The following is a 70,377-nucleotide window of genomic DNA, read 5'->3' as shown; positions in this document are numbered from 1 at the left end:
AAAGAGAGTAAAAAGAGTGAAAAGACCAGAGGCGAACGAACAAACGACAGGGACGTACTTTGGATTTCAAGAATAATTTATTATAAAACATGTTCATAAACATGTTTTCCAACCTTATTAACAGCTCCAGAAATGTAAGGGAAAATTAGGTTAGTTTAGAGCATAGGACAATAATTGTCCGTCAACCATTTTTTTTATTCCACTATTTACAATTTACCAAAATTGATAAGTAATTTACTGGGCAAAATATGAATTATGTGTATGTAGGGCCCGTTATGAATTTTGTATATGGTGTCTTACTTCGGTATGTACACGTAACTGATACTAATGAGATAACAGTGAGAGCTACATAATCGGTTAAATGGGAAAGATGCTGCAATTTTTAGGGACTTTAAATATTCGTTACCGTATTTTTTCAGTTTCCGATATTACAGTTCAGGACCGTACTAACAGTAAAAATAAAAATAATGCATTTTTGGTAACTCAGACATTGTCAAATTCATAGTTGTAATATATAGTTGAAATACAGATAACGATTAGAAAGCTTTCAGATGAGTAATGATGAGTATTACCTTAAAGAAATCTCTAACCAAAGCTCGTAAGGCAATTTGTAACGTATGATACGAAGACAAAATAATTGAGAAATTGTCCATGTATCGAATGAAAAGAGGTTAAAATTTTATAGCAAAAATACTAACATTAACATTAACATTAACATTAACTTTAAAAAATATATATATACTTCGGATTTATGATCACTCACGCACCATGAAAATCCATGGTACTGACATGAACTACAAATTTGACTGGGTAATAACTGCGGAGGATATCATTTCTATTCAACAATTCACAGTTCTTAACATTCATCGGATTTACACAAAAGTTTTCTCAAATTAATCAAGGCAGTGCGCCACAAAAAAAAACGCATTACGTCCCTGTATCCTCCCTATACAATAACCGCAGAATACTTCTCAGTTTCATATTATAATTTCGACTCGCTCTGCATGAGCAGACAAACTAGGCATAGTTTTATCTAAACACCACCCTGGGCGATTGTCACTTTAATCCATGTTTTACTGGTCCGAAATATGCCCTTAATAAAATATGCCCCTTGGCCTGTCCGCCTACACCATTGTGAGGGAAAAATGGGCCCTTCGCTCTTGTTTTAAATTACGCATCGCCCATAAGTTTTATGGACGTCCCGTAGTTTTGCGGCTTCGATAATCATCACTATAGGCTTAGGGACTTACCTTTGAGGGTATGCCGAAAGTTTACCTAAAATAGAAAAGACAAATATTAATGCGAGAAAAAAGGTTTTTGATTTAGGGTTATGGTTTTATGATGAGGTCAGTAAACATGCTAAATGTTGGAGGGTTGAGTTTAAATTTATGAAGGTTTTAATCGAAAACTGCGTTTTAGTCATTCATAAGTTTAATCTAAAATGAAAAACTGCAGTTTTTATCTTAAAAAAAACAGGATTAATTGGGTTACTAAGATAAATAATATAAATATAAAATAACATAATGAGACTAGAGGGGAAAAGACCATTTCGCTCATGTGAGCGAAATTAAGAACTGTGAAGGAAAAAGCAGCTGAAGGAATAAAGAAGAAAATAAAAACAGTATAAAAGGGAGACGAGTGATGAGGCTGAAAATGAGTTGACAAACAATGACACCAGAAAAGAAAAAAAAGATTGTAAAAACACATTGAAAGATAAGACTCTATGGAAGGTTTCTCTTATGCCAATGAGATAAATTGCAAAACTCCCTCACTCAGTCAGTTAAAAAAAAGCCAAACTTTTACAGTCTTAAAAATTAACAAAATAATCTAAATGAATGCAAAAGAGAAGCAATAAAGGGCTCAAATTTATTGCTGAAAGAGTGGCAAGCAATATATTTTATACGACACTCTAATGGCCAATAAAGCTTTATGTTGGCCAATAGTAATAATCTGTTTGTCGGTTTAGTTAGCTTGAGAGTTGTCAACTTTCACGCTATTTTATTTGGCCTCTTTTATTATCCCGTCTTTCATCCAATTTAAAAAGATTTTCTTCTTGTTCTCTCTGTCTCTCTCCTAACGTATGCACGAAACTTTGTTTAAAATGCACCGAGCCAATCTTAGTTCATCTACCGAAACCTTCAATGACAATCCCCGCAAGAGATTTTCCGTTTTCGACCGTTATCTGAATTTCCAAAGACAAACAACCCATTAGACCAAGTCTTAGACAATCCTCTTGAATATCTCGACATTAACGCACCCATAAACAAACCTCGAAACGTTGCCATTAGAGAAATGCGCCGGGGGTCACAAACCTTCATGAGCTTTGCGTCTCGACTTCCAAATTATTCTTAAAGGGGTGGTTTAAGCTCCGGGTTTGTGTTAATGGGGGTGGGTTAATTAGATCTATGCATAAGTAAAAATTAGTTAATGTTATTAATAATAACATTTTTTGCAAGTACTCTCCTCCCTTATGTCTATGAGTTATAGATAAATAAATTCACTGTAAATTTGTAAGAGGAAAAAAATTGGGAAAAATCTCAGTATATATTGGAGCTTTGACGCTTCCTGGCTGGATCAATAACAACCCCTCAAACCATGCGCCATCTAACGGCAGCTGGATGAACGTCGTAAGGGATGAAATCCTTTTAAAGCGCCATCTGTTACAGCGATCTTGGCTAGGAATCTATGATTGTCCGTGATTGATTTCTTAGGGGGTAGTCGAGTATCGATTTCCGCAAATGGTGAAAATGCGGATTAGGGAGGGTTTGTTTTAGGGTGCACAAGGAATCTGACGTTCAAATAAATTTCATGTATCATTGTCGTTAACTGTATATTGGAAGTTTCTCCCTGAAAAAGCCTTCTGTATTTTGTGCGCTGTTCAATGGCCAGAGAGGCGTTTCTGTGCGCTTTCCTCTACAGTATGCTTGTGGACCTTGCCCGACGAGCTATTGCCTCATTGGTTCCTCAGTTAATAACTTTAAGTAGTGCGAAAATCTCCCTAAAATAAATCAGGGTCGTACTGGGTCAAAGTGGAAAATTATTTTTTCATTGCGGTACTTATGAATTTCAAGGGTCGATTTTTGAAATTAGGAGACTTATCGGGAAATAAGCATCACTGATTTTTGGGTCGTAGAAGACTCTACTTCTAAAATACAGGGTGACAAACATAAATCAACTTCTTTACTCATTTCTAGCATTTATCTTACCAATTCTCAACTTTTTCCTCGACTATCTCAACACACTCGCACACATTTCCTTCATCCGTATTCAAACAATAAACCACCTCAAAAAGCCCACTCCAAGACTTCGGTTCCGACTTCCCATAGAGGCACATGCACCACTTCCCACTTTTATTGCTGAGCGTGCTTTACGCCATTTAAGCTGAAAGCTTCCCCGCTGCTCTTACGTCAGTTTAAGGCAATAAAACTGTTAAGAAAAGGGTTAGCAGTTAAATAATACAAACCGCATTGGGCCATGAAAATTCGGAGAAAAATCTGGCGAGAAAAAGCAAGGTCGAGGTTCTTTTCAAAGTTTTATTATTTTTGCTTGCAGAGAAATGATATGGTTTGGCGACATAAAAAAAGGGTTGAAGGTGGCATTAAATCTACCCTTGGCATTGGGATTTTATTACCACCGGTGAAAAATCAGTCACCAAAAGAGTTTAGTTGAGATTCGAAGGTGGCATGGTTAAGTTGCGTGTTTTGGCTTGTTCAGTAGTTTATTTACAACACTTAGTTTAGCAGGTGGCACCTTAGGATAAAACACCAAAAAAATATCGCATAAACTTGACGAGGGGGTAAGTTTTTCAATTTTCTCACGTAGCCATGCAAGTAGATTGCAATAGTCTCTTATAAGTTTTCAAGTATGGACATTTTAAGCTTGAACTGAAAGCTCGACGCTTTTGGCTCAAATTCGATGGATATTCGTTTTTCGATAAAAGAAAGAGTGTGTAGTGGGAGCTTTTTAGAGCTTTGCGTTTTCGGATCTTTGAAGAATATGAAATGAGATTGTTTACCAAAGTTTAAGCTTTTACAGATCAATTATGGCGATCGATACAAAAATAATTATAGAATGAGTTTTCCACATATTTTACTGATTTGAAAACTGTCCTAAATTTTCATTATTTAAACATCCTTCTATATCATAGTGTCCATGATTCCAATACATTGATCGTTAATTCGAGGCTCATAAATCCGATTTGAATCGGCCTGGTCAATACTATACATTATATCTCCATAGCCCTCATTTCACACACGCCAACCCTATTTGATTTTGATTTTTTGATTGACACTTGTCATATGCAATGTGTTTTAAATATTTATCCTCAATCAAAATTATCACTATAATTTTTGAGTACGGCTCTGAATTTTATTTTAAAGGCGTTAAAAAAACAGATCTGTATTAGAAAAAATAAGTTGATGAAGGAATCAGAAGTCCCACCTAAAAAATAGTATTAGCATACTTAAAAACCTCAAAAACTAAGCCAAGAAAATATAAATTTGAAAGCACAATTTAATGTTTTTAATTTTGATTTTATTGTTTTTGTTGTTGTCTTCTCATAATCTCCAGGTTTTATGATTGCTTCAAGGGATTTGCAATTTTGCTATAAATTGTAATTGAAGGTAAAATAATTTAGGAACTGGACCTTGGACACAACTTGCATATCTCGGCCTAAAATCGAAGTAAAGAAAAATATGTTTAAAAGGTTCCATTGAATCAAAAAAATTTTTAAATTAATAGGTTGGAAATTAGAGATTTGATGTTTGTTGCAGCTTCTATTTCCATCTCTTGTACTTTTCCTTTATATTTTTTAATTAATTTATTGTTTTAATTTTTAATTTTTTAAGCCTCTAGGACGGTGTACTTTCTTTGGTATTTTGGTGTTGAAGATCAAAAAAGTTTGTTCGGTTAAACAAGATTCAGAGAGAATTGAATTCGATTTTTGAAATGTTCGAAAACCTACATTTGGAGATACCACAGAGATTGAACAGATTCCGATTTCAGAACACTCACAAAATTTCGAGAAAATAGAATCTTGGCGTAAAAAAGTCATAAAATGGGAAATTTTGATAGGCTTTTTTGCTACAGTTTAATGTTGAATTAAATTTTTGCTAAATTCGCTAAATTTTTCATCAGATATCTCTAACAATTTTCCCAAGAAAATTAGAAATTCCTCTCACTTTACATGCGGCACACTCAAATCGTTCGAATAATGCACCCAACAAGAGACGAATGTACTCTTAACGTTTTGTTATGAAACAAATACAGTCGGCAAAAGTTGTTGCTAACATCACGTTCAGCACATTCGTTATATAACTTAAAAGCAGACTATGTAGCCGAAGACGAGAATACCGAACAGCAACAAAGTCAAACCTGAGCAAACTTAACCTTGACCGCACTTCCCAACAAGTCTGATACTCGATAAAAAGACGCATAACATGGATATGTTTTATACAGGGTGGGCATGGCAAAAATCAATTTTTTCAGAGCTTATGCCAAAAGCTCAATTGCAAAATCTGTATGTTATTGGACGAGAAACGAAGGATTTTGTACATCATTAAAAAAGCAGCCTCAGATTTGAGGCGATGAAATTTAGTTGAACATACGTTATAGTGGTTGTGCACCCTGTAACAGCGCCTCGAACTAGTCGAACTCCCGTTTTCCCCCGCTACCGCAGAGATCCCGAGTTCCAGACAGCAGCTGCTAAATCTCCATTTAGACCATATCCCATCGCAGCTTAAAAAGATTTAATCTAAAGGCCATTTATCAGAGGGGACCCCGAATTTCGACAATGGCCAAACGTCGGACAAAAGATCAAGGGCGTTGCCACGCCGCCAGTTGGTCGATATGACAATATGGCCGCTCGTACGTTTAACATGGTCGGATAACATCCACACAAAAAAAAATCGTCGACGAGCAGTCCGAAATTTGCCATCACTCTGGCCTCTCTTTAACAAAGCTTCTTGTATGTGGTTTTTTTGTTTTTTTTTGGGTTTAAGTGCAGTTCACAGGCTGGACAGCTTGACCTGTCACGTGCGCGATGACGTAGGCGTGTGGAGGAGAGATTGTTGAACCGGCTCATTGATGGGTTAAGGTAGGTCGGATAGGCCTAGTGGTTCAAGGTTGTTGTATGAAGTCGTTTTCATATATATTTAAAGCTGTACAACTACAATATTGAGAGGAGAAGCGCTTGTTTATCTGGTAGTAGGGAACAGAAATATATATGTATATACATATATGTATATATATTTCTATATATAGAAAAAAGTCTTTATTTCCAGAAAAAAAGGCTATGGTCGTTGGGGGATTTTTGCCCAAATATTCCTATAAAATTTATTAAGAATTAGTAAAAACCCTGTTTAAACTTACTGGAACTCTTAGGTCGCAGTCCCAAGTGTTAGTTTCAATAAAGCGCTAATGCCTTAGTAATGTCAACGCGCATATTACACCTATGTAATATGTATCTAATGAATATCGTCATTTTTTACTCTTTTTTTTACTCGTCGTTCTAAGTATCAAAATATACTTCTGTGATTAGATCTATCCATTGGATTTTTCCTGTAAGATCACGTGTGTCCGCAGATCAGTTTTTTGAGACCAAATCAACAAAGAAGCGGTATATAACTGAAACATAATTTGTTTTTAGGGGAAGTTTTTAATTGCTTAAAAATTCAGAAATTTTCATTGAACTGCTTTTACGGCGTGTCCCAGAAACAATAGTAAAAATGAGTGCTAGAAGGTAAAAAAAATAGTGTGATTGAGCTTGAGCTAAACTCATCTTTCACAAAGGTGTTTTTTTTCACAGTTCTTTCATTAAATCAAGATTTTTGTGTTCTAAAAATGTCTGTTTTTTCATTTAAATATACCTCTCCTTGTAAATGTTCTTCGTCGGTGATTAATATTTGATTAAGGTACAAAGGGTCATGATGTTACTTTTGGAATAAGAAATTGCAGAAATGAATTCTGCGTGGAAATTTCCTTAACAACAAATTTTGAACAGGCGTAAAATGGAATGGAAACAGCTTCCCTTTCCGTCAAGTCAGGGTTTTATTAAGAGAGGAAACTGGAGATTTTTAAACTTAAAGATTATGTATTGAAGACATTTTTTCTCCATGAAGCTAAACGAAATTGAAGCCACAGAACCAACAGTCTTCCAGACCAAAATCCCCCCGAAATTAGGTGCAATTCACGTAGGAATATACATTTTTTTATAGGTTGTGTGATTCCAAAATAACATATAAAGATATAATCTGGCACTGTACAGGGTGTTATTTAAGTACGTAACCAAACTTCAAGGGGTGATTCTTTGAGGGATTCTCAAACGAAAAGTTTATACATATAAACATGGGTCTGGTAATGTTTCGCTTTTAAGATACGGGATATCAAACATTTTTTTAATTGTTACATATTAAAAAAAAACTAAATAACAAGAAGATGCAAACTAATATAACGTTAAAAACAATTATTAATGTAATACAAAGGGACTTTTTAAGCTAGAAATTCTTTGTCTCCTTTTGCTACTGGCTTGCACAAGAGTAAAGCTAAAAATTTTAAAAAATCAAACAAGAAAAACGCTTTGCTGAAACTACACTAAACAAATAAATATTATAATAGCGTAAATAACAATAATAACCATAAATAACACTGCTAATTTCAACAAAACTGGCTAAAGAATTATTAAAATTATTTCAAAAAAACGATTAAAAAAACGTTTGACACCCTGTATCTTAAAAACGAAACATTACCGGATCGTCTTAGAATCTCTCGAAGAATCACCCTTTGAAGTTTGGCCACGCACTTAAATAACGCCATGTATGCAAGGCATCTAAGTTTAGCTTATTTTTATATTTTCCTTATTACAATTCTTACAGTTTTCAAAACATTTACTTCAACCGAATTGTATTTGAAAATCAGAAATATCATCTTGTAACACTGCCTTGCGCTTTTCCGCGCACTTCGCCACTTCTTTATCGGACCTAAAATCGAAATTTTGAAAAAAATTTTCCCCCCAAAATAAGAGGAATATTTCCATGAAACTTGGCAATATTACTGGCACAAGTATACTCACCATTGTGTGAAATTTTCGGTCGATTCGCATAATAAATAGCGGCGCACAATAAAAACAAGATTGTGAAAATTCCTGTAATATATGGAGCGGAGAGGAAAATTTGCATGTCTTCGGACAATCAAGCGGTCTTACTAACAGTCTGCAGAAGAAAAATGAGGCTCGTCTAAGAATGCAGAGAAATTTTTTAGGATCTGGAAGGCACAAAGAAAGGCATTGCACACAGGCTGATGATTTGGCCAGGAGAGTGCCAATCACCAACGAAATTAAATCATATCCAGAAATGGGAACAGAACAAAGTCAAATTGGATATATTCAGAGACATGTAGACAAACCCGATTTGCACTAAGTTAATGGCATCTCAGCACTAGCTTGAAGTAAAAAATGTCATTTTCAGTTTGGCCGGAAATCTTGACTTTCCACTCAGTTAAAAACGTAATTTTCGTTTATGAAAATTGGGTTTTTTAACTTATAAAAAAAATTGATATCTCAAGAGCTGCATGCATTCGATTTTGAAGGATTTTGTATTCAAAGCTTCATCAAGATTTCAGCAGGGTAAACTAATACTTTATTACTTAATTGTGTTACTGTTACTCCACACTTTCCATCATAGCTTTACCTTATTACTAACTTCTAATTTACATAGAAACATTTTACACGATTTTCATCGTACCGCAAACATGTTACATCATAAAGTATCAAACATTATTGCCACCAGACATCTACTGGCTTGGTGCAGGCTCCATGTGGAAAAAATATCGAACCATAACTGAAAACATACACTTCATAAATTATAATGTCATTGTTGTGACAAGAGTAATGCCTGTTAGTGACATTATTTTCTATTAAATTTTCAACAAAACCATTATGTTATAATTAATTTCAAACCTTGAGTCTGATTAAGAAACGTTCGGATATGAGGTTGATTGCTTTCACTAGAGAGTGTAAATCACCGCGCCCACCACAAAGGAAACCACAGATTTTTTTAGTTTATTTCATAAAGTGGTTTCTGTTGAACACATTTTTAACCCTTGGAACGCAATGTGAACAACAACCGATCCTTTAAAAGGAATTCTGAAAAATGCGGCCTTGTGGGTTTATGATCCAACCTTGTAAAAAATTGTCAACCCTTTTTGCTGAACCCTTTTCTTTAGAAAAAAATTGTTTTGGCCTTAAAGCTTCGTCACGGTTTTTTGTCCGGTTATCGTGTAGTTGCGTGATAGAAACATTGACAATTGTTATTTAACCAACTTGCTATCTGATACAGTGCCCAAGATCCTAATATCCCCCTCTTTTTTAGAACTCTTATGAACCAACTTGGCTAACACTATACAGTGTGGAATAAATAAATGGAATAAATTCAATATCTGCATATTTCCACATATGTGGAAAGAATACTGAAATTGAAAAAAGTTAATTTTAGATTCTGAAATTACATGCTGTAACCTAAAAATTTCATCCCTCAATTCAACCCCCTTTGGACGACAGTTGCAACCTCTAAATGTTTAAATTGGAAGTATGGATTACTAATACCTCATTTGAGAGGTGCTTTCATCTTCTATTCAAATTGCTATGGTTTTAAACTCCATTGCAAAGAATAATAGAAAAAATCATTGTTACTGACGATTTTCTGCAACGAACTAAAAATTTAATAACTAATACCATTTAGTTAATTGATAATTTAATATAATAACAAAACAAATTAATCTCAATGTACCTCGACTTAACTTTTCCAAATTCGTGGATAAGAAGACAAGAATTGCTAGAATGGCCGTTTCGATTATCCGATTTTACTTCATTAGACTTTTTTTTCTAGAGATAATGAAGAGTGTGGTGTACAGAACTAAACCACGCGATCTAGCTAACTTAAGAAGAATAACACCTGCAATTAGATAGTTACGCCTTAGATGTTGATCAACGTTAAAAGACATTTTTATTTACAATTAGGATACTGCCAAGAGGTTTGAGGCATGTATTTTGAATATCTCATAGTATACACTGAGATTGATTTGCTGTGTTATTTTATTCCATTACCCATAACCAAATGGTGTTAGTAATTAAGTTTTTTGTTTGTTGTAGAGAATTTCGTCAATTACATGAATTTTTTTTTCGCTATCCTTTGCAATAAATTTTAAAGCCATAGTATTTTAGAATAGAGAATGAAAATAGCTTTCAATTGAGATATCTCAATCCCATAGTCCAATTTAAAAACTTGGGGGTTGCAACTATTACTCAAACGGGGTTGAATTTAGATATGAAATTGTTACGTTGCAGGGTATAATTTAAGAATTCAAAACTGATGTGCTTTAGTAATTTTTTGACATATGCCGAAATACGCAAATATTGAATTTATTCCATTTAGGTATTTTACACTGCATATCATTTCTCTAAAGCCCTCACTTGACACAGACCCGCACTGTTTGATTTTGACGTTTTAAATTACGTCATATACAATGCATTTTTAAATCTTCACGTCAATTCAAGTCAAAATATTCATCCTCAAATAAAATGATTACTAGAATTTTTGAGTACGGTTCTGCCCGATCTGATCAGATCAGAAACATTTTTTAAATTAAACAAGGTTCAGAGAGTACTAAATTCGTTTTTTGAAACATTCGGGAAACTCCACACAGATCGGACAGATTCTGATTTGGGAAAGCTCAAAACAAGTCAATTAAAAAAAAATTATTTTGACCTTAAAACTTTGTCACAGTTCTTTATCCGGTTATCTTGTAGTGGCTCGATAGAAACATCGACAATCGGTATCTCCATTGAAGCCTTGATTAAAATTTTAAATTTGTGAGCTTGTCAATGGGCCAGCCAGACGTTTAAATCTCGCGTGTGTAAAGAAAACAATATGGCAGGCCGATTTATAAACACTTAAGAGCCAGAGTCGTGTGATAAATATTCATAAGACTTGTCAACGCATCCTAAGCCGTATAATGTAATTTCTATGTTTTTATTTAATTTATATGCCGCTCAATGGCTATCGAGTATGACTCATAAATTTACTTCCTCCATCTTGATTTGAATTTGCTTTTTGTTGTATAATTGCGCTTTTTTGAGACTTAATTGAAAAATTTTATGCTAATTCTCAAATTTGCAATTTAAAACATAAAACACTGCTTTAGGTGCGTGATACATATCCGTTATTTGCAATGCAATTGCGCTATTTATTATGCGCTTTATCGTTTGTTATGACTTTAGAGATAATTAACATAATATTTGCTTTTTGTGAGAGGCAAAATAAATTGTTTTTAGCATTTTTATGAGGCCATGTCGACACGAAATAGTCTAGAGATTTGGAAAAAAAGTAAAAACGTAATTTCGTTCGAAAAAATAGCGAACTATAGAGAATCGCTCGCACATTCAAGTGCATTTAGGGCGGTAAATTACCCAGTTTTTATCGCTTTACAACCCCTAATCGCACCTTTATGCCTTACAAGACTCCTTTTTTTAGCTGGTAAGGGTTAAAGTTTTGCCATTGAAACCAGCACAATAGCAGACGATTAACCTTGTCGAAACATTGGCAATTCTTTGAAAGGAAATGGATCAATGAAATCGAATCACGCTTGATAAACTGGGCTACAAATAGAGTTTCTACGGAAATATTGGAGGCATAAAAGAAAGCTTGCATTCCCGATTTTACGATCCAAAATAGCCGAGATGCAGGGACTTTTAAACCAATTAAGCTGGAAAATTGCTCCATCACGTGAAATTCTGTCTATGTAGATAAGTTTTTGTTACAGTCACCCTATATGCTACTCAGGCTTACCATACAGTGTTCCAGATATGCTCTACTAATTAAAAATTCCTTGATAAAGTTCGTGCGGTTGAATCCATTTAGAGTCCATAAAGCGTTTTACGGCCTCCATAAAGATTACCGCATTTATGATCTGTTGTAGCTATTTTTCACTCTAGTATGTATATTTATAAAGTGTTAAATGCCCTGCTTTTCTTATTGTTTATAATGCGCGTCAAGGGCTCCTGAATATCTTTATTCTCACGAACGTCTGGGGTCACTTTTCAGTCAAACAATATTAAACTAATAAATAATCTCTCTCCTTGTCGGCAACTTTGTAGTTACAAAAGGAGAACAACAGCTGCCCTTGACGAATAAGAAATATGACATGAATGTATTAAGCAATTTCGACGACGGAATGGCCTCTGCATTTTCCCAGAACTGTTGCAGACCATGTTCCTATCACGGCTGCCATTTTGAACATGTGCCGCACTCGGTTTGGGCTTAAAGGCAAGAAATTCCATCATGGTGTTTACTTATAAATTTCGAATCATTCGCTTCTTCTCATGTAGAAAGATATTCCCTGAATGAACATTGACATTCATTGCAATTACGTGATATAACAATATAAATTATGGATACTAAATGATTGTTGTTTATTGTTCCATGTAACAAATACTTCCAGGGACGTTATCGCCGTTTTTTTCGTTGTACATGTCTCGGATTTTGATTAATGAGCCATCAACGTGGGCGGCCCGCTTATCGGCCTAAAAAAGCGTCTTTTCATAGGATATTTTGTATTTAGTAATAATTAAATTGGGGTCAGGATATACATATAACAGGTCAATTGCGGATTAATGAGGATAAGAAAATTCCAAAAGTTTCAAATTTATGAAAGTTTATGCAATCCAAGAAAGTCAGGTTAGTTCAGAAACATGGCTTGGTCTTTTTAGACCAACCTGCCCTGTTCCTTTCTTTAATATTGGCTACGAAAGACTGGCGTACCTCGGTCGTTACAGCTTCTAAGAATCTAAATGCAAGAGGTGTCTAAATGCTAGTAAATTTTTTTCCAAAACATCGCTTTTCAAAATTTCCAAATGAAAACGGAAAATTTCAATTGCTTTCAGACTCCCAACAGTGACGATTTCCAATACTCCATCATTAGAGGTTTTAAGGAGAAATTGTGTTAACTTTGGGCATAAGAACAAAAACCAAGAGACGACAGATTTCATGCCTTTAGAGTCTGTCTCAAGTGACAATTTGACCTTTGGAGGTTTCAAGAAGCCCCAACGGACGGAATTCTTTAAGAAACCCAAAATCAGAGATCACAGTCTAGAACAAATTTAAACAAATCGCGAAAATGTATTATTCATAACCAATATTTTGGTAATGATGAAGATCGTACAGACAAATGCAAAAAAGTAAATAGTCACGACCATCTTTTGATGATGAATACACAAGAGAATTATGAATCATACACACAGCACAATCGCATTCACCTCCCCTTCCAAACACAAAACGAATTCGCAGGGATGTAAACCTTCACGTAATCCAGTTAAAGGGCCATTGATCCAAATACCTCCATCGAGTCTTGGTTCCAGCCCCCTTTTCCCATCATTCAGACCCATAATTTCTCATTTCGCATATCTCCGACCGTACACCGCCATTACAATAAATGGAAATCCCTTTTGCCTCTATACTACATATGGGATTATGATTCAGGATCCATTGAGGCGCTTATTGTATGAAGATCATTTCGCATGGGGGATTATGTGTGACTGTCTGGTGGTTGTAATGTAAAGGTCAATATTGTAAACTCTTTTGAATGATTTTGTGGAGTCTAAATCCTCACCTGTAAATTGTGAGTTTCGTGAAATTGAAATGGTTCACTCCTGCCCTTTTCCATTTCGCTTCCCATGGGGCTCTAATAACCACCCGACGTCTTCCCTGCACCCTCTCTCCTAATTCGAAAGAAAAATAAATTTCTGCAAAAAGAGAAGAAAATATTTTCTTATCCCGTCTTAAGTGTGAAAGCGTGTGCGAGATAAGAGATTGGTTTGGGATTAAAGGAGGTGGCTGCAGGGCCACGGTCCCAAAGGGCTCTTTTGTTCTGGGAAAATTGCTTCATCGATGCACCCAAGGTGCCCTTTTTATATTTAATATCACTCCCATCTCGATGTTTTATAGCATATTGAGTTAATGTAAGTTTAAGTTGTCCCGAAGTCGATCCATAACAATATGGATTCCAAGCAGAGAGAAGCCATTTTCACATAAAAGCGAAGAAAAGTCAAACGGATCGCAATTTTCCCGAATGTCTGTTTGAGAATTCCGATGCTGTGAAATGGAGTACGTGATGGGAAGCCGAAGACAGGAATTTCGAGACGTTATTAAACGATCTAAAATCTAATAATTTACTGCGGATCGTGTCTCGAATCGCTATTTGAAGCGGACTGGTGCTCGTAAAACCTTATGCAATTTCTAGAAGCTTCAACTTTTAATCCAGAATCCAGAAGTTTCTATGGGGAGGACGGGAGGTTAGTTAATATGCTAAACGAGGGAACCCCTTTGGAAAAATTCATCGGAAGCGGGGCGTGCTTTTTTAATGTGCCTCTGCCTTGTTGCCGGAACAATTTCTCCAACAACTATGGAGCTGTATCCCCCTGGAAATTGCCATGATAACGGGGAATGGCCACCGCGAGATGCCTGGAAATTTTGCTATTTTTCCTGAGAGCAGCCAGACGTACGATCAGGGCCGGATTAATCAGCTATTTAACTCGTTTTTTTCCTGAATAAGCAGCTCAGTGGGAAAGAACGTCTTCGCCGCGGAGAAATTCACATTATGGAAATATTCCAGGCGAGGAATATTAAATTTGCATCTTCCAGTGAGTTAAAGAGTGTTTCTGCAGTAACATTAGTTTGTTTTGATTTTTGGACTTTTTTTGAATTGAAGCTATCAAATTGGTGGGTGTGACAAGTCTCCTTAGATGATGTGAGAGAGAGCCTAAGTAGAGCCATCGAAACTCATCAGAAGTATTGAGAAATCAAATGACTGCCAATAGATTAGCTCTAGTTTATCTGAAGCAGTCTGATTTCTGATTAAGGTCGAACACTTTTGCACAGTAAATTCCTGCTAGATAACAACAAAGTTGGGTTAGTACGACCCTGGAAAGTATGTTAGAAAACTTTTACAGAGCAAATTCTTACCAAGCTGCGGCAATGCCGAAGTCGGATTAGTACGAGACTCATTCCGCAGACTTGAAACTACACGTATGAGTGTTAGTCAATTGTGAAAGTTTTAGTTTGAGACTTTACGTCATGCGACATCTCTAAAATAAAAAAAACTCTAAATTTGCCTATCAGAAAGCGGTTGCGATAATTTTTTCGCAGCGTTTCGCCATTTCTTTGCGGCCTTAAAATCGCCGAATCCGACCCTGTAGCATGTTACCTCACCCACCGGCAAAACGTAATGAAGGCTTATGCAAATGAATGGAACGAAATGGAAAGCCGAAGGAACGTATTATTGCAAGGGTGTGTTAAATCTCCTTACACCTTCGTTTTTCGGGTAACTTTGTTCGCTGGAAGTGGCGTTTTAACTGGCAAACGTAAGGGGATTATTCCGGGGAATTGCCCTAATTAAACGAATAAATAATATCGAGTCCTCAATATTGAATTTCCAGCAAACAAAACAAGTTGTGTAGCGCAGTTCCATGACAGGCTATATACGATAACGTTTCTAAAATAGCATATTCTGATGCAGGAGCAGGTTTGGAAGCTGCAAAGCTATTCGAGAAAATTGGTCTTGTTTTCGATACCATCTGCATAACATTGCGAATTGCCGTGCATCGTAGCTATAAAAACTAATTAAAAATCTCCCATACTGCATAGTTTTCGAATTTAATCAACGTGGGGAGGACGATTCGAAACTAAGTCGCTTCAATTAAGATTTTAATATCGAGATGGGAATGGAGAGAAACGAGGAAACTTCGCGAATTTCCCGAAGATAAGGAGTCATCCGAGTTCGTAATAAAATGGCTGCGCTCCGAATTCTCATCCGATATGCAAACTAAACACCGGCTGCTAAAAATGGCAAAAATTGAATACAGAGGGAGATATGGCGCAACCACACAATACGAACCGTCCATCCCCTAATGGAAACTTTTATAGGGGGAGCCGTGCGTTGAAATTTTCAAATATTCTAGGTTTAAGGAGTATTCCATTCAGTTTTCGGACTTTCTAAATAAATTCCAGTTAAAGTTTAATTGCTGGCTTCCTCAAACCAGCTCTAACTAATCCGTGTTGTGGAATATAGAGGGCTCCATTGTTGAGGCACGTCCCAAATTAAAATTCCCGTCAACTTCGAGGCAAATTAGAACCGTCCCACTTTCGTTGCAAAATTCAAAAGAGATCGGATTATCCCGGCATAAATTCATGCAACCCGACTCATGCAGATTTCCCATTCGTTCTTTTGCATCTTTTAAAGCATTCCGCATGCGAGATACGGCAGCTTATTTCCCCATAGTCCAGTTCTATTCTGGAACAGAAATTTTCCTCGGAATTATATTTTCCTCGCAGATAAAGCGAAAAGCACGAATGGAGCTAAGATTACTTAGGTTCCCGGTATTACAATTTAGAATTTCTTAGCGCTGCACTCGGTAATGCCCAGGTTATCGTGAGGAAGTTGGGAATAAACCCGAATTTATGTTTTCTGGAAGGTTCTCGAAACTTTTCCTCTGCCGGGATAAAGGACGGGAAAAGTATTCGATATGGGGTGTCGGTTAAATGTCTGTTGGGATATAATATTGCGAGTTTATTATCACTTCTTCTTACCTCGCATGTCTATAAGAACTTTCGCTGATGCAGCTTCCCATGCTCTCAAAGGTCAACGTGGGGATTTAATGCCCGGTTTAGGTTAACTTGTAACAAGGAAAGAAATTGCCCTAAAGTAACTTTTTTTATAAAAAAAAAACTATATCTCCGAGTCTTCGAGTTGAGCAAAGCAGTTGAGCTCTTCAAGTAGTTGCAATAATATTTCCATTAGTTCCTGAGATATGGAGTCACCAATCCCCGTTTTCACAAATTTGAAAATGCCTCTAAAATATATTCTGCAGCCTCCAGGACATTAATCGAGAAATCCAGAATATACACGGTGAGTCAAAAAGCAAAAACTGATGAAAGTATGAAGCAGCAGGAAATTATTAGAGGAAATAATTAAATGAAATCGATAAGTGCAATGAGATCGTGGCAATTTTTAAATTCTGATAGCTATTAGAGGCAATCAATGCGCTTTACTTAAATGAGATTCATCCATCTCCTATCTGGGTGGTATCATAATGAGCCTGATACTATGCTTTTTATGTTATGTTATGCTCGAAAAGAAAACTCGCTTTCAAAATATATCATGGTTTCACTGCAATTGGAACAATCAACATCAAGCACTTTAGCCGTTTAAAAAGCCCATGTTGACATATTCAATTAACCGCACATGAACGTTATATTTACTCTTGCATTCTCATTATTATTGCTCGGAATTAATATTTATTAATCGTTTCTCGAAATAAACAACCACTTTGTTCGATATAAATAGGCTCGTAAGCAGCGATTTGCATTCGTCGAGAAAATAAAAGACTCAAAGTAAGAGCAGTCTCTAAGGAAGGCGTCGCCATTCAAAGGCAGTTTAATAGAGCCATTAATTTTTTAATTTAGTGCGCCGACAAACGCTCTATCGCAATCGCATAATTTAGGCTCAAATTATTCGAATGCTTTTATGTACGTCGAAATATATTCCGAAGATGCAAGTCCGATATGGCCACAAATTAATGGATAATATGAAGCTCAGATGATGGGGGTCTGGAGCAGGTAGATCGGCTTAAGCCTCGATTTTGGCAACAAGGTCACTTCTTCTGCCTACTTTTTATAAACGCAACATTTTTTTGCTTCAAACTTAACGATCTGCAGTTCTTGAAACCCTTGAAACTTGGATATGGTTTATTTGTCATAATAATTGGTCTTCATGGGATATTGAGTCATGAACCCCATAAACAAATGAAATGCAGTCAAAGTGGGTGTCTGCACTACAGGAGCATGTTTATTTATGTTTCAAGAACCCAATTCAAATTATTCACGAGGCTTTTAAACCCTCATTTGTATCGGAGATATATCAAACTTTTGAGCCTCAAACTGAAAGCTGTTCAATTTCAATTTGATTAAATTGGTTGATGATTGAATTGAGTTGTCCAGGCTCAATATCGAGTGTCTCTCTCATCCGCGAGGATCTCGAAGATGGCGCCCATAAAAAAAAAGTTAATGATGATTGGCGAAAACCGAAATGTCGGATTTCAAATAAGATATTGTCCCGTTATAAAAGTTGCAACGATTCAGTATCAATCATTTTGAATTAACTCCCCAAATAGGTTGATAAAAAAATGGAAACGTTGTTCCGAGATTTATTTCCGAATACCTCCCAAAGTCATAGGAATTTTCCAAATTTTGAAACTGCAGTTTTCAGATCTCCAAATTGCGCTACTTTGCCCCAACCTATAACCGACTTCGTAACACCCTGTATAGCCTAGACCGAGAAAACACATTTCTGTTGCTTAAGGTCGCTGATTTCTCTGCGATTGAACACTTTTACTCCATAAGGCTCAATTCAGATGCTTTGAAATGCTAAAGTGCACGAAGCAGAAGAGTCTTATCGGTAACGCTTTCCTTAATGAGTACTGGTTCCATTACTGGGGGAAATAAGAAATCTTTTTTTTTATTAAAATTCATGGGTGTAAATTTATATAACCCATAAGTCGAGACATTATCAGCATATACAAGTCGTGTTTATTTGCGCGTTCCTCTAAAAACATCGGCCGACGTTATTCTACCTTAAACATATGGCCGTTATAAATATGTTACAAGTGATTTACGGCCTGATTAACGTCGTCCTTTTAATAACTATAATTTAACCCGAGTTTATTTAATATAACGCGGCGTCCTGTTTAATTTTTAACAAAGTTTAAAATCGAAGAAAAAGGAAAATGTAAATCGTCGATGAATTTTTACAGCCATCATTTGGCGTTTATTGATGTTGTAACGATCGCTGATCAGACCTTTCGTTGGTTGGCGTGCAACCTACTTCAATGGAATCTGGATATTTATCGCTGGCTTTAGTGTTTGTTTTATTGGCTTTTGAAGAGGCTTAATGGTTCCAAATATCCCATGCGGAAGCGCTATGCTAGTTTGAAATCGCTTAAATCGTTCCTCTCATAAAGGCAAATTTAATAAAATGTTGTTGGTCCTCAGCGCCCTTTATCGCCCAGCCAGTGACGATAAAAATAGACACGCCCTACAGAGTATGCACAACGGAATAGCGCAGTCTAATGGTGTTCGCAAACAGAATTATGCAAGTCCATATTAAAAATGGTAAAAATATGTAAAACGGTTCAGTAGCTTATTCCAGCCGGGTCGGAAAATGCCCGGGAAAGAGGGAAAATGAACTATAAATTATGCAGTTGCATATCTGCTGTGTTTTGCTTTTTTGAAGAATATATGCCAATATCTACGTTTTCTATTTATGACGCCATGCATTGCAAATTTATCGCGTTTCGCTTCGGGAAACGAATCTTAAGGATGGTTAAAGCTGATATTTGCATTGTCGCTAATTATGCAAGATGATGAAGAAATCCAAAACATTCCTACGCCATTGGCAAAAAGGCAAGAAAAAGGTGGGGCAATTTGCATAACAGGCCCGAAACCAGAGTCAGCGGGAGTATTGTGCGGTGCAAGATGGCACTGACTATAAATTCTGCACTTTACTCCGCATTCAGGAACGGCAAAAAGGCACCCACCTTTAACGGACGACAGTCCCATTATTCGAAAACATTACGTATGGGTAGCGCTACCATAAAGTGCCATAAGTCACTGATTTTTCTCGGTTTTTGCACCAGCGGCGCGCGGTCCGAAGAACTGTTTGTGGAAGCGAATATTAGCATTACCGATAATCTGTTCCAATACAATGTACCATGAAAAATTTCATTTTAATATTTTCATTTTTTATTTCTTCAAAATCCTAATGTTCCGCCTCTGCCAAACCTCCCCACATGACTGCAGGACCTTTCCCACAAACTGTCTATATATTACGCATACGTCACAGCGAATTTTAACCGTCTTCTCTCCATCTCTCTTGCAGGATTAAGGTTGATGTAGGTGACAAGGACAGAACAATTTGTGTTGACAGCTGATCTTGCTCCATTTACCCAGTGATCCCAGGAAAAGTTGTTTATTTCGTGCCAACAACATGCAGAGGAGGAGTAATGGAGGGTGTTCCTGCGGCATTGAAAGTGAGTGAAAAAGTTGGATTTTGAATAGGCTTTTGATAGTGTAGAATGGATTGTTTTAACGGCTTTGTTGTGGGAGACGCAGTAAGACAGAGGTGTATACAATTCAGATGCACGTAGTCGATAGACGTTTATACAGATTTTCAACGGAATATTTGAATGAGTCCTATCTGAGCACTGAAAAATTCCCACTTTTAATCTGGCTGTTTTCCTTTTAAAGTCAAGCCATTATTATAATTACAGATAAATTTCCATAAAATCAACGTACTTACAGTTAGGTGTGAAAACAAGACGCACCAAACATAATCATTTTGATAATAAATTCCTACGCCTGGTTGTTGTTTCAAATCCATTAACTTAAACACCTAACCTTAAGGTAAACATAATATTTCTCTAACAGTTAGGGTTAGAATCGTTAATTCAACAATATATATAAATTATTATTTGATAAAAAAAATAAAGTGAACTGCACTTTTTAAAGACAAAAAACATTAGTACTTTTGTTCTTATTCGGATAGTAATAAATGAATCTACGATTAAGCCTGGCCAGACGAGAACGTAAATGAAAACCAGTATCAGTAAGAGATCATTGAACTGGAAACGTGACTGTTTTTTTTTCATTTAAAACGCTGATAAATTGAAGCTAATGATATTCCAAGCAATAAATCCTTCTCGAATTGAAGAAATTGTGTAAATTTTACATTGTAACTTTATGGTTTTAATATTTCATATTTAAAGTGAAGGAAATGAGGCAGAAGGAGGAACGTCACTAGTGGTGCTGTTGTTGCTGGAAATGAAACATGAAAGTGAACAACATTTGTAAGTTAGGATATTTTCTAATATTGTCAGATCTTTATAACACCAAATTAATCTTAAGTCGTCATGGAAGAAAAGGATAAATATATTAGGCATAAGAACAAGTAGCTATACCGCTTGAGGAAAAAATACTATGGTATGACATTAGAATGCAGTTAAAATTCTAATTCTAAAATTTCATATTTGAACAATTTCAAGAATTTACAATGAAACATGACATACTTCAAGTTGTATTTATACACGATTCTTTCTAGAAATCCGACTCAAACATTCCAGGAGTTTAACAGATAACACCATCGGTTTTCCGTATTTTCGTTCATCCGAGTATTTTTCCCATTCTACACACAAAACTAAATCCAAATGTTTTGTTGCTTTGACTTATTCTCAATTTCTCACCAAAACACCTGGATTTGCGGTAAACAACCCCCAAGACTTGAAAACGCATGTGTCACGTTCCGCATTTTCTTCATATGGTGAGATTTTCTGACGTCTCATGAAGTGATTGATTTTCAAGGAACGAAAACACCCAAATACTTTTGTAAACCTCTTTGTAAAATTTATAACTTTTCTTTGTCCAACCAATTTCTACGTCCAGGAATGGGCCCTTGAGGTATCTCTATCTTCCGAGTTTCCTGGCGATTAATGGATATTTGCGACCTGTTTGGTAGGCCAACCAAACCAAATTAACATGTTCAGATTCGCAACACCACTGCTTAACCCCTCCCCCCAACGAATCGACATCACACATCATAAGAAGTTCAAACATTCTTCTTTCGGATGAGCTTCCGCGTCATCTCGCAGCTCAAAAAGTACAAAAATTATGTCACTTATCTGCTTAAAAATCATTTCAATTTCTTCTTCTTTGAATAAAACAATCGATATAACATTCCCTTATAATTAAACACTGTTGACTCTTTGATAACAAGTACAGAAAGTCGTTGATCAAATGATGCGAAACGGAATTTGGTCGGCATCATCGAGTGCGCTTTCGCACATGTTAGGTACCATATTTTTTACGAGCGCATGTGTGTTAACTCTGTTGACTTCAGGAAATTAAATTAAATATTAGCGGGCGGTAAAATCATTACACGGCATGTGTGCTAAAAAGTTCTACCGCACACAGGTGAACGGCCACGTCTTGACATTTTTGACATTTAAAATTTTTGACACTGCCATATGACACATGCGGGACACATGTCTGGTAATTTGAAGATTAATGCCAGTCAAATACATTAGTAAGAAATGTCATTTTTGCAGAAGCAATGGCACTATCAAGATGAATGGTGCTGCTATTGTTAGTGGTAACAGAGCGAAAGATAGACAAAATTAATATATTAAAATAGTTTTTAATATTTATTTATAGTGATAGCGAAGATAAATCTGAAAAAATAAATTCGACGCAGTCCTGCCGACGGATAACAGTCATGGACATTATAAGAAATTTTTCAATTTCAGATATTGAGATCCAACATTATTCAAAGTTTTTGAAGACATCTTCAAAGTCTTCAAATTAATATATTCGTCTTTTAAATTTATATTTACTTCATTTGCCTTGCATTACTAACATTTGTTAATATCACGATTTGTCCTTTTGCACCCGTACTGGCCTGGTACCATAAAGTAAATCCAATTTGTTTAAATTAATAGATTACAAATTTAACTTAGTTTGCATTTAAAGTGCATTTTATACTTGATAAGCCATATACAGAATGTTGATTTTTTCCTTATCATTATTATATTCATTAAAAAAATAAATAATTAGGTTGTTCATATCTCGTTTCATTATTTTTGTTTCTCACCAAGTTCATTAATTATATACATAAGAGTTCCATAACGTGACGTCATTATATCTTTGACAGGTTGCTGCTCGCCTGGCTTGAGCGTGCTGACGCCCATAATATGTATAAATGGGCCTACGCAACCACTGAATTGTTGGTAATATGCACACTTCCTTGAGCCGTTATTTTGTATAAATTTCACTTACCCAGTGTTCTGTTGTATTTATATTCGTTATTTGTATTATTCAAACAGCACTTTCGATTTGTATGAAGAATAGTGTTTTTTAGACGTTGTATTTAAAAAAAACAACTCAATTTTCAAAAATTAAGTAAAGTTAAAGTATTAGCTTCTTCCTGGATACTTTTGTATCAAATTGGAAATCATGATATTTGAAAATTTGATATTTTGCCTCAATTCAATTGGCTTTATTTTTTTCAGTTTCTGAGATCCTTATTTTGAAAATCTCAAAACTGCAGCGTCAAAACGAGTGATGCTGGTGCTGTTGTTGCTGGTCGTCGTACCTAATAGAACAAGAAGATAAACAAAATACGTGTACTAAAACAGTTTCTAATATTTATTTATTGCTGATAGTGGAGGTAAATCTGTTAAAAAAATCAATTGAAAACAGCCCTGCCGACGGAAAAAGGTCAGGGATTCTAAAATATTTTGCAGTATTCAGGTATTCAGGTTAACAAATATATAAAGTTTTATAGACAATCCATGGCTTATACTTATAGATGTTAATTTTACTATCAGAATAATGATAATAAATTTTTATTAGGCTCTTTAATTAGGTCATATCCTAACTTGATGCATATAAAATCGTTCATTAATGATTTCCATTAATGGACGATTTTATTACAGGTAGTTAAACGGATAGAAAACCAAGAAACCACGGTAATATTCAATTTCATTGGTAAACATGTTAATTGCAGCATAACTGTCTCTCGGTGAATTATTGTTTTACTTGACGCTCACTAAACAGACAGTTTATGAATCGTTAAACATTCAATTTAGGGCACTACATTTACTGTTTGTATGAAAGACCACCTGTCATCTGTCATTTTGCTTCATGTCATAATTCTGTCATTTTCATACTATTTGAATTTCGGAACTGAGCAACAATATTTCCATGAATGAATGAAATTTTTCGTTATTCAAATTTGAATATGAATCATTCTCGTAACTCGTAGATTTGCTTCGCTCACATATTAAACCGTCTAGATTGTTAAGCGTCTTGATTAATAGATATATGAAGATATTAATTAAGTAACTACATGTATTAATTTAAATGTATTATAAAAAAATATAAATAGTTTTAATTCTTCCATTAGTAAAATTTTTCGAATTGACTATTTTTCCTCGATTTTTAGGTTGCAGTGCAGTTGGCGTGCTAAAGGCTGAGGCGCCATCTATACAAAGGTCCCCCAATCACACACCGAGACCTCATCACTCAAATTCACTGTGTGTATATACAATAAAAGCATCCACCTGACGTTACGAATACATCACCCACTTTATCTGAAGCTCTATAAAGCTAGAGAAGATAGTTTGAACAGGCGACCATAAAGGTACTTGAACCAGCCAGCTTAGCCAGAAATTGCAAAACAGTAGTCTATCTTAATGGTATTAGTTTTCCAATCTACCCTTGGGGAAATGGTTTAATAAATTTTACCCTTTTTTATAGGTAATGGTATCGACGAGTCGGTCCTCTCTGTCCATGGTGAGAGTCGTCCTCGTCTTTCCCACGCCGAGAGGACCTCCGAGCTAACTCCGCCTTTTTATAACCGATCGTCTAAATGCAGCCCTCCTCTTATGCATGCCATGACGTTTAATCTGTACACCATTCATGGAGGTCAGAACGTGCGCGTCAGTCGGATGCGCCAGTGACATTCATGGGTCCCCAGACATGCCCGATTCACAGTCTAAAGTCCGCGGGCCATAACAGCAGCGAATTTATGTATTTGCCATGCAGAGTAATCACGTCGTGTAAATAAAGATCATCCAGTATAGGGACCACACCCCAAACTTCACGGTCTGCCAGATGGAAGTGGGATCCAGCCCACGGCGCGGGGGAAGACGCATTGCGTCGGCGTCGACCGGCTGGATAGATACGTCGCGACGCCAGCTAGTCCATTGCATTTCCAGATCTCGACTAGATAGCTACTACTCCTCAGTGTTCAAGTTCAATGTCAAGAACCGGTAAGTAAACAAAACCTCCAATATTTTTTTTGCTTTTGTACCCAAAAAATACATATTTAATAGAAGCCATACATAAGGGAGAAAATGGAGGGGAAAGTAAATTTTAGTTACCCTCGAACAACGTGGCGGCAAATGTGACACCCTTGGGGCTCACTTCGACCACCTTGTTCATAGGGCCGGTCCCTAAAGGACTGTTTCTCTAGACATCGGCTATAATTTTTCTTTTTTTTTTTGTTTCTAGTCCTGGGTGACTCAGCGCTGGAACTTCGCCCTCTAGAAGATCGAATGCAACCCCCTGTACGTATACTGAATGTATCCTGAGTGTTTTCTGTCCGGTATACCTTCAGTATACGTAACAGGAGGCCACATTTCTACGTGGGATTCCATCCTGGGATTTGCGTTAAAACTGAAGAAAAATGTTTTGTGATAGTAGTAGTATTAGTCTATTTGCCTGCTAAATCTATGATTATTGACAAGTCTTGCTTTTGAAGTACATAGATAATTATTGTATATATGTATATTATTATACCTATAAGATATAGACAAATCTATAAATATGTTAGAGTTGAGATATTCTAAAAGTTATATAATTTAAAAATAATTAATTGTTCTGTGTACCCAAATTTCAATCAACGGCCTATGCGGCTAACAAGCTACTACATATATGGATTGCACAAATATTTTTATATTACTATATGTCTTCACTCAAACATGTCTTAAAATACAAACTTTCCTCTTAAATTTCTTCTGAAATCTCTTTAAACTTTGACGATTTTCCTTCCAATAAAGTTCCCCTCTCCCTTTCTAAAAATCGTATTATATTAGGTCAAAGTTTATAGGCTGATGTTCAAAAACTGTGGGCTCGGATCGATATACATTCTCTGGTTTTACGACCTCACATTTAAGCGGTTTTATTTCTTTCCAGATAGGAGGAATTTTATTGGACCTTGCCAAAGTCTGGTGAAAGCGCTAGAAGACGATGTTGCCGCAACATTGCTTGATATACCACAGTTGCTTAGATATGAATGTTTAAAATTAAGAATATTTTGAACTAAAATAAATTCATAAACAAAAAGCTGCGAAGTTGTTAATTAATATATTTAAATTGATACATACTGGGATTTTGCACGCACGTTTTCGTGACTACATGAACGTAGTTGTAATGAAAGAGCAGATCATGTACTTAAAAGTTGTGTTCATTGGTCAGGAAATTTATTAAAATATAGTTTTACACCTGGAAAGTCTAAAATATGTATTATTTAATAAATTCAAGCTATTACAAGAAACATAAATGTAAAAAAAACATTTTATGGCACTATTAGAAATTAAAAATAGACTTAAATATTATTTGTATATTTAATTTATTGCAAGAACTTGTAGTTTAAATTTTTTCCTAAAAGGCAATAAAGAATATTATGTTACCAGCTTGTTCAGAGCTGTTTTTTTTTCTTTGAGTACAATACAGTTTAAAATTGCAATTATATCAAAATATTTGTTAGATTCCATGGCGTTTCAGTTTTAAAAAATACAGAAAATTGCATGAAAGTACCCAGCTCAGTATCTTTATTCTCCGATTTATAGATAATTTTACAATCCTAGCAAACATAATGCCTACTGCTATATAACAATATGGTCTCTAAGTTATATGTAATTTAGAATTTAAGAACTAAACATATTACACAATCAACTAACTACATACTACATTCTGAATTTTATCTCTTATGGTTTGCATTATACTCATGCAAACTCATCATACATATATCTAAAGCAGAAAGGGCCTATTATGAATCACACAAAATCTCGTTTTCTTGACCTTTGGAATAATCAGCGATGATGTCATCATATATAATAATATCAAAACGATTTTAGAACATGATTTCTCTTACTTTGTGTATAATATGGTGGATGCAAACAAATGTGGAAGAATGTTAGTTGGGTTGCCTATAGCTAAAGCTCAAAGATTATGAAGCCTAAAAGGCTCTTGACCTCTCCACTGTAAGCAGGTATAACCGAAAGCATTCAGACGCCATTGATCGAGTTCTTTTATCCCCCGTTATACGTCGAGCCTGTCACCTACTCGAGTTTGAATTCAAAGAAAATAGTACTAAAAATAGTGTAGTACTAAAAATAAAATAGTTATTGAGATATGAGGATTCTGACAAAACGCTGCGAATATCAGTGTTAATGTTGGGTTATCCTTAAGGGGAGTTACTGTTCATGTGTTTAGGCTGCTTTCGGAGAAGTTTTAGAAATTTTAGAAGAAAAAATTGCTATTTGTTCGTACACATTTTACAAAAATTTTGAGGCATATTTTATTGTTAATTATTATATTAAATTTCTTTTTCTGATACAAAATTTTTTAACGTTAGGTAACGCTACGCATGTGATCACCATTAAAAGCTCTATGGAAAAAATTATTATAAAAATATTTTAAACATTCTGTTGCATACAAGAAAATTGAAAAAATTTAACGCACTTTAACGATTTTGGATAAATTAAAATGTTGTCATTTATTTAGGATATATATATGTATATAGAATGAAGGGAACAACTAAAAGTTCACAAGAAAAAATTAATACAAACTTATAAATGATTCCAGATCTCAGAAAATGCGAATGAACACTTGAATTGAAGGTTAAAGTGTGGACACCGAATGAATAAATTCTTGATATTACGAATTCAAAAGTGAGAACCAGCGTGAAGAAATGTGAGAAGATGTATGTACATTTCAAAAAAACAGGCAAATATGAACTTGTTTTAAGGTATTTTCAAATATTCTGTCGTCTTGAGACGCCATGCACTGAGGACATCAGCTTGAAGTTAAAAATTTTACAAATCATTCACATTCTTGTCAGTTTAATTTAACATTAACAAATCTAGGAATTAGGATTAAGTAAATCGTGGAACGAGTTTACCGAAACAGAAAAATTTAACACGTTTTCATTAAATTTAAAAATGTAAATACCTCAAGATACTACTCTAGGTCGCCATTTAAGGGTTTCACTTTGGAGCTTTAAGCAAACACAAAAATCTTAAATAAAGAGGAAAAATTAATAAGGAAAAAATTAAGAATTTGAAGACAAGTGCGGCTCAAAAATAGGAAAAGATTGCTGTAACATGGCCCTCACTAAGTCTCCGGTCTAAGAAAAATTAATTAACTAAGGAAATCATATGGGCCTGTCAACAATATTGCTACGTATGTGTCAGATTAGAGACTCATGAAATGATGTGTTATAATTTGAGACGTCACGATACTCTTAATTGCATTACTTAAGACTAATCCATTGACGTTTTTTAAGAATATGTATGCCAATTATGTAATCGGTTGCTTATAATAAATCATTTACTTCATAACATAAAAAATTCTTTAATTTAAATCATAAATTAGATCAATTAATTAAATCGCACTAAATTAACTTATACCTACCCTGTATTTGAACGTGTAATGTGATAAGAAGTATTTGTAAAATTTTCAGATTAAGTGTAATTTTTATAATTTCTTTAGCTATTTTTAAAATTTTAAACTGTTGACGTATTGTACCCCTAAATCCTGCGTTTTTGTAGCCCTGAGAAAGCTTTTAGTTAAAAAGGAAACTCCACTTTGGGGAATTTTGGAGAAGAAGAGTGTATCTAGAGGCGTGATATGATTTTTTTATGGGTTTCTGATAATGTTTAACAAATTGCACAAGTCCCACCCTCTGAATAATTTAAACAATTTTAATCAGGCTATAAGTTTTCAATTCAACAACGCATTTGCAGTTGAAATCTCAAGGGGTGAAATGTCCTTTAAGAGGGTTTCCGATTCACAAAAAAAGAGAAAGTTGCGTAACTCATCCCCTAAAAGGTGTTTAACAATACGTAACAAAACGTAAGAGAAAGTTTCAAATTACACGAGCTCATGGACATTCAGTCATTTTATACCAGAGGAGGTGTGCACTTAGGACCTAGTTTTGCGCAGTTTTAGTGTTAAGTTTTACCATTAAAAACCTGTTGGTTTCAGTGGGTGTGTGTACTATAGTATTAATTGGTAAGTCCCATCAGTGGAGATACCCACTTGACTAAATGGGAATATATGAATAGATTAAGATAGTATAATTACAGCATAATGATTATAGCTTCTAATTTTATGGTAAATTGCTAATGAAGGGTAGATGACCTTGTTCAAAAGAACGGACTAAGGAAACTGAATATTCATCAAGTAGGTACACTTCGTATAAGTATTTAAAATCTTTACAGGGTGTACCAGAAACAATTATAGTTAGTATTAAGGTGTATTGAGTATTAGAAGGTACAAAAATTGAGCGATTCAGTTAAACTTGCCTTATACAATAGTGGTTCGTTATCATGTTCAGGGTGTCTAAAAAAATGTTTATGTAAAAATCGGTAAAAAATTTCACTTTTCAATTTACTGACTTAAAATTGATCCTAAGGAGGTTTCTAGGCACGATAAATTGAGTTAAAATATTTATTTCAAGCTAGTTGATGAATCGCGCCAGCTACGCCTCATCGATGTACAAAAATCGGATTAACTTGTCTCTGTTAATGGTTTGAATATTTGTATAAATTCTAATACCATCACCTATTTTTGGTAAAAAAATAATTCGTATCACGTAAATATTTTCGAAATATTTCCCACTGATTCCACGCATTTTCAATTTTTTGTTAACATTGCTCTGGTGATGCGGCTCACCTGCAAGTGCCTTTTAATACAATTAAATCTGATTTAGTTAAATAAAAAAATTAAAGCCTCATATTATTTGAAACAATCAAGTTCAACGAAAATAAGGAACTTTTTCTTAAAGCACACTATTCATCTTATTTCATTTGTGTGTTCCTGGAACGCCCTGTAAACGGTTGAAGTTAATTTACCGACTAAAAGTACTCTATTGAAATAGATTTACGATAATTATTAAACTACACAAAGAAATTTAAAGAACTGGAAAAACTCATACGTTCGTGGTACTTGACCGTGACTATGATATATCTCCCGCTATGAGTAACGAATGCGTCAGCTTGGATATCTATAAACTATACAAATATATAGCTCTAAAGAACCAAAGAATTAACTAGAATGACCTTATTTGTTTTGTAATTACCCTCCTCCCCCCTGCCTCCCGGAATATATCTGGTACCCGTAGACCGTGAATTATCAACGCCTTTTTTAAAATGATCTTAGTTGCTCCATTACCCACATCTGCTTCAAGATAAAACTATATGCACAACAAGTCATATGTGGAAAACTGTATCCTTGCAGAACAAACAATACCAACCCTTGTCGACTTAACCCATATTTTAATTCTCCAACTAACAATCTCATGCTTCCCCCCTTATTCCCCTCAAAAACGACCGCCAAGACTCAAATTGCATCCTTGCAGTGTAAGCAAAAGGAAATTTAACGGGGCAACCCCACTAAATCAGCTGGAGTGCACCCAGCAGCCGCAGATCCAAGATGGCCGAACCCCACCCTGTCCCGTTACCATGGCGACCGGCAAGGGGTTGTTATCACCGGAGGTAGGACGGCGGAGGGGGGCACAATCTCGCTTGTCTGCTGCCGCTTGTTTCGCCTCAGGTCAATTTGGTGGTTTCGAGACAAGTGGACCCAATACTGTGTTTTAAGGCCAGAATATGCATGACTAGTGGTTAAATTTATTGTCAAGTTCCAGTTAACTTACTTGCAATTTGAACTGTGAGCGTATTACTTGCACACTGCAATTTTTCAAATAGCAAATAATGAATGTGACAAACAGGAAGTTTCGGTGGTTTCCACAAAATTTTTCCATTCTCTGAATTATCAATGAATGCAAGGATGTGTTAATAAACAAAGCTTTGACACATAGTTAGTATGCGCTGCAGGAGACGTTAAATAATTCACATCAACTGCTTGATGGATATGGATGATCATTATAGACTAAAATAAATTGTCTATACAGTATAAGGAAGCTGAAATATCGTGTGATTACCATACAATGGGTCTAAATATGAATGGATCAATGCACACAAGATAATTGGAGGTTACACAAACTCCGGCCTTATGCCACTCTTGTCGGTTAAATAATCCAGAGGTTAATCCTCTTGCTAATTTATTCTAAACCATGTCGAAAATCCTATATAATGTCTGGGCCAAAAAGCCAATATTTCATCAGTCTGTGGACTCAGACTCCATGTCGACTGAACGTCGACGTCTGCTTTAAAGGGCCTTAAATTTGCTACTATCGCCCTAAATCTCGAAAAAAAACCTTTGAATATTTTTTGTATCGATGGCGCTTTTTTTCTATTTTTTGGGACAAATCTCGGATTTTAGCATGTCGAAAGAGAAAGTCACGAAAAATTTGAATAGGAATGCAGTATTACGGTAATTGATGTAGTCTCTTGACACGTACAATATTCTTGTTCGTGGTTGTTATAAATGAGAGAATAATATGTAAATATTCTATGTACCTAATTTTAATGAAAAATATTAGTGAAAATTAGATATTTATTCAAAATTTTCATTCTTGTAAACTGTGTAGTTTGATTGCTATTGTCAGCAAAAAGTTCTCTACTATAACTAATTAAGGAACCAATTTTATTGTTAGTTCTGGGACCTAAAAAGGTTCTTGTTATGAAGAAAATAACTAAAAATTGGGAGTTTATCTGAAAATGGAATGTTTAAAAACCTTCTTCCCTTATTTTAAATTCGTAGTTTCATTCGTATTATAAAATTTACTATTTTTTATTTGTGAGTAAAAAAAATTACTAAAACTTATATAATTATATAAAGCTATATTTTTCCAAAATGTGCATATCCTGAAATTTCATAGTTCAATTTGTATTATGAGCAAATAAGAACCTTCTATACGGCAGATTGATTAATTAATCAAGGCACACATTTTTCGATTTATAGTGCATTCTTAAATAGTTAATATGCCTTAAAAGCACGAGTAGAAATTATGTAGTTATGAAGTTTTCATATTATATCTTCAACTATTATGCTAAACTCAATTTCTATTGTGAGCAAATTCTCTTACACGGGCGATTTATATCTGATCAAGACACAAATTCTGCCGCTCATACTGTACTCTTGAACGATTATTATGCCTGAAAGGAATATATATATTTTTTTATTTTGAAGGTCAAACTTTTCAGAATTATTATAACTTCCAATGTTATGGTTAGTTCGATTTGTATTATTAGCAAATGAGCTGCTTCTATACCCCCGATTTACAACCAATCAAGACACGAATTTTGCTTATTTTTCTGCATCTTCAGAGGGTTCTTTAGGGAAAAGCACCATTGAAAATTACGTCGTGCTGAAGTTCTAATTTTTCACAATCACTATACATATATTCAAATTTTGTAGTTTGAATAGCAATCTGAGCATATGGGACCCATCTACACCACCGATTTATAACCGGTCAAGACACAAAGTTTACTCATTGTTCCATATTTTTAGAGGGTTCTTTAGAGAAAAACACCATTGAAAGTTGCATCATTCTGAAGTTCTAATTTTCTACAATCATTATATATTCAAATTTTGTAGTTCGAATAGTATTGTGAGCATATGACACCCTTTTACACTATCGACTTATGACCGGTCAAGACACACATTTTACGCTTATGCTGAATCCTCTAACAATAAAACACATTTGAAAAGCGCATGTAAAAATCTGTTCCTGAAGTTGCAATTTTTCAAAATTTACTTTCCCTTAAAATTCTCACACACGCATTGATAGCGGTTAGTTCAGCTTAACTAATATCTAAATTACTCTGAAAAACATCTTCCTTGCCCTGAATGTATCCCCTCGAGCATCCCCTCATGAAACCCCAGTCCATCATAACCGCAACCTATCTCAACATCCATAGCATCTCAACACCCATTACTCATATTATCCGTCCTAAGAGCAGACTTGACGAAAATCACATCACCAGAGAAGGATAGAGAATACCCCAGACACCGAGATTGTTGAAATGCCAGTGGGGCCTTAAAATGGGGAATTTACGGGTCTGCGGTTTGCATCTTTGTTTGCTTTTCGCTGACAAAGAGAGAGAAGATTGGATTTCGGGAATGATGAAGGTTCAACCATTCTTTGGGTATAGTTGTAATTTTTGATTATTATTTTTGAGGTTTAGTATTCGTTTGGTGTGCTCAAAATCGATTTCTTCGGAGGATAATTTGGAAGAATGGCGTGTCCTTAAACAAAAATACGTGACGAAAATATTTATCCTCAACTTCTATTTACGGAGCTCCTCCTTTCGACTTGGAATTTTTTTAGTAACTTAAACAAACTTGGGAGCAGAGATTCAATAAATTTTGCCTACCACAGTTATTTGAAGCGGACCTGTACTGGAATTTAGATCACATGGATGTTTGAGTCGACAATTAAAAAATACGAAGAAGGTTTATTCACAGTTTACTATAGAGATCATCGTCGTACCTCTCAACTACACGTAAATAAACCAATAACTGCATGAAGGATTTATAATAGGATGAAACAAAAATTCGGCGTTGGATATGTTTACAATATAAATATTTAAACAAGCTTCTTGGCGAATGGTGGTTTTGAAAATACGCAGACATTTAGGTGGGATATTAGGTAACAAGGGAGGGATGCTTACAAAATTATTTCTAGAGAAAGCAGTTTGAACCGTGAAGCCTCTATTGGCGATTGAGTTGAAGACAATTCAGGCTATTTCCTCCAACAGGCTCATATTGCTTGAAATTCTCCCCTTATATTACCAACATAACAAGCACCATATTGAACCCCTAGATTACCATAATCTTGCGCCTTTCCAAACATATATTACAAACTATATAAGACAAACAACAGCAGATGAATTTTCTTTTCCCATAGCCGTAGATTTTGGTTTGAAACTTAAACTAAAACCCTTCAAAAATCGTTATGGTACGAGTTAATCTTGAGCAAATTAGAAAAGTTTTAACATCAGCAAAGCTCAATTTCGGGCACTAATAAAACGGAGAGGGGCCTTTAGTCTAACCTAATTTAATCCCACTCGTGCAAATTGTTAAATTATTTATTAGACTAGAAGAAACCGTAAAGGTCACCTTTAATTTCATTAAGCCTCCAGAGGCGTATTTGGAGATATTCGCTGTTTCAGCTTTGCTTTCAAGTTGACGTGTGCCCTACAAACTTGCAAAAACCACCCTTAAAAAATGCAAAAACACTGTAGCGATAGAAAATTGATAAAACTGGAGAAACAGTGTAAAACAAATAAAAAATGAACGCCACTGGGGTAATACAACCGTGTCTTACCTGTCCAAAAGGCATTCAGAATCGCTCCTTGCGGCCTATTGCGTCCTTTCCTTTATTTATTGTCTTATTTGGTCCCCCAGGACGATCCCCTCCACTCAAAAAGGGCCATCCTGGAATTGCCGTAGAGGAAACGGAAAACAATGAGGAAAACACGGGCTTATAAATGGAGAATTCTCCAGATGTAGCACGGGAAGAAATGCAGGTGTTTTGAATGGGTCTGGAAATATATTAGCCATTCAATTGCTTGGAGGTGAGTATTGCCCGGGGATGGAAAAACATAACTTTTTCATGTTTTTGAACGTAGAATTTAATACAAATGTAAGGAATGTAAGTGAAATAATGACCGTTAATGTTAGATATTAGAATTGACCAAATATTGAAGATTGAAATGCCTCAAGACGCCCCTTTTAGGCTCGTTCATATGAATCTTGCAAGAATTTAAATTTTATTCAGACATCAAGTAGGTCTTTGGACATTTATCCAGGAATGAACCTCATATTTACGACGAGTGAAGAACATTAATGAAATTTTAAAATGTCTTAAGATGAATCTTCTAGATTCCCTTATTTAATAATTATCTATCCATTCTTAAGTTTGTTTAAGCTTTTGGGTGGAGTTTTGGATATTTGAAGAGTTATGACCAGATTCTCTTGCTCATAGTAATTTCATATTAAATTCAGTTTATATTTTAGACAAAGAAATAGTAATCTTAAAGGTTTGAAATACCCTAAAATGAGTCTTCTACTCGTTTATCGGCCTAACTCTAAGTGGATCACATTATCTCGTGTAGAATTTTCATAAGATAATATTAGTATAATTCTCGTTGGGGCAAAGTATTTTCAAAACGGTTGGAGGTATGTGTAGGAACAAGCATATAATCAAGAACTCTATTGAAAAAATCATTCTGTTAGATAGCAGAATATGGAATTAATTAACAGCTAATTTTTTTTCATAATCCCCTTCGAAGTTCTTATCTCTAAAATGGTTGGAGATGGGTATAAAATAATCTACTTTAGGCTTGGTATATTAAAACCCTAAAATATAGAGGTTGACCTGATATTAAAAATCATAATTTTATGAATGGTAGAAAATGGTGGAGAGAAACTCGACATTTTTAGCACGTTTCTTCTACACAATCATCTTATTAAAATCTCTGTATATATGTAAAAAATAATTCCCTTTACGTTTGGATAATAAAAACAAACCTCAAAATAAACAGGGTACCCTACTTGAAAATCTCTCCCTTGACCTGCAGAATGTGGAAAAAAACAAGGTGGTTTTTCGCTCTTTTAAGGTTTACAATAAACTGCATGCTTTGTTATTACCGTTTTAGATCCCATTATGCACTTCTTTCAGCCATACAGCACCAACAATGTTTACACAGTAAAGGCTCAATCTTCATTGAGTTGACGACATTGTGATATATTATTTTATAGAAGCAACATACGTAAATTTTACTCCTCTGTGGAATAAGAGAATGAATTTTACTCCTTCATTAATATCTGAGATCACTGAACAGGTAAAAATAACTTGAAAACTTTACCAACCTTTCCAATATCAAACCCTCCAACCCTACAAAATGCACTTCAGCTTTGCACAACTTTTCCATCCCCTGAAATAAACCGATAAGCACAAAAAGGGTTGTAAATAACGCCGAACTTTCTAACGACTTCTAGTTCTAGGAAACTTTCCAAATTTTACGAGCCCTCATTACATTGCACAACTTCCACGCTTTAATACAGTCTTTTTTAATGTTAGTTTTAGTTGCAGCATCCTATTGTGTCACACCCTTTTATGTGCCTGGCTATAAATACCTTTAAAAAAGGGTTAAGATCATAAAGTCGACTTTCTCTTATGGGCACCAGCACAGGTGGAAATATTTTTTAACAATTTTGTTCTGCAGAGGAGGATCAAAGCCTTCAGGGGAAAGAGGAGAATTTTAATAAAACAGCGGCATTTAATGGAATTAAATTTCCGGCTGGGATTTTTTTTAATTACCCTGAACAATGGAGAGTTTTAATTCAGCTGTTCTTTGTGTAAATAAGTCTTTTTGTTTCAGGGATTAAAATTCAACGAACGTCCTCGATTTTAGGCAGTCAGACGGCCCATTGCCTGCAGCGGTTCAAGGTTCTGCGTCCATTTTGAAGAAAAACTTCTCCGAGATGTTGCAAAAAATGCTTGAAGTTGTAAAACGCGTAATCGAGTAGCAAGTAGAATCAAAGCTCTATAAATTCTAAGGCGCACTTAACGTGATCGTAAAATTCATTTTTATTGCCCGTCAATAAATTACTTAGGACCTTATTTATGGAGACTTAAGACCTAGGAGACACGCGTCGAGAATTCCTGTCTTCTGATCGAAAAGTAAATTTAAAAAAACAGCGAAGTAGCCGGTGGATATATTCTAAAAATGGCCTAAGAGAGGAGCACCGAAGAAGCGTGATGGGTATAGGGGAGAGAGATCCTGCAGGTTGTGTATGGTGCAATTTAAGTTGCGACGGAAGCCCCGACACAAACATTGAATGTTATTTTATGACAGTTTAGCGAAATAAAATGTCCTAGTTTATGGTAGAGTAGTGTGAGGTCTAGTGCAGGATGATATTGCCTCGAAGAGCAACAGCAATATTTTGTATTCTCAGCTTCTGGTAAATAAAATATTAAAGTTTAAATTTACTTTTTAGTTGCCCAATTCCCATTAAAACTAAGTATTCAAAACGAGATCAATAAGCATAAATTACACTCCGCTCTGAAACCTGCCTCTATAAATAATGCATTTTAAGGCGATAAGGAATTATCGATGTAGCAAGTAAAAAAGAGTACTAAAATATGGAATTATACACACCGCGATTTGAGCACATTATCTGTGAACATTAACGTGTAAATTTAACAAGAAAAAACTAAGACAACCTTACTGTCAGTAATTACACATTATTAAAGCAAATTTCCATTTGCTAATTGCATTACGCGTAGGAAGGTGTGCAGGAACAGGACGAGAACCCAGAATCATCGATGGGTACCACCATATTATACATATGCGTTCGAAACAGGTTCGAAATCTGGTTTCAAGGCGGAGTCGCTTGCGTTTAAGGCATTAAGTCTGAATAACTGGAATATATCTAAGAATTTATGTTATAGATACGCCATGTGCACAGAGGGTTTTTCAAGTCGAGGAGTTTGTTGTGTGTGTTGGGAGGTTGTACATCGCGTAGAAATAAATTTCAATAGGAACTGAAATTATGTTTTCGATTTATGGAAAGAGATCTTGTTAGAGATACAGATTCGAAGTCAAATGGCAATCTTTGTATGCAAAATTCTGAGTTATGTGCAACTAAAAAAGTGTACATTGTATTCATTTTACGACAATTTAAGAATACACATATACATATGTATATGACTTATCAATGGAAACTTTTAAAATTCACGTAAAATTTCAAACATTCCTGAGAGTAGAAGGTACCATCAAAATACATGGCCGTTCATTAAATTTTTCTAAAAATTTCCTTTGAACAGTGTTGTGTTTAACAAGCAATTTTTGAAATATAAAAAGTGGAGTTTTGATTCGTGGAATGACGTGGCAACGTCGTCTTTATATTTCGAAAAATGGGCGATAAACACTGGCACTTATGCATTATCACGGACTGGTTGACGCATGAAGGAAAAACATTACGTTTAGTTATTAGAATTGGGTAATTTCTCAACTGTTAAATCATAGCTTAGTGGAAGGACAATTTTCGGAATATGAAAACCTGACGTTAATTATTTTAGTTTATTTCAAAATATTTTGATAACGTCGCATGTGTTCACATTTAAGTAGACAGTGTTGCCAGATGCATTACAAAATCTTTAGTATTGACGATTTTTTTACCCAAATCATTTTAAGTACATATTAGAATTGAAGTATTTGATATTCAAACAACAGTTTTGTAGAGGTTGATTCGGGTTAGTTCAGAAGAATTCTGTAAAAACCTGGTTTGGAATTCTGGAACCTTGGAAATACATTATAAAATATGTTTTAGACATTTTACACCCTGTCATGAAAGCTTATAGATATAGAACCAGGTCTGTGCAGGATTAAAGATCGAAACAATTCATTTGAGAGATTTTTAAAAGCACTTAATGTTCTATAGATTAAAAGTGACGAAATTCTTGTGAACATATAAAAATTAGACGCTGTTTTTTAGTCTAACTTCTTTACTTATTTTTATTACATTTGTTTGAATTCGTTTGGATTGCAAGCGCACCACTGGACCTTATACAGGGTCCGCCTTTGGAAGCTGACACCATCCATATGTGGAAAATTACAAATTTAATTTGACAAATTGTTGTACAACAATTGTTGATAACAATTGTACAAAACTATTTGACATAAATTGATGAAATTAATTTTAATTTGCTGGAAACACTTTTATTAACAATTAAAAGATTAACAAAAAAATGTTGAAAAGTCTTTGAAAAAGAACATCGGAATTTAAAATTTGTAAATTCAAAAAGTTATTTTTTTCAAGTAGCACCCTATAATTATTTTTGCACCATTAGATTGGTAAAAGAAAAATGAACAAAGACGATATACAACATAACTATCAAAAATTAATACTTTTTAAGTACATCGAAAAAAACTATATATAATAATAAACTATACTTTATTCTGCGTAGGTAATAGATACACCATCGCACCTGTCATTTTTATCTTTGGGGTCAAATTAAAAATATTGTTTATACTACACCATTAACGACCAAGGAAGATTGTATTCCAAGGGTACGAATTCGTATACAGGTGTGATGATGTCTATTACCTATGCAGAATAAAATAGTTTATAGTTTTTTTTTTAATTTACTCAAAAAGTATTAATTTTTGATAGTTATGTTGTATATCGTATTTGCTTTTTTTTACCAACCTAATGGTGCAAAAATAATTATAGGATCCTATTTGCAAAAAATGACTTTTTTGTATTTAGAAATTTTAAATTCCGATGTTCTTTTTCAATTTTTGAAGTATTTTGTTAATATTTTAATTGTTAATAAAAACGTGTTAATTTTCCAGCAAACTAAAATTTATTTCATCAATTTATATAAAACAATTTTGTAGCAATTGGGTTTTAGGAAAACTCTACAAGAGTCGAAAAAGTTGTAAAAATCAAAATAAATAAAAAAACATCGGCAAAGTCAAGAATCGATACTTTGTTATATTGTGAAACTTATGTTTATTTTCGACAACAAACCCATTTTCATTGGAAAAACGACTATGTTCCATTTTAAAAAATGAGGTAAGGGTCAGTTTTCGGTGTAAGCGGAAATCGTATCAGGTTGAAAATATTTTTAAATGTCGGGTTTTCTCCACAAAACAAAAGTATAAACTTCAAAAATACATTAAACTTGCAATTTTCCATATACGGATGGTGTCAGCTCCCAAAGGCGGACCCTGTATTGTATTGGAAGCTCCTCGTCCACTTCCCAACTCGCGCGCCTCTGTAACGTAATATAGTATATTCCATATTTAATATCCGAAAGTATCGATAAAACCAGAATAAAAATTACTCGATACCGATCGAAAATGTCGATATGCAGTTGAGCGCGTTTCGAACTGCAAAAGCCCCCTTTATGCGCAACTAAAATGCAATAAATTGCCGACATTATTGCCGGCTGGAATGACGTTGAGCAAGGGTTTATTTACACCATTTTCCATAAATTGTGGCATAAAGCCACATCGAAACGTTGGATTTAATTGCCGTTTTTTTTTTGCACCGAGTTTAATTAAGACCAGCGAAATTTGATATTTCCATTTACGGAATCGATTTAATTATGAGATATTTGGTTTTGGTCTAACTAGGGCTTTATTCGCAGATACTCAATTGACTACCTATGAAGCCCACCCATGCAGATGGAGTTTGTCCGACAATCTGCGGTTAATTCTCCACGTTCTATGAGTTTAACGACTAAACTCTGGCAGCAATTTCCAGCTAGAGGTTATATACCTTTAATTAAGAGCAAAATCAGGTGGGGCGGATGGTAAATGAAAGGGCCTTTTGCGCCGAGTTCTCCTGATTAAAGCAATTAATTAATATGCTACTAGAGGTTATTAGAGGTTCCTACAACAAGCAATCGCAAAAAAAAATGGCTACCTTTTGGAATTATTGCAATAACCGCAAAGCCGTTCCCCATCAATATGCAATATTATCCTCTTCAGCTCGTTCCGAAGATATTTCAGGTATGGAATTGCATTGCAAATCGATTTCTTTCTTTGGATTCTTGCAATTTCGCATCGTTGCCGCCTCGACTTAAGTCGAATAAAATTACCATTTTATTGGCGCTGATTGCAGAAAATGGTAATGAGATGGCATAAAATCGGTACTATTGGAGACAGTTTCCATGTCCATGTGACAGGACCCGGTTGCTCGTATAAAATGGAAAACTCGTTCTCGCGCATTTTTCTGCGAGATAAGCCTCAAAATACTTGCCCTATAAAACAGCATAAAGCTGTTAATTGGTGAAACGGAATGCGATTATTAAGAAGGCTATTTATGGCCCTATTTCTTGATCAGATGACTGATGATGAGCTTGCCACACATGCCATAATAGTCTCAAAGCTATTTGTGTCTAATGGTTTTCCTAAAGGCCAAGTGGTTCGATAACACTTAATCCTAGTACCATGAACGATAAAGCTGAGATTTGTCTTAATGGGAGACGTCACGGCAGTAAACAGAAAATAAGGATTAATGAGGGGGGCTGTTATTGGCCCATTTCAGGTACTAACTTAAACCGAAAGCCTGTTCTTGCCATAAGGAAAATTTCTTAATCGTTTTTGCTTTCTTGGGAATCAGTGGAAATAATTGGTTTTAATGCTTTAATGGAAATGTTGACGACATCATTGACATGTTAATTTTAATGTTTTTCATTTTAAGAACTTGTAGATACTTAAAAAATGTCTAACAAATGGGTTGAAAGTAAATAAGTAGAAAATAGTAAATATTGCGGTTTTCATGCCACTGATGATTTTGGAGGCATTTCAATAACAAATGCAATATTGGTGTCTCATTCTTTTGCTGAATCAATTATTGACAAATTACAGTGATAATTTGCACTAGTGCAATTATTGCGGTTATGCCCCTGGCTGCCCAAGCAATGACTATAACAAACAGGAATACTTATGTGACGTGGTCGATGATAACGTCTTCTTAAATACAATTCGTGCAACGAAAATTAATCTTAAACTTAAAAAGGGTCTCGCCACTGCATACACTTATACTCTCTTTTACAAATTAAATTGTATTAGTGCGAACTCCCCAAAAATTATAAATAACTTTCGTTGAAAAATCTTATTCCTAATGAGTGTGTGTGTTCACTTTTTCACTTTTCAAATTTGGGCGCAAATATCTCGAGAACTCGTGGAGCAATTGCTCTAAAATAGTGCTATAGAAGAAGGTTAAATTAATCGTCTTAGTGAACTCTCGAAGCCTGCATAGTTTTAATTTTTTCAAGACACATTTTTTACAGTACTCTAAAGTCTATTGACGATTTTAATTATTTCACCTGAAAAGTACTGAAATATCTCAAATAGGCCGACTACACCATTTTGTCCAGAAACTGCGCAGATGCCCAAACCTCCCTTCAAACACAGCTGGTTTCAATTAAAACGAGTCTTACCTCTTGTAATACGCAATAAAACAACATTTTTATCTTCATCCCCAAAATACCTTCGCAGGAAAAATACGCACACCCAGAGCCAGATCCCCATAACCCCAATGCCAACAAAATGCCCCTGAGGACTTAAGACAGCAGTTCTTATTTCCCACGGGAAGGGAACTCTTTTATATCTCGAAAAACCCGGAAGTTTATTTGAAATTGGTCTAGAAAGAGACGGGAATAATTACATTTCTTGGAACTACGAAAGCTATCGGCAGGCAACCCACAATACACGTTCAATTTTAAAACTAGCTCAGATACGTGCCATTATTTATATCCACCTCACTAGATTGGCAAGTGTGCCAATGGAGGCTATAAATTTGCGGCAGTTGCGTGATGGGACTTCATACCTTTAACTTTTCGCACGCTCGAACATAAATTTACTCCCATAAATACGTCTCTCCAGAACGACTGATCAATATCGATAAATACAAGCTAATAAGATCTGTTTATGTTAAAAACTTTTCCTGCCAAAAACTAAGTAAAACGATTCTTTACGCAAAATTGGCAAAATCCTAGAAGAAAAACATTTAAGCTATCATGTAATACCAGAACTCCACAATAACAGAGAGCTTTTATCAAAGCCTGACCTCGCTGGCGCCATCTACACGCAATAGTCGGAACTGATTAGTTCGGTCGACAGTGCTGCCCAGGGACCTCGCCGCCATTGGTTTAGCGGCGTCGGCCATGATTTGGGTTTGACAGTTGAAGCGAATTTATGGGGAGAAAGCACGGCCCCTATTTAACAACTCTGGCCAATGGGGGTTGGAGAGGGCCCCTTTAAATCGGGGCCATTGCGATTGGGGAGGGTTTTTGGGCTGGCAAATTACACCCCTGGAAACCGAAAAGGGTGGGGATTAGATGACCGCAGCGCTTTGAGGAGAGAAGATGGCTGGTGTCGGTTTATCACTAGAGTTAGTTTGGTTTGATTTTGTGCAATTAAGATCTTGGATTAGCAAATCATTTGTAATGATCTTATTATGTATATATTAATTTAAAATACGATTTAATTTAGTAATAATTGAGCGGCAATAATAAAGACATTATTTCTTAGGATGTTTTACGATTTTATGAAGCTCATAAAGCGAGGTGATTTATAAAAATTTTAATGTGCAGATCAACACGATGTTGAGAGATAAAATTTTAACCTAACCCAAGTCGTCTGTGGTTGCCTTTCATTGACTCTTAACTTTTATGGGGTATAAAAGCTACCTTTTATGAGCTCTTTACGAGAGCGAGTCAGCAATCAATCTTTTGGAGGTTTGAATGAAATATTTGCGCTACTACTTACGATACACGGTTACAGGTGTTTCCAAGGGATTCTGACTTTTTATACCGGCGAAGAAAAACCGAATCGATATATTTAGTAAAACATTTTCTGGACATTGTACCATCTCATCCCCGGCCACAGCAACCTAAAAATTTTAAGCGGCAGTCCCTTAGAGGCGTTCAAAAAATGCCCGCAAGTAGTCATCTGTATTTGATACGTATCAAGACATTCTTATAAATTCTCATAAAGAAAAAACGAATTTCTACAATTCAAACTCACTTTATGAGGTCAGGAAAAAAGCCAGCAAATTTAAGAAACAAGATATTAAATCTGAAAGCAACAACAACGATTTCCTAAATAGAATCGGAGATTTAAAGGCAGATTTGAATCATTAAGGATCGTTTTCAGGCGTTTCCAAGAAAAAAAAGGAAGATATGAGAAAATCTCTGCTCTATGACTCTCTGTCTCTTATCTTAAAATTACAAACGCATTTTTGAAAAACTTTATCATTAAAAGAAAAATCATTAAGTTCAAAGGTTAAAATGATCATTCTCAATAAAATTGAAAACCGAGAGAATTTGAAGAATTTGGAACTGTTCTAATAAAGGTCAAAATAAATCTAAAAATTCGGAAAATATTTCGCCGGATTCTTTACACATTTTTGGCAGGTTTAAAAGGCGAACTAATAAATTTTAAAATAAACTGAAAATTTTAAGGTAGACTTGAGGAGATGCGTCAAGATATAAAGCTGAGTTTCACTTGACCTTAAGTCAAGAAAAACAGCTCGAAATTCAATTAAATCCTTACGGTTTGTGGAAAGCATACAGTTCCATGAGATTTAAACGGAGGGTATATTGACCACTTTCTTGTAACACCCAACATTTAGCATTCCTGCATAGGCTACAGAGATAACATTGAAACCTTTCACTGACCTCATAATCATATGATAAACTACACAATAATAATTGCTCTATTTGTATTTAACATAAATCTCTTCACGAATAAACAATCGCACATTTTTACTTATCAGCTGTAGCTTTATCTCCATTTTATACTTTCTATGTCAACATTGAAAATTGCTTTGGTTACAATAACACTGATGCACCTCCATCTAACACAACAAACTTCTGTAATCAAATTACGCTTGTGGATTAGCATTTATTGTTATTGTTCCTCCATCCACGGGCCTTAAAGACGTCTGTTTATTTGAAGATAGTCGAACTCAAACAAGTTTCCTTGCACGGGCGTCGCAAACATGTCTTTATGGCGAAGTATCAAGATCAAGTGGGAGGCACTTGGGCTGAATTTTTATTTTCTGTCAAACCCAACAATGAACTTAAAATAGTTTGTGGGGCAAAAACCTACTTTTCGCATTAAATTTAACGAGCAACTATCAGGAGAGACGTTTCTGATCGCTGATGTTTCAATCATACCAAATTCCACGGGAATAAAATTAATACAAATTGAGTTTATGCATGACCATTTGCCATGCAAATGGCTCGAAAGTGTCAATATCGAAGTGACGTGACGTCATAAATTCCGCAAAATATTAAGGGGACGTCATTGTAAACCTCTGCACTTAATTGTCCCCGTAATTTCTGCAAATTATCTTCAATTCTGACGTTTACCCGCTGGTTTTGCATTTAGAGTGGCTTTTGCCGCGGACTGGGAGGAAAGCAAAATGGCCATGTATGATTAACTTCAATGACTGTATGTATATTAGATTTAATGGAGTACGGAGAGTTATGGAAACTTAAATAAATTACGTCAAGGTGATTTTAATTGGCGGCAAAACCGATGGTGCTAAACAAAAACAAGAAGATGCAGCATGTTAATATACTGCATAGGCTTGTACTCCTCCGCTTTTAGTGCCAAAGCCATAAAACTCGGTTTACGGCCCCATAATAATTATTTCGAAAGTTAACACTTACCGTCTTTAGCGCTCACTACCGGAGTTTGCCATTGCGGTGTGTTAAATCTGCAAGGAACAATAATGGAAATTAATATTTACATGCTTAACTTTAGCAATACCAACACTCTCCTTAGAAACCCACCCATAAATCATACCCAGTGCCAACCACAAAACCGTAAAGACACATAACGGACCCAGAAACCTTTTTACCCACAAATCCTTGACTACATTACAAAAGTGAGCTATTTATGGTCCCCAAAGTAACTCTTTTATATTGCGCAACCTTTTTTTCCAACTTTCATCTTTTTGGGGCCTTCGATTTATTGGTTCGTTTTATTTTCAGGGTCTTGCGTAAGTCTTTGAAGCCTGTCCAGACTATTTTTGGTCCTTGGATTATTGGGTCAATTGGTTTGTGTTGTTTTGTGGCATGGTATATCGATTTTGTACTGCGGCTAGTGAAATCTTAATGTTAGGTGGGGTTTTTATATTGCAGAAGAACGGGAAAGCAATTCAGCAAATGGCTAAGTTTTAGGAAAAATTGGAATTTAGATTTTCATTGAGTTGAAGAAATAATTTGACAATTTCTACGAGAGTGTTCGAGAAAAGCATATAGCGTAAAGAAAAATATAGCGAGAGGTACATGGTTATATAAGTGCTGGGAGCATATACCTGCATCATATACAGGAAAACTCTTTGATTTGTGGTGTCAAAACATAAAAAAATGTAAAAGAGGTTTAGTTTAAGAAAAGCCAATTTTCAGGATTCAAATGGAAAAGTGAGGAAAATTTAAAATTACCTTGTTAAAATACTAAAATTCGACACTTTACATCCCTAAAACGGCGAGAGGTAGATGTAGGGACGTGCACTACAATTATTCCCCGCGTGTTTTATTGTTTAGATGCCGAATTATATAAAGGTTTTTTAGTTTTAAAAATTCAATCTTTCCAACTAACCTGAACTAACTGATATTCAAAGCTGCAAATTTGTAAAACTTTGAGAAATAGGTGTAACGACATGGATGCTACAAATATTCCCTGAGTTTTATAATATTTAAAACTCAAATAATATTGGAGGTGTTCAATTGAAAAACGGCGACTTTTCGGCGCTTAGAAGAAAAGTACTTAGGAAGGGGAGTAAGTGGAAGGAACGTGAGTAACATAAAAGGAGTAAAATGGAAAATTGCTATAGAAACACTAAAATTGAAGTCTCGAGAATTAAAACGGCGAGAGCTAATTAAATACAGACATACATAGGATGGCCCAATAGGAATTCTTGAATGATATTATCTAGGGGCAACCGTTTCCACTATTCACTTTTCTTTCGCTTTATCTTGTCTGTTTCTTTCTTTTATTTTCGCATTCTCTACATTTTCCTCCGAATTCTTCTGGCTACGAAATTCTACCAAGTATAATTAATATAATAGTATAAAAACCATAAATAATAATAAGATAAAAAATAAAAATAATCAAAAATAAATTCCTCTCATAAAGGCACACACTTCTTTCCATTTAACCAACTCTGTATCTCTAATAGTTTCCCCGTGTTGTGAATTGAACTTAACTTAACATCCCCGGCATACTCTTTATTGTTCTTGATATTGAAATTTGTAAAACATTTCATTTGGAATGCATGCACCATCTTCCTTTGTCAATAAACATGACCGGCCATGACGCGTCTCTTAGGAACACCATATGGTATAAATTAGAATATTAACTAGTTAAAGATAAGTAACGATAAGTAGTTGCGGGCCTCATAGATACCCGCATATTTTCAAAATAAAAGCTTCTAAGAAATAGTGATAACCCAATCAGACCACACAAACCCGTTGAAAATAATTTCTAGAGACAGGTGAGTGTAGTTATATACACAGTGTGCCAATTTTAGCTTGTTGCGGAGACATCTATACAATTCTCGTGCTTTATTGCACATATTATACATTCTTGTATATTTGCTCGTAAAGCTGCCAACAATAAAACAGTAATAGAGTTATAACAGAGGCATAAAAGCTTGATAAGTTAATAAAATTATGCAAACATGTTCTGTAGAATTGATATAAATGGATTGTTTAAGGAAGCGAGTCCATTTCGAAGTTTAATGGTTCACGTTAATGTTTCACAACGATTTATTCCCGTGAAGGAATAATTAGATAATACTTTTATTTCCTTTAAAATGGCGGGAAATTGTCCTATTTACATTTGCAACAAGTTATTTTAATGGGGGTTTTAATTAATTGTTGTTTACTAAACGAACGTGCAGAGAAGTTGAATAAAAGCTCGATTGCACGATGTCTTGACTAAAATTCAATTGTTCGTTTAACGTATTGTTCCATCTGAATCGATGGCTGCCTATTCCCACACCTCAACAGAACATTTCGGCCATCAGCGTATTATCAGGCCGTCCCAGCGCGTCCCAAAACTGATGCATATGGAATATGGAATGCACTATCGACTTGCTGCGCACGCATATGCCGATTCGGCAACATTTCATCGGCAATGACACTGGAATTGCATCGGTTTTCCAAGGTTGCCGCATTGGCCACAAAATACTAAAACCTACTTATGAGCCTCTAAAGGGAATTAGTATGAAAATAGCGCCTGGTGACGCAGTGTTGTCATAACGATCTGATGTTGATTAAGTCAATATTCTATAGAATGAGGATGGTAATGAAAGTGAAGGCCTGGATCTGGCAATACTGCTTATAAAAATAGACTTCAAACATGCATTTTCCGGGTTAGGGAAATGGCGCACACACGCCTGCCCGTTTCTCCACTCTATGGTTCCGCGATAAAAGAAATGGACTTTTGAGAAAGGTTTTTAAAATGAACGACGAAAAAAGGTACTTGCATTAAGTCGGTTGTTTTTCGCATCTATAAAAGCTAAAAACCTTTTATAGAAGGAATGGCAGCTGCGCCTCAAGTTTTAGAACTTTCGATTATAGATTAGGATCTACGCTCCTGCACGTTATATCAACTCTTTTTTTTTCTTTTTTTCTTCGGGGACTTACAGCCACTTCGTGCAAGCTTTCAGCGACATGCAAAAGCAGAGTGCAATGGATGTCTACTTTCTCCTTGGTATTGGAATTTATGTGGTGCATAAGGGTGGGTTTCAACCCCTCGAAATCGCGCCCTTCTGAACGCTTAATTAATGATTTATTCTGCATATACGAGGGTCGATGGAATGGGAAAATGCATTTCTTCATAGCAGAGAATGTTGAAATGTAAATAACTTATTATTTTGAATCTAAAAAACATAATTAAACCAACCGTTTCTAAATATCAAAGATTGTTTATTCAATCCAAGAAACTGCGTTTATTTTAAAAATAAATATACAATTCAGCTTTCAGCCTCATCTGTTCGGCGAACATGACTCTAACAACTCTACTAGTTGTTTGTATCAAATGTTATAAATAATTTAACAGTTCAGAATGCGAGGCACTTGAAGTACATTTGGGCTCTGGATTATTTATTGCTTAAGTAAGCAAACAGTAGTTCTTATTAACTAAGTTTTTAAAGTATCATTTATAATTGACTGAGATACGATCGTGTTGAAAAATGTCTCTTTGTTAGTGGCTTTTTAAGGCAATTTACCATAATTTTTTCTGGAAAAAAGTAGCTACGTGTCCTTAATATCTTCTTAGAAATAATCCCATTAAGAAGGTATTAAAATACGAGAGAAGCCCTTTCTAAGAAATAAAATTTCCTGCGCAGATTGCTCCATCCCAACTCCAATTTTAAGGGTTTGTCACCTTTTGCAAGTCTGGCGACATTTTGATCTTGTTATCTAAGCAGCGAGAGTTAATCGCCGATAGAGCTGAAGATAGGGGGGGTACAGGTTTAATTATAAGTGCATCACTAATGATAGGGAAATTATACAACATTGTTTCCAGGAAAACGTGGCTTGAAATAGAACAGTGCAGGGATTGCCTTTATTTACCTAAATAAATTGTAAATTATCGATACTTTATGCAGTTAAGCACGAAGTAACTGGAAACCGAACGTTGTAATGTAACAGGGGCATTCGCTAAGTAGCGTCAATAAGGGCTTAGGAAGCGAACACGAACGGTGAACGGCGTGGTGAGCATCCGTGACCCACTTAACGGTCAATTTTTTGAACGAATCCTTTTGATTGTTACATTACAGGACATAAAGACGTATTCTGTGAACTGTACAATATTTACGTAAAATAATTGAGTAGCCTCAAGTCAAAATTTAGTCTTTTTGCTCTTTTCGTAACAACCACCAGTGTCACCAGCCAGTTCACCAATGTCGCGCCACTGTTAAGGTTTCTTTATCTAAATAAATCTGCCTAACCACTACCGTCTTTTTCCTTTGGCTTGCAAAATCACATACGAACAAACGCCATTCTAAGTCCGTCATTTCAAAACCGACTAACGGTCTTAATAAAAACCGTAGTGCTGCTGAGCCAAACTTTAAAAATGACCACTCGTTGCACCAATTACGAGCATCGTGTGTGATGTTCACTTTGAGCATTACGTTACAGAGCTTTTATCTTCCCAAGTCATTTCCAGGCCTTTAGGGTTACGCCAAAATTTGCGAAAAGTTCAGTAAAAGCGCCTTTTCCGTCACGAAATTTTTTTGTCGGGCATTCTATTAATCCGCAGAAAAATTACCGTTGATTTTTGCCGTAAATGGAACACTTTTCAATGGAGAAAGAAAACACCGCTCAAATAAGGTATTACGGACCTATTTTTCTCTGTCACCGGAAAAGGATTGAATGAAGCTCTGTTTTAGCAGGATATAAAATCAATTTTCGATAATCATAAATATTCAGAAATACGTGCAAAAAGCGCCAAACGGTACATTGCGCATCTGTCTGACCGATTTTGATGGTCCCCAATCGGCTTAATTTTTTGTGGAAACAGAGTTATTATTACATCTTAAGATGTCATTAAAATTGATTGGATTTGAAGAGGAGCAGTGACGATCAAGACAAGACCAAGATTAGACTGGTTTCGGTTTTGTTTTTACATTAAAAGTCTTGGTCTTGCCGCAAGAATCTTGCTACTCTTGCTATTTCTCAAATTCAATATTGTTTCTATCAGTACGTGTGGCCGCAATTTCATGAAAATCTTAATAAAAAAGATGTAGTAAGAATATGCACTCCGTCTTAACTCGCGGGATTAACGATCCAATAATCGTATGTGACACTGGCTCGAAATAAATCTGGTCGCTGTATTATCCTTGCCTAAGCATGTGGCAACACGAAAAACAAGCGCTTTTCCGTGCACTTGCGGGAAAATGGCTTTTCAGTCAAATGAAAAATGATTAGTTTTCAGTGGTACAAAAGAAAAACGGTTCGTATGCCTTTTTTGCTTGAAATAACTTTAGCTTTGAAAGAAAATAACCTTCCTCGTCTCTGCTTCAAAGACCACTCACCCAAATATTAACATTTCTCCAGTCTGTCAGACTGAACTGAGGAAATTAGCATAGAAACGAGCAACATTTTTCTGGCGCGTTGCTTTTCGATGGAAACACAGACCTTATTAACGGGACTCCTGCTTTAATCCTGCGACTCCGTCTCTCTCGCTAGAGCTTTCTACGTAATTTGTGATGTAATTTCTTCAAGCCAGATCCGACCAATTGGGCCGTTAATATGGAAAACATGGACCGCGACCTGTCTGCCGTCCGGATAATTGGCAGTATATTTCATGAAGTAACGATAATGCGGGGAATATTTTTATTTTAACAAGAAAATCATAATTGCTTGCACTGATATTACCAGCGATTTGCATGAATTTCGATCTTATGCATAATAATGAGGGCCACAAAGTGGTAACGTCCTCAAATTGCGATTTGACGTCGAGTGCTGTCGTAGTTCCACGATACTTCAAAATATTATTTTCAGTTTTCAGTACGGCTTGCAGCCACGAACGGAGTAATCATTTACAACAAATTCGTAATGATTTTACGGTTTGTTGATGGTCTGGAAGTGGCATTTTACTACCAAGAGACAACGACCCCATAAAAATGTAGTGTAAGAATACGTCACGGACTTTTATGGGCGGCGCACAGATATAAAGCCAACCTGCTAACCTATAAACAAATAAACTGCTAACGCTTTATTTTATTGCACATTAAGCATTTTCAGTGTCAAGGAACGTCCTTGCGGACGTCATTCGGCTTCTCCACGAAATGGACGTTAACAGCCATGTTGCGTGTCACTGCCATAAAATCATGTTTATGGTCCCCTTAAGTCATGTCAGTACTGACATAGATGCGTGTTTTTATTGGCCCATAGTGAGCCATTTGAAAATAATCGTGTTGATATTAAATGTTGAGCGATGAAGCATCTCTGAGAACATATGTGCATTGCGAACACCAAATTATGGTGCACTCAAAAAACGATCCTCATTCTAAACCAAATCGTCCTTTTTTCACCTGGAGCCTTCGTCGCAAAATTGAATCCCCGAACCACGAACTTCGAAGGATCGTTAAAAGAAATTGGAGCACAGAACATATTATCCCAGATTGGATAAGTTTTGATAGGGCGGGCAAGTTTGTCGAAAACTTGATGCCCTCCACTCGGGATGGATTTTAGTGCATCAGCGCAGAAGAATGCAGATTCCTTCATTGGATTTCCAGACGTGCCTCGAATTTTTCCATACACCTTTTCGGAAATAAGTGCCAGTTTTGGAGAAAAGAAATTCGTTTTATGCAGAGAAAATAAAGCAGAGGATGCAAACTACTTTCGTCTAGTTCTCCTAGTCAATCCAATTCAAAGTATATTTCTCCGCTCTCCTATGACTTTTGTCTGATTACAAGTGGGTTTGCACAAAATGAAACTGGCGAAAACTCTTTAGGAGGATTATAAATAAGTCAGTCTAGTTTGAGTCCTTCTTTCATCTCCCAAATGACTGCTTCTTCTACACACGAGTGGCAAATAAGGAGTAAGACATACGATCAGAGTGCGACATTTTTTAGCGACAGAATCATCCAGAGTGCCGGGTTTACTTTGCAATGCATTTCCCTCAGGACCCCTTTAAAGTCGGGAACAACGAAACGGGGCGTAACGCATTTTCTTATTGAAAAGCGACGACGGTTTTCCCTTGTGTTCCTAAACGTTTGTCTGAGGTAGTTTCACAAAAGTAAATACTGATAAGGGCTTTCCATTTGGAATATAAAGGAAAAATGGAAAACTTACCACTGTTTTCTGCTTCACTATATAGTGTTTGTAAGATAAGGATCCAGTCCAGCATGAAGATGTAAGAGGTAACACATACAGTTTCGGTTAAATGGAAAGGTTGCCCCTCATTCTAGGTAGTAGTTTTACGATGAAAAAAGATCTGCTAACATAAACCGCTCCCCAGATTGTTGAAACTATCATCCTATTTAACCAAGTCTGTATTATCTATTACTGTTGGCAAGATCCCCATGCCGGACATCTACATCTTATAGACACTGTATATTACACTAAAAAACGGGTTTCACTATAATCAATCTATTGCAAAAGACAGAAAACGACTGAAGTCCATAAAACTTTGGGCAAGAACCTCTGATGAGCTTTTTTATGGGCATATTCGTTAATAACCTTGTGGTCGGCAAATCGTAAAAAAAGGTCTGTTATTGTTGCGTAACAATTCGACGTGGCCGTAACAGTGGTAAAAAAGGATTGCTATGACTATTTGGGCACTTTTTGGCTATACGGGGGTGTATACTGCCCAGCAAAATTTTAAAAATATATAGATGCAGTGTTCATGCTTTAGTGCATATGGTAAAAAGCAATATCTAATAAGGCATTCAGGTAAGTTCGGGCTACTCTGATTTCTTTAGAGTTTACGGAAATTTCTATTTGAGTCAAGTTTTCCACAAATTCTCAATATTCAGTTTAATTCAGATCTTCTAACCTCAAAATCACAGAAAATTTCCACTTAGTTGGTCTCGTCTACGTGAAATTTTCGGCAAATTCTCAGCATTGAGGTTTTCCACCATTTCCGAATTTTCTTTCGATCAGGTTTAAGTTCGCATTTTCCTCTCAAGACAATTTGATTTGGATCTTGAACGGATCGTTTAGAATTGTTCCTCGAGTTTTTTAATTACGACTAACCTTTGATAGTCACAGATTTTAGGAAATTCTATGGACGCAAATTGAGGGTATGTAGGTCAAAGAGATTTGAAATAAATGAGGAAAAATTCTCAAAATTATCTACGAACTCACATTGACCCTAAAAGGCACCTAATCGACATTTTTAATATTATCTTGGGCGAAAGTGGCAGATTTTACTAAGTTAGGTAAGTCGCCAGGGATTTGCAAAAAATGGGAAACATTTTTAAAATTAACAACATTTTTACATCAACTCTCGGTGCAGCAGTATACCTACATCAAATTCTTCAAACAATCGACTTCTTCCAAGGATATAACCTTGCGCAACAATAGTCAAGAACCATGCTAGGTGCAATAAAATAATTGCCCAACTACAGGTAATAAAAGAGCATTTAAAAAAGGGTTGAAGGATGGGCTTTTTTACAGAAAAATCTGCTGGAAAACCACAGACCAGGGTCAGAACTCCTTCGACAATCGAAGGGCAAGGTTAAGTGAGTCGAAAACTGTGGTGTTTAGTGCTAAAATGATCGATACAGGGTAAGTAGATTTTTCTTCGATACCTTGCCCATGCAGACTCTGACTAAACAAAGAACAGAAGGCCATAATATATTATTATAATACTAATGAGATTCTTAGTATCCGCTTAAAAGAAAAATCGAAAAGGCAAACAAGCATTTCCCATTAAAAACCAATACTAATTAAATTTTCTACGAATCTCGATGATGGAAGACACGGTCTGCATTCTTTATGTTGTTAACTTCGATCAGATGCGATTAATCAATATACAAACAAAAGGTTCTAAGAAAAGACTTTTTATGACGATTGTTGTTTTGAATGAATCACTTATTTCACTTATAGTGTAACCTCTTTTTACCCAGTCTGCAAACCGAATTGAGCCAATTGAAATCTCGAAGTTCGAAGCAAGAGTTTGGATTAATTTACAGCCTCGTACAGCTGATTTTCATAATTGAATAAATTGGTAGTTTTATGTGATGTTAAAGGACTTGACCCATTTCACAAGAAAATTCGCTTTTATGGATGTTATAACTGTAATATCCACTTGCCAAACTTGGCGAATAATTTGGACTAGTCACGTATAGTCTCATCTGGAAACGAGGAGTATTCCATAAATAAAGACGATAACGTGACGAAACGCAATTTGTTGCACGTGGGTATACGTGTATCCAAAGCCATTTTGGTTTCGTGTTTGTGGTTAATTGCATCTCGTTCATCGTTGGTGATAATAAGAGTCTGTCAACATTTCATTTGGCTTCAGTCAGTACTCAGTAGGAGGATTTTTCCAGGCCTTATCTCTGCTTGCAAGGCAAATTAAACAATTAGCCAGCAACGTGCCACAAACACAAAAAAGGTATATAGCAATAGTTTGGAGCTGCAGAAGGAATTTGCATGCAAAACGTGAAATGGAGCCATTCCACTGGCGAGAGAATTTAATTTAGACAAGATACGTGTTTATATTGTTACTTTTGCTGGTTTAATTAATTTCGGGACTTGAACTCGGCGAATTTCACATGTCAATAGCTCTTGCTCGCAGACAAAAATATGGCCAAACAAGACAAGCTAAATACGGATCTGTAATGTGGCATTTTCATACAAACCGCTTCTGCATTGGCCTCATCAGAGTGATTCGTATGCGATGAGGCCGCCGTCGTTGGATCGTTCGTCTGCAGACTGCAAACTGGGCAACTTTGCTAAAGCTGTTACCCGACTATATTCTGCCACATGTATAATCCTCATACGCCTTAATCTTGATCGTAACTTGCCTAATTTAGTTGCAGTTTACATAGTAAAGACCAAACAATATTTGCCAACTTGCCCGAGTCTGAGAACGTTTGTCTGTATGTGTTCCGAAGCTTATAAGCTCAATGCGGCAACCAACTGTATTATTTTCATCAATGTGAACAAATAACGTTTGTAGGCCAAATATTGGACATATCTAATAGAGCTAATAGGAATAAAGGATTACTATAGATCTAAACCATTTAGTGTCAAACGATGATTAAAATCTGTTGATTTAAGGGAAAAACAGTAAGCCCGAAATATCGATATTTTTCAATGAGGAGGGGAGGGGGTATATCTTGGGAGAGGAATTGCTTCAAAAGATAGCGCGACTTAATCGTCTGGATGAGCTTTATAATCTTACATAAACCGAGTTGTAATGTCTCCTCCATTTTCTGAGCTACCTATAGGATCACGCTGATGATCGTGGATTTAAAATTGTTTCAAAATTTAAGCTCCTCAAATTGAACTTTCAAGGCCAGAACTGCAGTATTTGAGATATACAGGTTTGCTATCGGATCCATGTCAGTTCATTCCGACCTGAAAATAGCACCTCAAAAATTCCAAAAGGTTCTTGAAATAATTAAAAAAACCTCCAAATTATTTGACTATTTAAGTAATTTAAGTTAGATGCTTTAAAAAATTGATTACAAAAAACGCGTTTTATAGTCACTTCAGCATGCATACACTTAAAATTAGTAGGAATGTGCTTGTCTTACTGAAGTAGCAGCACTAACCTGTTATTACCTGTTAAAAATTACCCACAGAAAAGAAAAATTAAGGTTCATTGGCTTTTCGAGGTAAATCCTTTGAAGACAAAAATTTTATGTGTATTTACAAATTACACTGACCATCAAGTAAGTCAGCCGTACATACGGGCTTTAAACCATAGAACATATACTGTAAGACAAAGTTACTGCAACTGTATATAGGTACATGGAAACCAAGCAAGCCCGTTTCGATAATGCTTTAATTCAGTTGCAATTAATAATCTTTAGATTGCCATTATATTAGACAAAGTTTTCATTACTTAGCGCTCGAGTTGCCCCATCAGAATTCATTGATTACAATGACTAAAAATATGCTGCTGTGATAATCCCATATAAGCAAATTGCATCATTAACTAATTTTTTCGGTTACTATAGCTAAATGAAATGAGTTGGGAGAATTGGATAATAGAGGTGTCCTCTATTTTATGGATCATTTCCGTTGCGATTTCAGTTGTGATAGCGATTTTTTCCCTCGGTGAAGAAGGGCGAGGTATGTAGTTCTTCCCATTTTTCAAATTTTGAGGATCTCGGAAACCCGTAGAGAGATTCCCTTAAACATTGCCCCAAATTAATCTTGGTAAATTCTAGAAATCTACACAATGTTGCACGAAATATTTTTTTAGTTTATAATAAATTAGATTAGTTTAGTTCTAAATTATTTCGATTCTGACAGTGCCTGTAAAAAAACTTTGAAGCGTTTTTTTTCATACCAAGCAATATTTTCCTTTTCACTCTTCAACCAAGAAGGTTCTTCGTTGCCTATTACTTGATCGAAACGTGTATCTATCTATTTATTTAGGTGTTTATATTTAAAGTAGTTATTTTCCTGCATTTCACTATTTTTCATTTTTATCAATCTAATTCTTCTTCTTCCTTAAACCAGCACTCTCTCTCACTTTACTTATTCACTGCTGCACAATAATTTCCTTTTGCTCTATCGCACTCTTTCTGCCCATAATTGACTCTCACCAGCGACCTATGTTTCCTTCACTTTTGATGTCTCCAAGCCAAAACTGCAATCGAAAGTCAACCATGACTGCATTATCCAGTCTCTTGTCGCCTTTTTATTTTAGCAATATCCGACAACCTCAGCCAGATGCAAGACTTGTTTACTCTCTGGATGCACTCAACCGAACGACCCCTGCACATGGCGCCCATATTTTCGGCTGGTTTCTCCTCTTGTTTAGATAGGTGTGGCATATAAATGATTCTTTGCAGGTGGAGTGGGACGTCTTTCCAGTTCAGTTGAATTGAAAATATTTTCTCTGCGGGGGCATTTCAAACGGTCTCGTTAACCTCAACAACGACGTCAATCATTTACAAACCATCTTAGAAGACAAAGAGACTGCTACGTGAAATGGGCCGGAATGGAGTGTGCTAGAGGAAAACTGTCTTGTCAAGGTCCATTTTTCCAGAGACGTAAAAGACCCCATTCGTGAGAGTTGAACTTATTAAAAAGCCCTTGCACTGCTATAAAATATGCATAATACGCCTTATTAAAAAGCTATATATTGCAATATCCAATACCTCCTGATGTGCGTTTTGAATGCTAATTCAATTAGTGCGTTCCAAGCTGGCCTGTAGTAGCTTTAGTTTAATGCAAATGCAGGATTAGACCATATAAAGGAAGAACAACCAATTTCCTTCCACGTGAATGTCTATAATAAAGCTGGTTAAACACGCCATATTCTCCCCTATATGTATAAGAGTGGTGTTTTTTCTTTCGGGACGAGAAACAAATGAGAGGAGCTCAAAGATCCCTTTAAGGTTGGATAAGATCCTGGAACAGGTGGAACAAAAATAAGAGACAGATCTTTAATATGATATGCCGGGGCGAAATCGGTGCCAATTTGTACTTTACGCCTTGAAATATGCAATACTCCTTGCAGAGAGGCGAATTTTGGCTGGTTTTCTTGGAATATGAGCCATTCCAGAGCTGAGGGCGAACGACGCCAAAGCGGCTGGCATTCCCGGAATGTCCCTGCGGGATTTTATAATGAATAGCCGAGCATAAGTCGGAAATTCTTCGGCGTTAAATGGGGCGTAAACCAGAAAATTTGTCGTTTCAGCACCGATTCGCTTCTTGTAAGGCAATCAGAGCTCAAAAAATTCCACTTTTTATTCCGAAATAATGTACGTGTCTGCATGGGATGGACAAAATCGACTCGTCACGCCATCTGCGAAGTAGGAATGGAACTGGTTTAGTGTCCCGTTAATCGACTACCTGTTGCCGCATCGACTAGGACGTTCCATGTGGTTATTGAGTGCGTTCCAAACTGCCCGATTTTGAATATCTCCAACAGTCCCGGATTATGACAACTGAGGGCAATTTAGAGCATTTAAAATCATCCAGACTCACAGCAATTCAAATTCAAAATCATATTTTATGTTTCTATGCAGGAGTTACTTCTTGCTAGCTCTTCTCGGTGCATTCCACATTCTATATTTAAACTTCTTTTCACTGTAATTAGTAATGGCTTTCTAGAAAGAGGATATCTGGATAAGCGAATTTGTTAGGATTTGCCAGAAAATTGCTGGGTAGTTCTGATCTAAGTCCATAAGGAAAAAAGTTGCTTTATGTTTTGTGTCAGATATATGCTGTAGATGTATTATCAGGTAATTTGAAGCGTTTCGCTGTTCTATGCGAGTTCGCAACACAAATTTCAAGCGTTTTTCCATCTATTCGATGTTTTTTCTTGGCGTTCAATTTCCCGACAATTGCACCATGCGAGCCCAGGTAAAAATCTAAATCATGGGCAAAATACATGTGCCCACAGCAAGTAGTGATATTGGAACATACCTCATAGCACCCATAAAAACTACCATGGGAGTTGGCAACAAGGCGTTTGGGCGATTCTGTATGATGGTCAAAAGACTGCAGCCGGCGTTTTGTGACTTTTACTCATAAATACTCAAAGATGTACTAACCAGGTTGCTATTATACAACAATAATAATTGTCAATGTTAACTAAAACACATGCATAACTCACTGCAAAACTATTTGAAAAATTAATGTGATGAATTGCTTCTAGTTCTGTGTAGAATTGCCCAGAAAACCCTCGATAAACAGACCTAACTAAGCTCGAATTTAGAGCAGTTTGTCATGGTTACTAATACTTAAAATATGCCTTTACGGCCGAAACCTAAAACCACCAAACTTTATCTCCAGACCCACTAGACCTTGATTTACGTCGGAATGTTTAAAATGACTTATGCATGCGCAGTATATTTACATTAGTTGCTTTAATCGAGACTCAAAAATAAGCTATGAAAGAATGCTTTTAGGACTAAAAATAGGATCTGGAATGGTAATTTGGTAACGCACCGTTTGAAGTTTGTGCAGGAAACCGACGAAGTTTACGAATCGTGCGATTTCTAGCCGGATCGATCGTGATGGTCTCGGGGTTTGTCGTTTGGTGAAGGCGCCAGATGAAGGCGAAGTTGCCTGCTTTAGATTCGGATTTGATGTAGACAGTCATGGGAAGGTACGTCAGGTCTGCGAGAATGAACATTGAGCGCATGAGAGCGCTGACAAGAAATTTAATCACGATATTTTTTGATAAAAAATGTGTCTTGATCCAAGCTCCATATTGATGAGTAAAACCAGATTTAAGTTCATCCAGCCTCTATCCCAGTAGGAAAGTCCACTTTTGACGCTATACCACTTTAACTTTGCTCGATCAGTTAGTTGAAATGAAATGGACGAAAGCTAACTTTTCGGGTTGGCTTCCAGAGTCCTATCGGTTTATCTTCTAAGTGGCCATTACAACGATTATTCCTCAAAGTGAATTTGTTTCGCAATATCACTGATATTTTATTAATTTGGATTTTGAAACTTTCTCATATTTATTAAGCAATTTAATTAAAGGTCTTTCCACCTGTACTGGATGTGGATCTCTATTTCAAAGCTATATAACGTTTTTAAAAAATGTGCAGTTTCGCGCGCGTAAAAGTAGCTATAAATTTTTCCCTATTCAAAAATTTGAATTTTTATCAACACATTCTGAAATCACTTTTTTATATACATTTCAGCGATGTGAGTTGTATTTTATAAAATCAGCATGTTCAGAGTTAATAAGATGAATTATCGAATCTTGTATCGACCTTAATCAACATTTTATGGCTACCCGTCGAAGACCATAAGATGACCTTTCGGAGTATGAGACGCTTCGCCAAAGTTTATGAGTGTTTAAATTTTGATGAATTCTTAACTTTTTTTCATGTGCGTATTGAGCTATCGTAAACTAAACTATGAAAATGAATATTAAATTATAAATCCAAAATTGCCAAATTAAATGATAAAAAAAATATGTAAGATGAGAAACAACGGGAAAAATCATACAACATAGACATTATATTCAAAATAAGAATATGAATAAAAACAAGTAAAAATATCTACATATTTCAAAGATTTAGAAAATTATTTAGATTTATTAACGTATAATTTTCTACACGTTTTTCTTATTAAATTTTTTTTTTCAATTGAATATACTTTCTGTAAGTATTTTCTCTATTCAATATAAAAGAATTTATTAAAGAAAGATGAAAAAGTCGAGATTCTTTCTCTTTCTTTCCCAGCAAAATTTTCATAATTCAATCTTTTCCATGGCTCACACACATACCTTTCTTGCACGTTGCAATTAAACAAAATTCAAACTTACATGATTCGAATAAATAAAATGATTTAAAGCACCTCTTTTGGCAACCCAACTTAAAGTCATTCAATTTTTTCCGCAGCATTAAAAACTAAATTAAATTTTTAAAGGCGTGGAAAATCAATTATTTTCAATGTTTATTTCCTTTTCAAATCGCTGTATTGAAACCCATATAAAATGCTTCCAGAAAGCATTAAAATTTATATTAATATTACTTAATCTAAGATAAGAAAACTAATATATATTACTTAAATTTATTGTGCTGTTGCAAGACATATCAGCTGGTTCTAAAGACTTGTTTTCTTCTACGTTTTAGTAGGTAGTCAGATGACTAATTAGCAATATAATTAATGTACGTATAGGGTAAGAATTAACCTACCGCAAACAGTGAAATTGGCTTTCATAAGAAAGATAAGGGAAATTCACATGTTGCATGCAAGGCCACAATTTACCTTTGGGCGGCATATTTTTATCTAATCATTCCCGAGAATATCGTGTATATAGTTGAAGAAAATTCCTTGGTTTTACATAATATATCTCTAACAACATTCATAAATATTTTCCAAATGAATTGTGTATATGCGGTCGATGTAGTCTGTACACGCAAACTTTTATTAAAAATGCACAATTTTAAAGATCTTCATGATGAAGGCTTGGTCAAGTCAAGCCCATTGGTGTATGTTAGAAAACCAACCTTGAAAGTCTCTTTTAACCTCCCTATACTTTCACCTTAAACACAATAAAGCCTTTTTTATGTAACTGCCATTTTTTTTTTGGCTGTAATGCGTTTCTTGTTGACGCCTCCTTTATGGCAGGGTTGTTAAAGAATTTGAAGGTATAAAAAGGGTTAAAGAATTCGATTTAGAAAGTCGCATAGAGTTACCTGATGGTCGGCGTAAAAAAAGAGTTGGTTCCAAATTTAGGTACTTAATTTGGTACAAAAAAACTGGCCTTATGTGATTTTGGAAACGAGCGAAATTGTTGAAAGTGTAGACAGAAAGAGAACTACATAAAACACTTGAAAACCAAATGGAAAGAAAAACTGTATTTAAAGTTTAAATCTAAATCTAAACGTGACTGATTTCAACAAAAAATTTAGGGACGTAACGTTATAATTGTCCGATTCGGTTAAAAAAAACACAAGAAGGTGACAAAACATTGTAAATACAGAGAAACAAATTATAAAAAAGGCAATTGAAAAATAAATTTGAAAGAATTAAAGCGCAACTATTAATTGGCCTGCAAAGAAGATAATGGGGAAAAATACTTACAACTTGCACAGATGGAAAATAAGTTTTGAATCTTAACTAGAAAAGGAAAATTAAAGAGAACTTAAAAGTAAACAAGCAAGCAATTAATTGTGTCTAAGGAAAAGGCTTAAGACACATTTAGAAAGCAAGTATGAAACGTTAACTTGAGAGAACGTTGGGATAAAAACTAAAAATATAGTTTGTATTGAATGAAAATATTAGAAGGGAATAAATATTAAACTTCAAAAATAAAACCAACGCCTTAAAATGAGTAAACTAATATAACGAAAGAAAATTAATTGAAGAAAAATTTAGCACATCATAAAAATATGGTTTATAGGCAGAAACACAAAATTATTAGAGAAATCAAGCAATAGTAAGACATGCTTAAAAAAGCGATATTAATAGTGTCCCTTTCTTGCTCATGTCTTCAGTATTTTCTTATCAGTTTTGCTTGGTATGGGGTAAACGATAATTTGTAGATATAGACCAGACTTCAGGACGGAGTCGGGCTTCAAAAAAACTCTACCAAGCAAATCATGTGCTTTAAAAAATTCTCAGTGTTCGTCTAGATCACAGAATAGGAACTAGAATGAATAAATCTTGAACACTATGGTATAGGAAAATGCAACTTTGCAGAATTCTCTGACAGTAAAACAGGATTTTTTTTTATTTTCTTGTCACGTAAGTAACAGCCCCATAAAACCTTATTCGCTGAACATTATACATTGCAAAGAAACTTCATGCAGGCGTCATAAAAAAACTGCAACTGCCCGGCATTGTTATCCATCAGAGTTAATTTTACGAGCATCACTAAGTATCCTACCAAAATTCCCTGCGACCGACACATTTCACGCATAAATCTTGATGTGATTTTAGATACGCGGTTTTTTACTTGAAATTTTGGCAAAAGATCTGAGGTTTTATGCATTTCGCTCAACTATAAAAAGGCGGCGATAACTCATGACAAAACTTGTAGTTGCAAGGCCAAAACGACATCATTTACAAGTCACTCGCATGAACATAAGCGAAATTGAAAACGATTTCAGTTGGCACCGATGACGATTTACTCGGAATTAAAATGCCTTTTCTGGTGGAAGTATGTCATGAGAAAAATGCATGAATATTTCAACAGACGAAAGATAGCGAGAAAATCTGCAATTAAAGGTAGATTCGAAAAGGCTTGATTTGAATAAGAAGTCGATTCGAATGCAAAAGTCATTTAATTTTTTTAGCTCTATAAGAACTTAATTAATCTCTAAGATAAAGGACTTAAGTCTGAGATCATTTCAGAGGGATATTTGAGACAATTTGTCCGTGAAATATTTCCGGAACGTGACCTCATGGTCGTGTAAGGAGTAAAAGTTTATACGATGTTGTTTTTCCAGGCTCTCATAAATATATTGAGTCTCATTTCGTGGCACAAAATGTATACGTAAAACTGGTCTCCTTTCGACTATTTTGGTCAAATATCCATTGCACAACTTTTTCAAAGACAAAACACATGAAAAGAAACGTGGACTTGACTCGATCTGAAAAGAAGGGAAATCCTAACTGAAAAAGGTTAAAATAATAAAAAATGAGCTTTCGAATGGATCTCTCCTTACATTCATAGCTCTGCGTGTTGAGACGATAAAAATTTTAAATCGTGATGGGGCTCCATTTCCGAGGTGATGAAACCCAAAATAGCTCAATAATATGGGCAATATACCTGTAAAGACAGTTACGATCCGATATATCTATAAAGGATATTTTAACCTTCCAGACAGAAGGCATTGTCTGACTTAATATTCAGTCGATCATGTCGAACTCGATAACATTCAATTGAATAGAAGATTTGTTTTCTGCGAGAAATAGATCGAATGTTTAGGGCTTACGGTAATTTTGCAAAAAATCTTTGCGATTATTCCGTTAATTGCAACTACTACTAAATACTTTTTGCCGGTTTTTATACTTTAATATCTCGGAAACCAGTAGAGCAATTGCCTAAAAAATAGCTTAGACTAATCGCTTCGATGCATTGTAAAAGCATACACAAATAGAGTTGCAACATCTCTCTTAGTTTCTGAGACGCCAGTCAAGTTAGTAACTATTTTTGCAATTCTGATAGTACTATAAAAAGAAAGTCCATGAAAACGCTTTGCTCCAAGATCTCAATTGATGTATCAATGGTGTCTAAACAATGTCGATTTTTTCTTGAAAATTTTTAAAGGGGAGAGGTACCTACTTTTTATCAGTTTTCAAAATTTAGGCGCTAATATTCCGAGACCCCGTAAAGTGTCTAAAATTAGGATATTATTACAGATAAATGAAGCTTGAAATTGAGCATAAATAGCCACAAAATAAGGCAAATAATTGAAGAAATTAAGCAACATTTGGCTTTTAAAAATAAGTCAAAGCGAACGTATCGAATAAACGGATAAAAAACTTACCCAATTTTGGATTAAGTGACTAAAATCACTTTTTGCAGGTGCGTAAATGCACCTGCTTCATTAGTGTTCCTTTTATAATTAAATTTGAATAATAAAATGTTCAATTATATTTGACTTTGAATCACCTTTCAAGGCTATCAAAGTTGTTATAGAAAAAAGTTGAAAAAAATAAAGCAGAAATGAATATGAAGGAAGACAAAATTACAAAATTGAAATTTGCGAGCAAATTTACTTCGCAACCATTTCATTGATTGTAATAAAACATAGGACAGAAGGAAGTTTAAGAAAGAGACAAACAGAACTTCTACGTAAACGCTAAAAATTCCAAACTCACAATAACATTATTGCAGGATAAAGTATCAACTGTTAATTAGAAAATATTTTGAGACAAAATTTTCATGTCGATACTGATAATTGTCCATATTTGTGGACGTCGCCTTAATAGGAAAAATCATCAAAATTTCTCTCCATAAAAATTCCTTTTCGAACCTAATAAGGTCTTATCTGTGTCAATAAAGCAAAGCTCTTCCGTTGTGCCTTTGGTGCAGTACGTCTCCTAATCTCAAGTAATTTACGTTCCAATACCCTCTGCCCTTACGACATCTCCCGTTTAAAAGGGCTTTGTCTCAGGGTCCTCATTTATCTTCTAGGCGTAAAAGGGTAATTTCAGATTTTTGTTTGTAATTTCACATTTGCTCAATCTCACCCTTGTCCTGCAAAATGGCTTTAATTTCCGCTTCAGTGAAAATGGACTCCCTTTTATTGTTTCGAGCATATATGGGGGAAGACATTGGTTAAATATGTCTTATGTTAAGATTTTAAATTGGCGACTCTTGTTATTAACGACTTCCAGACAATTCCCATCTGGTTTGCAATCACAAAACGTCGTCCTTGATTGAGATTTACGAATTAATAAATAAAACAATTTCCTCTGGAATCGCCAGCAATGTCTATATTTAGATCGAACACCCCCCATCCATTCAAATTGAGGCCGAAATAATTGCACGTAATTATGTACCTGGTGACTCAATAATGGCGATGGGAGAAGGCACCATTGGAGCTAATTTAAAACGGTCCCGTGGCTTCGCAATTTCGCAAAATGGCCTCGCAGGTGCTGTAATTAGTTTCAACTTAATCGAATTTAATTTCCTGGAAGAGACGGTGTTCCTGCAGAGAATGGATTCAAAGAAGACGTGTGTGTCTGCTGGGGTTAGTGGCTCTAGTCGAACATATTAAAAGCAATGACAACAAGGTTGTGGTTTTAGGCTGATGTATAGGAATTTTGATGTCGAAGTTTGCCCTTGTATCTACAGCATATAAATTAAAATTTGATTTCTCAGTATTCTGATAGTTTTTTAAAATGTAAAAAGCTTTAAGCTCTTCATGCGCTGTTTCAAATTAAGTTAACCCTAAGTTATTTTTGATATGGTTTGATAACTGCAACAAAACAAAAAAACTGAATATCTTAGTTTCCCTATTTGATCAGATTTGTAGTTTCTAGTTTCTGAGATCGCAATACGTGGAAGACTTATTTGAGGCACACAACGCAGGCTTTTTTGTGGCAACAGCTTTTTCGGAAAATTAGAATAATTTTTAGATTCACTGTTCATTACTGAAGAAGAAAATTTGTTGTAATTTTGGTATTTTCATTATCAATACAGTTTTTTTAAGTAAAAAATAAATGCCTCATTAGCGTACACCGCTGACTTAACGTAAATGAATTTGAATGATTAGTGTTAACCAAAATATTGATAAGTAGTCATAGTCAGATTATTCAAATAAATTATTATAATTTTTTTATGTTTCTTTTATAAAAATTAAAAAATATCTCTATAACTATATTTTCAGTGCAACTTGACTGTAATTCTTTAGTTAAATCGTCAATTCAGTTAAATTAAGTTGGTGGCGTGCATTAAAAAGGTTTTTATTTTTATATCTGAAAACGGTACAGCTTGCACAAAATGTAAAACAGCTTTATTTATACAGCATCCGCGTACTATTTTTTCTTCAAGAATATTCAATAACCCGTCGGTTCATGCGTCACTGGTGGTCCTGTAAATATTTTTTCTTTGAAATTTACACGCCCTATATAGCCATCAACCCCTACAAAATCTTGATCACTATATTCCCATTAGTATTGATATTTCGAAAACGCACAAAACGAAAAAGTGGCTTATTTTTAAGTTTTTTTCCCTTTTGTATCTGTTGGTAGAAGGAACTTCCCAACAACACTCAATCACCTTGTACATGCATGGCAATGTTTGTATGCGAGGAATAGTCTATTAGTCTGTGCTATATTTTTCTCACAACACCCTGTATTGTCGGAGCCACGATTTATACATATACATACATATATTATGTGAAACAAGAGATAAGTATTACTATAAAAATAGACATGGAAACATCAACATAGAGAATAAGGTGAAGAACTGACGATAATTAATCAATTAAAACAGTCTAAACGTTTTCGAACTGACCAAAGTGAAACTCAAACCCACCCCAAAAAACAGATTCTTCCATGCACTACGCTACAAAATTAGCCCCAGAATCGTGCCCCATCTCGCTGAAACTGCATAAAACCCCTTTCGAAAAACTGCGGCCCTAAAAACTGATTACTTTTGCAGGAACTGAAACTACGTCTTCAACAAATCCCCGGAATGCCATTCGGGCCAGGCGGCAAAGAGAATTTCGAAAGTCGTTTCCGTCCGACTGCGGCTGCAATATGCAACGCAAATTCTGCCATCTAGGTCAAGTGTCTGCGCAAAGGGTGTGCGCAGACCCTTTCAGGGCGATCCATACGGGTAAAGTGCTCGGGCGGCCATCTTGCCTGTTTAGGTGAATCAGATAGGGCTTGAGAGAGAGCGTGCTATGAAGAGCAGAGACGCACGGAGAAAGAGAGAAAGAGAGAAAGGAGAAACATTAGGGCTTGAGATTATCTGTATAGGTATTTTTAAACTGGACTCAAAGGGTGGTTTTGGACGTCGCTGAAGAATTTCAAGAAGCCAGGAATTTTTCGTAGAAAGAGAGAGAAATTTCCGAATTTCTATGCAGGTGTAAAGCGGCGAATTATGTTTTAGGATCGCTGCAGCATTTGCATTCAAATTTCATCATGGAATGCGACCCATGTGCAACTCCAAGTACATTATTGAAAACGAGGACGTGATTTCTCTTCTTACACTCCAAATTTTATGATAATTACATGCAGCAAAAGTACTTACATGTCATCTTTAGGAACAAGGCTTGAGCACAAAATATAAATAAAGACACTCACTCGCTCAGACTCGGCCAGAGGGGCTCTGAATTGATAGAAGAAACGTTCTATATGTTGATCCCTCTTCAATAATGCCGGCCCTTACTATAGGTTTATCAGTTTAGGGGGGGTGTGGTGAGATATGCTTAACCAAGATGGGATTTTTTTTAAGTTTTGAAAGAAATGCATACAGGGTGAGATTTACACAGAGTCCGTTAAATAGGGTTATGTCCGGGAAGCTGTGAGACCGTGGGAAATACCGCGAAAATGCAAGAGGCAGACATATGTATCTCGTTACTTAAATATATATTTTAAACGTTTGATAGGAAAAGCAGTATCTTCGAGAAAATTTCCAATAGGAAGAAGCACTTACTTTTTTCCAGTTTTCAAATTTTGCCCTTGGATATCTCAAGAACCAGTGGAATAATTGTCTTAAAATAGAACTCAAATTAATCATCTCGGAGTGCTGTATGATCCTATATAGGCAAAATTACTATCTTTCGACATAATTCTTGTATACTTTTTGATTGAAATAATTTTCTGCATTTTTTACTGTAATTTATCTATGACGCTGGTCGAAGTTCTGACATGTTAAAATTTTAAAATCTACAGAGTGATATTTTCGCAGGAACAGGCTCCTTTTACCACCTGTTAATATGATTTGCAGCGCGCTACTAACCGCTTATTTTCAAAAAGTGGGATTATTTGTTGAATTTTGCTGTCTCCTCCAAAAGTAAAGGGAAATCCACATAATATGCACCTAAGAAGTGCACTTAGTCGTCCAATATGTATCTCTCATTTAATTTCAAATACGCCCTAACGCTCTAGATTTTATAATTATGTTTGGTAAACTGCTGAATTTTCCAACCAACCTCGTTTAGTTCTTTTTGCTCAATCATAGCTTTAATTTATCTAACTTTATTAGGACGCAAAAACGCAAAATCAGAAACAGCTAAATACATCAAAAATTCCACTTTAACATTCGTCATGTTGGTTATATGCTCCCACGTGCAATTTGCTTAATCAAACGCCACTTACCGACAAACTCTAAACTCCAATCACAAAAAGCACCTACGCACGAATGGTCATTAGATGTGGCTAGTTCAGCTTAGGCACTATTTAGCTGCATAAACCGTAATTAAAATGCCAAAAAAACCGTTGGCAACCATTCAGTCTTTTCATATAATATACATTCATACTACAGCGTGTCCATGATAGAATTTTTAATCATCCACGACCGGATGGCCATCACTATTAGTGCCCCCGTTCTGTTGTTTACAAAGTGTGGATATTCAATATTGAGCCTTTAGGCACGTTTCCTAGCTTTGGGTAATCCAGCTTTGTTCTCTGGCGAAAAATTCCATCCACGTTTCATAGTCATTTTATTTTTCAGATATCTCCGGCTTCGTCTCCATCGACGGACTTATACCAAAACTACATAAAAGAAGGATCCCAATGCCTTCAGAAATAAATAAGGAAAGGTAAATAAGGAATGAGAGGAAAGACGGAAAGTAATATTTGCACCTTTAGACCGGCTCCGGAGACCAGTAAGTCACACACATGGGCCTAGAGGGACATCTCGTCTTTCGAAATAAAAGAATTTACCGTTTGGGTGCTTTCGGAAGATTACTCGGGGGGCCAGACTTTCTCTTTTTTTGTATCTGGTTGTGTGTGATGCTTAACGGAACTGATAGGAAGGTCGATTTCCAAAAGAGAGAGAGCATTCTCTTCTGATAATTGACTGAAATATGCGGTTATCAAAAATGAATGGGAAAAGATAATAAAACCTTAGACCGCATACATAAATATATTAGAATTATATAACTTAATTAACGACCAGTTGCAGCTGTTAATAATAAACATTACCATTGCAAATTTGAAATGGAATAAATGGTGAGTGCATTTGTTTTAAGTGGACCACCAGCAGAGTGGCCATTAAAACGTCAGCTTACGCTGATAGTGTCATAATGTTCCATAATTAATCATATAAACAAAAATGTGTCTTTTTTACCTCACATCGAGCACCTAGGCATTTACACTTTCAAACGAATTCTCCTGTAACGAGATGTAATATGATTCTAATAAGGAACTTAACCGAATATTCCGGTCAATTAAACTTGAAACAGTAAACAAGTCAACACCATTCAGTTTTATAACCGTCGCATAATAGAATAGCCCAGAATGCAGCTGAAACCTTCCAGAAATGAGGACACAATTTTCCTTCTTATCTCCACGCCTCCGTCAAGCGGAAACTCCTCCGTATCCAGGGGGGCCAAAGTGCACTTTGCCAACTTTCCACGGGAAAAACAAATAGAGACAAACTGTCGGCTAAAAGTTTCAAGCCAATTTCGTGCTCGCTGGCAAAGTCGACTTCATATACCCAGAAATTCAATTTTCTAAAGTAAACCGACTTGCTGAAACGACATCAGACTAAACATGGATATACGAATTTGTAAAATGAAACTTTCTTATATTTGAGGGCCTGTGGTGGTAAAAGTTAAGGAGACGTTTGAGAGAGTTGGTCGTGGGAGTTTTAGTGGTTGGCAACTGGGGGTAAAACTGCAATTGGTCTTAATTCGATAAAACTGAGGCTTGACTTAGCAGTAATCGGAATGGCGATATGAGTTGCAAAAGTTTTTGGTTCTAGACATCTATATAACGTTCATGAGTAATTCCCAAATCAGTGAAATTAGTAACTTTATTGACCTTTAATATTTTCAACCATGTGTCTGTTCAAATTTAGAACCTGCTTAAAATAGGTTTTAAATATTAGAGAAGAGTTTTAAACATAAAACATGCATCAGTAATAACATAAGTATCACATGTAACGCAAACGGACCGGGGCGTGATCGTCAGGGTTACACGCTAATTTCTCAGCTTCTCGGCCAAACACAACAATTTACTGGTAAAGGAGAAGAAAAATTTATTTAATAAATGTTTAAGTGCCAACGTAAGGACTTAAAAAAAAGTGGTACATCAACTGTAGATCATGCAGAAGACAAGTCTTTAAGAAGCTTTAAAAGCTTTAAGGAGAACACCACTATGTCACCGTTTTCACCTCACCCACACAAGTTAGTTAAATCGGAATATTATGACATTGCGGTACTCTTCTTGAAGCGTTCGGAC

The 70,377-nt window shown here is 35.5% G+C and overlaps 2 long non-coding RNA genes across 2 annotated transcripts; both read left to right on the top strand.

Annotated features, from left to right (window-relative positions):
- Positions 1-28,835: 28,835 nt before the first annotated feature.
- Positions 28,836-37,092, top strand: LOC136410183 (uncharacterized). Its single transcript, XR_010752221.1, has 3 exons — positions 28,836-28,952; positions 34,257-34,426; positions 36,236-37,092. It is a non-coding gene; the product is annotated as an uncharacterized lncRNA (long non-coding RNA).
- A 16,314-nt stretch (positions 37,093-53,406) lies between these two features.
- LOC136410184 (uncharacterized) lies at positions 53,407-68,732 on the top strand. The gene is made up of 3 exons (XR_010752222.1): positions 53,407-53,474; positions 53,524-53,634; positions 68,645-68,732. It is a non-coding gene; the product is annotated as an uncharacterized lncRNA (long non-coding RNA).
- The last annotated feature ends 1,645 nt before the right edge of the window (positions 68,733-70,377 follow it).

The sequence above is a fragment of the Euwallacea similis genome, chromosome 8 (assembly GCF_039881205.1).
Source record: "Euwallacea similis isolate ESF13 chromosome 8, ESF131.1, whole genome shotgun sequence".
In the NCBI taxonomy this organism is placed as follows: Eukaryota; Metazoa; Arthropoda; class Insecta; order Coleoptera; family Curculionidae; genus Euwallacea; species Euwallacea similis.
Note: the sequence above shows the minus strand (reverse complement) of the source record. Positions and strands in the feature narration are given on the sequence as shown.